The following is a 72,089-nucleotide window of genomic DNA, read 5'->3' as shown; positions in this document are numbered from 1 at the left end:
ACACACCAAAAGTGGATCATTATTTGTGGTTTCTGAAATGTGGACCACCTTGAAGCAAAATACTTAACATTTAATTAGAACACTTGAATGCTACAAGAACAAGCAGAAAAGTAATCTGAGGTATTTCTTGACTTTTACCGATAATGATTTCTTTTTCCCCAAACAACAGTATTCCATACACTTTTGTAAGCTGCATTCTGTCAAATTTCATGTGACCTAATTTGTACTAATGACCAAATATGGGCTCACATTAGCAGCGATAGAGAGGATACAGAAAGTTCCTATCTGATATAAAACCTGTTATTTCCTTCACAGTGAAAGTTAGCTGATAGAATATTGTTTTATCTTGGGCGCACATGGCACTTCCTTTCATTTATAAAATGTCAACGGTGTTTCATTCACTTTATTTTGACTGGAGTTTTTCTTAATCATTCATGGGATATGGGTAAAGCCTGCATTTATTCCCATTCACAAAAGGCCTTAAGAAGGAGGTGGTGAATGATCTTTTAGAACTCCTGCACTTCAAGTGGTGTGGATGCACTCACGGTGTTATTCGGTAGGGAGTTCCAGAATTTTGACCGAGGAACGATTTTAGTCAAGATACTATGTGACTTGGAGGTGGTGGTGTTCCCATGCATCTGCTGCCCATTTCTTTCTCGGTAGAGATTGCGGGCGGGATTCTACGTCGGCTGATGCCAGAATCGTGAAAGGTGGTTGGGCGAAGAATCGGTCGTGAAGCCAAAATCGCGGTGGGCGCCAAGCGCACCGGAATGCCATGCTCTGGTGTCTCGACAGCGGCGTCAATGCTTTCTACTCCGACCATAGAGTAAACGCATTTGCATATCATTAGTGGGCCTGACCTTGCATTCTCCAGGGCCTTGGCGATGCTTCGCCTCTGCCGTGGTTCACTTGTGGTTTTCAAAATCTGGAAATATGTGCCTGTCCAGTGAGGGAAAGAGAGGAGGTAGGACATGGAAAGGCGTGACTGTGGGCTGCCAGTCCTGCCGCTGGCAGGGCTGGCTGAGCGGGGGTGAGGGGGGGGGGCTTCACCAGGCTTGGAGGGGCAGTGGGGAGTTGACCAGAGGAGGGGCTGTGGATCATGGTTAGCCCCCCATGGGACCAGGGTGTCTAGGTACGGAACGTTATTGCCGTGGGCTGCAAGGCAGCCATCTTGCTGCGCACCCCAATGACCACCCATCGTGGCCCCGTGTTCATGCAGAGTGACACAGGCCGTATGGGTGCCCTCTCCGGCCCACCATACACCAGCCATCTCCCCCCTCGCCCCCTACTGCCCGAAGCCTGCCGCCACCCACCGGTGGGGCAGCACATGGCCCACCTAAGGGCAGTGGCTACTGTAGCCCCTGCAAGTGGGCCCCGGACTGGGGCTGCAGAGCATATCGCTGGCATGGGTAGTGCCAGCCACTGGTACACCTGGCAGCAGGGATGGGCACCAGGGCCTGAGGCCCACACAATGCAGGCACCGACAGGGACAAGGGTGCGGTGGGCAGGATGCCAGTGGGTACAGCCGGGGGTGGATGTGGGGACAGGGAAAAGGGGGAGAAGGTAGACATGCGGGAGCTGTGTAGACATGTAGCCCGGTGGACCTGGTCAGTCACGAGGGTATGTAGTATGCTAACATGCCTGATTTTCACACCCTGCAGACAATGGAATTCAGACTTCAACCAGGAATGGAGGCCTTTATTCTAGTCTCTGCAGCTTTGGGGATGCACTGAGGCTGTACGAGCATGAGGGGGACCCTTCAGCAGCGGAGCCTGCCCCAGAGGATCAGGAGGGAGCTGGCGAGGTTGGAGAACCGGCTGCCCAAAAGGCCAAGGAGGAGGAGCAAGGGAGGCGCTGCATGAGGCCTCACGAGTACGGGCAGCGCCTGTCATTCAAAGACCCGTCTGAGCATGGGGACATATCTGCCAGGGTATGGTGTACCTGGAACCGCGGTGGAATAGTGGAGGATACCTGCTCCCGGTGGCCATCAAGGTGATGGTCACCCTGAACTTTTATGCCATGGGGTCCTTCCATGCACTGAGAGAGGACCTGTCATGAATCTCATAGACCTCAGTATACAGGTGCATCCGCACTGTCATGGAGGCCCTATATGCCCGGCGGCACAATAGATCAAATTCAATGTGGATCGAGGCCACCAGGATGCCTGGGCAGCAGGGTTCGCCGTCATTGCCAGGTCCAAAGGGTGATCGATGTCAAGCTTGTTTACTGTTGTTGGAGAAACATTGTAGAGGCCAGTGAACAGCATTCCTGACTTGTACATTGAGGGCAGTGGAAAGGATTTGGGGAGTCAAGAAGTGAGTCACTCACAACTAACCAGCTTCTGACTTGCTCATGGTCATAGTCTTTATGTGGCTGGTCCAGTTAAGTTTCTGATCAACGGTGACCCCAGAACATTGATGGCGCGAACGATGAAGATGACAATACAACTGAATGTCAAAGAGAGCGGTTAGACATGTTATTGTTGGAGGTGGTTGTTGGCTGGCACTTGCATTGTCTGCAATTCTGGAATCCATATTATTGGAGGCATGTGCTAGTACTGGAACGGGTGCAGAGGAGATTTACCAGGATGTTGCCTGGGTTGGAGAGTTTTAGTTATGAAGAGAGATTGGATAGACCTGAGTTGGATTCCTTGGAGCAGAGGCGACTGCGGGGGTGGGGGGGGGGCATAGATTTAAAGTAAAGGGCAGAAGGTTTCGCAGGAATATGAGGAAAATCTTTTTCACCCAGATGGTGGGAGTCTTGGGAGCCTGAAAGGGTGGTGGAGGCAGAGACCCTCATAATGTTTAAGAGGTATTTAGATGTGCATTTGCGACGCCAAGGCATGCAAGGCTATGGGCCAAATGCTGGAAAATGGGATTAGAATACTTTGGTGTTGTTGGGCCTTTTCTGTGATGTAAACCTTTATGCCTTTAATTATAGTGCAAATGATTTTTCCTTCCTACCACTCAGTAATTTCTTCTTTTTTAAAAAATATATTTATTCAAATTTTTCAACAAATTTTCAACAAAACCCCCCCCCAACAAGAAGAAAGAAACAAGAACAGAACAATCAGAAATTATACATTGGATTTCCCCCATATACAATAGCCCCCCCATATAACATTTAAAAACACAAATAGGGGGGAAAAAACCACCTTCACCCAAACGCCACCCCAATAGAACCCCCCCCCCCCCCCGCCTCCGCCCTTGGGCCGCTGCTGCTGACCTCCTCCTAACGCTCCACGAGATAATCTAGGAACGGTTGCCACCGCCTGAGGAACCCTTGCACAGACCCTCACAAGGCAAACTTTATCCTCTCCAGCTTGATGAACCCTGCCATGTCATTGATCCAAGCTTCCACACTAGGGGGCTTCGCATCTTTCCATAGTAGCAAAATCCTCCGCCGGGCTACCAGGACACAAAGGCCAGAATACCGGCCTCTTTCGTCTCCTGCACTCCCGGCTTGTCCGATACCCCCAAATAATGCTAATCCCCAGTTCGGCTTGACCCAGGCTTTCACCATCTTGGACATAGCCCTCGCAAAACCCCTCCAAAACCCATCCAGCGCCGGGCACGGCCAGAACATATGGACGTGGTTTGCCGGGCTACCCGAGCACCTCGCACATCTGTCCTCCACCCCAAAGAACCTACTCAACTCGCCCCTGTCATATGCGCTCTGTGAGTAACTTTGAACTGTATTAGGCTGAGCCTGGCGCAAGAGGAGGATCAGCCCACAGACCCTCATCTATCTCCTCCCCAAGCTCTTCCTCCCACTTGCCCTTTACCTCCTCCACCGAGGCCTCCCCCTCTTGCTTCAGCTCCTGGTAAATCGCCGAAACCTTGCCTTCTCCAACCCATACACCCGAAATCACCCTGTCCTGAATCCCATGTGCCGGAAGAAGCGGGAATTCCCTCACCTGCCACCTCACAAATGCCCTCACTTGCATGTACCTGAAAGTGTTTCCCGAGGGTAGCCCAAACTTCTCCTCGCAAACGTCTCATCGATGAACAGGTCCCCCATTCTTCTAATCCCTGCCCGATGCCAGCTCCGAAACCCCCCATCCATCCTTCCTGGGACGAACCGATGATTCTCCCGAATCGGGGACCAAACCGAGGCTCCCACCTCGCCCCTGCGTCGCCTCCACTGCCCCCAGATCTTCAGCATCGCCGCCACCACCGGACTCGTGGTGTACCTTGTCAGCGAGAGCGGCAGCGGTGCCGTCACCAGCGCCCTCAGGCTCGTGCCCACACAGGATGCCATCTCTAGCCTCTTCCACGCCGCCACCTCTCCCTCAGTCACCCACATACGGATCATCGCCACATTGGCTGCCCAATAATAGCCACACAAATTCGGCAGCGCCAGCTCCCCCCTGTCCATGCTACGCTCCAGAAACACTCTCTTCACCCTCGGGGTCTTATTCGCCCACACAAATCCCATGATGCTCCTGCTTATCTGTTTGAAAAAGGTTTTGGGGGTCAAAATGGGAAGGCACTGGAACACAAAGAGAAATCTCGGGAGGACCGTCATTTTGACCGACTGCACCCTACCCCTAGCGAGAGTGGCAGCATATTACATCTTTTAAAATCCTCCTCCATCTGCTCCACCAACCGTGTCAAATTGAGCTTGTGCAGGGCCCTCCAACTCCTAGCAACTTGGATCCCTAGGTACCGAAAGCTCCTTTCCACCCTCTTCAGCGGTAGCTCGTCTATCCCCCTTCCCTGGTCCCCTGAATGCACCACAAAGAGCTCACTCTTCCCTACGTTGAGTTTATACCCCGAAAAGTCCCCAAACTCCCTAAGGATCCGCATGACCTCCGCCATCCCCTCCACTGGATCCGCAACATACAACAACAGGTTATCGGCATACAATGACACCCGGTGTTCCTCTCCCCTCCGGACCAATCCCCTCCATTTCCTGGACTCCCTCAGTGCCATGGCCAGCGGCTCAAATGCCAGTGCAAACAACAAGGGGGATAAGGGGCACCCCTGCCTCGTCCCCCGGTACAGCCGAATGTACTCCGACCTCCGCCGGTTCGTAGCCACACTCGCCACCGGGGTTCTATATAGCAGCCTGACCCAACTGATGAACCCCTCCCCGAACCCAAACCTCCGCAACACTTCCCAAAGATACTCCCACTCCACCGGATCAAAGGCCTTCTCCGCTTCCATGGCTGCCACTACCTCCGCTTCCCCCTCCACCGAGGGCATCATAATCACATTGAGGAGCCTCCGCACATTTGTATTTAGCTGCCTTCCTTTCACAAATCCTGTCTGGTCCTCATGAATCACCCCCGGGACACAGTCCTCAATTCTCGTAGCCAGCACCTTCGCCAGCAACTTAGCGTCAACATTGAGGAGCGAGATCGGTCTATACGACCCACATTGCAATGGATCCTTGTCCCGCTTCAAGTATCAAAGAAATCAGTGCCCTGGACATTGTCGGGGGCAAGGTCCCCCCTCCCTCGCCTTATTAAAAGTCCTCACTAACAACGGGCCCAGCAGGTCCACATATTTCCTGTAAAATTCAACCAGGAACCCACCCGGGGCCTTCCCCGCCTGCATGCTCCCCAAACCTTAACCAGCTCCTCCAGCCCAATCGGCGCCCCCAAACCAGCCACCTCCTCCTCCTCCACCCTCGGGAACCTCAGCTGATCTAGGAATCGTCGCATCCCCTCCTCCCCCACTGGGGGCTCAGACTTGTACAGATCCCCATAGAAGTCCCTAAATACCTTGTTTATTCTCACTGCACTCCGCACCGTATTCCCCCCTCTATCCCTAACTCCACCAATCTCCCTCGCTGCCTCCCTCTTACGAAGCTGATGTGCCAGCATCCGACTCGTCTTCTCCCCATACTCATACGGCGCCACCTGCGCTTTCCTCCACTGTGCCTCTGCTTTCCCCATGGTCAACAGGTCGAATTCCATTTGGAGGTTCCCTCGCTCCCTAAGTAGCCCCTCCTCGGGGGCCTCTGCATACCTCCTGTCCACCCTTAAAATCTCCCGCACCAACCTCTCCCTCTCCCGCCCTCTCTCTTCTCCCTGTGGGCCCTCATGGAGATTAGCTCTCCCCTGACCACCGCCTCCAATGCCTCCCAGACTACCCCCACCTGCACCTCCCTGTTGTCGTTTGCCTCCAAGTATCTTTCAATGCACCCCCGCACCCGCCCACACACCCCCTCATCCGCCAACCATCCCACATCGATACTCCACAACAGGTGCTGGTCCCTCTCCTCCCCCAACTCCAGCTCCACCCAATGCGGGGCGTGGTCCGAGATGGCTATGGCCGAATATTCCGTTCCCTCCACTTTCGGGATTAGCGCCCTACTCAAAATGAAAAAATCTATCCGGGAGTAGGCTCTATGGACGTGGGAAAAGAAGGAAAATTCCCTGGCCAGCGGCCTGGCAAACCTCCATGGATCCACTTCCCCCATCTGGTCCATAAACCCCCTAAGCACCTTGGCCGCAGCTGGCCTCTTACCCGTCCTGGACCTAGAACGGTCCAGTGCTGGGTCCAGCACCGTGTTGAAGTCCCCCCCCCCCACCCCCCCATTATCAAGCTTCCTACCTCCAGAGCCGGAATCCGACCCAGCATGCGTTTCATAAATCCGGCATCATCCCAATTCGGGGCATATACGTTCACCAGTACCACCCGCACCCCCTGCAACCTACCACTCACCATCACATATCAACCTCCATTATTCACTACAATATTCAGCGCCTCGAACGACACCCGCTTCCCCACCAGTATTGCAACCCCTCTGTTCTTCGCATCCAGCCCTGAATGAAAGACCTGCCCTACCCATCCCTTTCTCAGCCTAACCTGATCTGCGACCTTCAGATGTGTCTCCTGGAGCATAACCACGTCTGCCTTCAGTCCTTTTAAGTGCGTGAACACCCGGGCCTTCTTGACCGGCCTGTTCAAGCCCTTCACATTCCAAGTTATCAGCCGGATTGGGGGGCTACTCGCCCCCCCTCCCCCCCCCCCCCCAACCCCCTGACAACTAGCCATCTCCTTTTCTTGGCCAGCCACGTGCCCGTGCCTCCCGCACCCTCCAGTTCCCCAGGTGGCGGACTCCCACCCCGACTACCTCTCCTACTTCCAGCTCCCCTTTGGCTAATGCTGCAGCAACCCAGTTCCCCCCCTCCCCCCCCCTCGATCCTCATCTATCCATTTTGCTCCCCCATGACACTCCCGTAAGTCAGCTGACTCCTGCTGACCCCAGCCTCTCCCGCCATTCCATCGACCCCCCCAGTGTGAGAATCCCCCCCACCCCTTGGCAGCCAGTGTGCGCTCCTCTCCAGCACCGCCCTTCCCCCCCATGGCCCTGCCCCCATCCTTCCCTAATGCGGGAAAAAGCCCACGCTTTCCTGAGCCGGCCCCGCCCCCTCTGGTGCAGCTCCTTTTTGCGGCCTTATCCCAACTCCCCATCCCAGGTCCTCCACCCCCCCTCTTCCTTCGCAGGGCCCTGCCCCTCCAACACTGACGCCCACACTCTCCCACAGCCCGCACATCAAATCCATTCACCCATCCCCACCCAGCACCAAAACAAAAAGAACATTCCCCAAACGCAGTAAACATCCCCCCATGACAAACCCTCAGTTTGAGTCCAACTTTTCAGTCTGTATAAAGTTCCATGCCTCATTAGGCGTTTCAAAATAGTGGTGCCGATCTTGGAACATGATCCACAATCGCGCTGGCTGCAGCATCCCGAACTTCGCCCCCTTCTGAATGGAGCACCGCCTTAGCCCAGTTAAAACCAGCCCTCTTCTTAGCCACCTCCGCACTCCAGTCCTGGTAAATTCGGATCTCCGTGTTCTCCCACCTGCTGCTCCGCTCTTTTTTGGCCCATCTCAGGACACACTCTCTGTCCATAAAGCGGTGGAACCTCACCACTACAGCCCTTGGCGGTTCGTTGGCTTTGGGTCTCCTTGCCAGGACCCGATGAGCCCCATCCAGCTCCAGGGGCCTCGGGAAAGCTTCCCCGCCCATCAGCGAATTGAGCATCGTGCTCATATATGCCCCGGCATCGGGCCCCTCCACTCCTTCAGGGAGGCCCAGAATTCGAAGATTCCTCCTCGACCTATTCTCCAGGTCCTCAAATTTTTCTGCCCACCTCGTGTGCCTCCACCTTCACCGCCAGGCCCAAGATCTCGTCCTCGTTCTCCGAGGCTTTTTGCCGCACCTCCCGGATCGTCGCCCCTTGGGCCTTCTGGGTCTCCACAAGCTTCTCAATCGCCGTCTTCATTGGCGCCAGCATTTCTGTCCTCAGCTCCTCAAAGCAGCGTTTAAGAACCTCCTGCTGCTCCTGCGACCACTGCGCCCACACTGCTTGGTCTCCACCCGCCGCCATCTTGCTTTTCCTCCCTCGCACTTTCCGCTGCACCAGGATCACTTTTTTAACCGCTCCACTCCTGGTCCAATCCATATAATGTCAGAGGGACCTTGCTGTCACCTTCCCACACTGGAAGCCATCGAACAATTGCTGTTGGGGTCCCTCTGAAGAGCCCAAAAGTCCGTTCCCGGCGGGAGCTGCCGAACGTGCGACCTACCTAGGCATAGCCGCAACCGGAAGTCCACTCAATAATTTCAAGACAGCTCCATGCTCATCCTTGTCTTCCCCCAGTGATATCCCTCAACACAATTATTATCCAGAATTTGTCCTTGTTACTTGCTCCCGGAGTTTAAAACCTCAACATCTCTCCCATTTCTCCGTAAGCAAAATATTTCCTGAACAAATAAAACCCAAACCCTCAATCAGTTTATTTGTAGTCTGACAGAATTTACCCTTCAGAGTTCCCCTTGTGTTTTTTTTTTAAGTTTCAGTTGATATTTTAGTTACCAGTGTCATTCTTAAAGGCCCTGAGAACAAACTTTTAATATCTTTCATGTTACTTAAGATCATTGCATGAATTTTCACCAGCCGCTCCCCATTCACTTCTGCCAACAATCCTTGTGCGAATTCAATCATTACACTTTCACTCTGGCCAAGGGTCTGAGGCTGCCTGGCCAAAGTGGTTAACAATATCATATGTGGCTGCACAGTACTCCATCCTATATTCAACATCTCTGCTACACTTGATATGATTGATAATTTCAACTTCTTCTGATGCTCTCTTTGGCAAACCTCTCACTGGATCAATTACTAACCTGTGCTTATTTCTTTTTCATGTTCGGTTTTTATGGGATGTGAGCTTCACTGGCCATGTCAGCATTTATTTCCCACTCTAATTACCCTTGAGAAGGTGGTGATGAGTTGCCTTCTTGAATCTCTGCAGTCCATGTGGTGTAGGCAGCACGGTGGCACAGTGGTTAGCATTGCTGCCTCACGGTGCCGAGGTTCCAGGTTCGATCCCGGCTCTGGATCACTGTCTGTGTAGAGTTTGCACATTCTCCCCATGTTTGCGTGGGTTTTAACCCCACAACCTAAAGATGTGCAGGGTAGATGGGTTGGTCACTTAATTCGAAAAACAAAATGAATTGGGTACTCTAAATTTATAAAAAAGAAAATAAGATGGTACTTGGAATGATAGGTTCTGCGTGGACGCTGTTGTTTCATAGAATCATAGAATTTACAGTGCAGAAGGAGGCCATTCAGCCCATCGAGTCTGCACCGGCTCTTTTTTGGGGGGAAAGAGCACCCTACCCAAGCCCATACCTCCACCCTATCCCCATAACCCAATAACCCCACCCAACACTAAGGGCAATTTTGGACACTAAGGACAATTTAGCATGGCCAATCCACCTAAGCTGCACATCTTTGGACTGTGGGAGGAAACCAGAGCACCCGGAGGAAACCCACGCACACACGGGGAGAACGTGCAGACTCCACACAAACAGTGACCCAAGCCGGGAATCGAACCTGGGACACTGGAGCTGTGAAGCAATTGTGCTAACCACCATGCTACCGTGCTGCCAGTCCCTGCCATTTCCTCATTCTGCTTGTCCTTTAGCTCCGAATACATAAAATTACATAGACTACACAGCAGAAAACAGGATATTTGCGACAACTACTCTGAGCTGGTATTTATGCTCCACACAAATCTCCTCCCATTCCATCTACATCATCTCAGCCTTTGAGAAAATTTTTATTCACTTTTCTCTCATGTACTCATCTAGTTTCTTTATCAAAGCATCCAAGCTATTTGGCTCAATTACTTTCTGTGGTATTAAGATCCACGTTCTTTACAGTGCCTGAGTAAAGAAATTCTCCTGATTAACCTGTTGGACATATTTGCAGGAGGCAGTGTGCCATTTGCTGGTGACGGGATTCTCTCTTCCTACCGCTTGCAATGGGATTTCCCATTGAAGCCAACCCACACCACCAGGAAACCTATGGGTGGGTTGTTGCTGCCAGAGGGACCTGAGAATCCTGCTACCAGCAAATGGCCAGGGAATTCTGGCCCTTATATTCATGGCCCTAACTTTGGATTCTCCTTCAAGTAGAAACATTCTCTCCAAATCTAACCTGTCCAATGCATTCGGGTTTTTAAAGATCTCCATCATATTATCTCTACAGCTTTTCTTTTCTAAAGAAGGCCCAGCCTGTTCAATTTCTCTGAATCACTCTCAGTTCTTGCACAGGCCCAGTAAATATTTTTTGCACCTTCTCCAATGCTCTGATGTTCTTTTTATAGTATGGAGACCAGAAATGCGCACAGTATTATAACTGGCCTGACTATAATTATATTCAATTTTAACACAGCTTCATTATTTGTGAATTCTGTGCCTCTAAAAATAACTTCCAGGGCTTTATTAGCAATACTTTCATTGCTGAGCTGAATATTTTTATTCATTTATTAAAATTAAATTCTCTTCTATTACCTCTTTTATATTGGTTTTCAGTATCTTTCTTACCACTGACATTACGCTGGTTGGTCTAAAGTTCCCAGGATTTTCTCTATCAATCTTTTTGTATATAGAAACATTGGTTGTTCATCAGTCCATCTCATTCTTTTGTACCTAAACCAGTGCCTCTTCTATCTCCTGTCTAGTGCCCTTCAGTATATCTGGGAGCATAAAGTTTGGACTTGGGGTTTTACCCTCTTTTACTTTTGTTAGTTAGGGAATTATATTCTCCCATTCTATCCCAATTTCGCCGATTGTCTTTGTAAGGCTCACCCTCCAGTGGTGTCAACTTTATAATAATTGTCTTTAGTAAAAGTTGAGGTGAAGTAATTCGTCAATACTTCTGCCATTTCTTTCACTACCTGTGAGATTAAATGTTGTGCCCTTGAGTCATCCTATCCCTTTTATTTCTTATTTCTCTTTTGTTATTTGTTTAACAAGAGATCATTTCATAATTTGTTATTGTATTCCTTCGTAATTTGTTTCAGAATTTTGTATCACACATTTTGAAATTCCATGGAATCCATACAGTGCAGAAGGAGGTCATTCGGCCCCTCGAGTATGCATTGACCCTCTGAAAGAGCACTCTGCGCAGGCCCACACCCCATCCTACCCTGTAACCTCACCTAACCTTTTGGACACTATGGGTCGAATTCACCTAATTTGCCTATCTTTGGACTGTGGGAGGAATCAGGAGGACCCGGAAAAACCCAGGCAGACATGGGGAAAACACACAAACTCCACACTGTCACCCAAGGCCGGAATCGAACTCGGGTCCCTGGCGCTGAGAGGCAGCAGTGCTAACCACTGTGCCATTTAATGAGTTTATTTTTATTTCCCTACTAATTTCTTTATATTCCCTTTTGTTCTTGCATGTTTTGTTTAGATTCGATTTTCCCTTTAGCTTGGAGTGTCCTTTTGAAGATTCCCCGCTTGTCCTATCACTTTCATCTTTCTGCCATTAACCTTCTTTAGTTCGGCCCTCGATTCCGCAGAATTTACTCTTTTTTAATCCATTAATTGAATCTTTGTCCTTATGATTCTAATCATAAGCCTCACTATGTTGTGATCGCTGCTACTAAGATGCTCGCTTAGCCTCACTTCTGTTTCATTATCTGCTAGCAAGATCCAGCAGTGATTCCTTTCCCCATGAACTTCAGACCAAGAGAATTAGAAAGAGCTGCACCCACTGTAAAAACTCAATTGCCTTTTCTCCCTCCGTGACTTTATCCTGTCAGTTTATGCGTGGGTGTTTGGGGGGGGGGGCAGTTGTATATCTCTCAATTATTATTCTGCATCTTTGGGCAGCATGGTGGCGCAGTGGGTTAGTCCTGCTGCCTCATGGCGCCGAAGTCCCAGGTTCGATTCCGGCTCTGGGTCACTGTCTGTATGGAGTTTGCACATTCTCCCATGTTTGTGTGGGTTTCATCCCCACAACCCAAAGATGGGCTGGGCAGGTGGATTGGTAATGCTAAATTGCCCTTAGTTGGAAAAAATGATTTGGGTACTCGAAATTATTTTTGAAAAAATTATTCTACAACTTCCACTTATCTGCTAGATTTGCCGACAGATTTCTTCCTCCGTTATCCCCATTAGTTGATGATTTACGAGATGGAATATGCCTACAAGAGGGATCACATATTTTAACTCAATCCATATGGCTCCTGTATCTATTTGTTGCTAATTACATCCTCTTTTTGTTCTGCCGCTATATCATCTTCAATTAGTACATGCAATCTCCCTCCCTTCCTCCCCGTCCTTCCTAAATGTCTTTTCACCGGCAATATTTCGTTGATTGGAGAGTTTTTTCGGGTGAGGAAAGCACCACCACCCCGCCCCCCCCCCCCCCTCCCCAAACTTTGGATTCTCGGAATTACTCATGTATTAATCACCCTCCCACGGATTTTCACAAGAACAGCCAGAACATGAGATGTTCTTTTTTGTCGATCCGCCTGCGCAAAAGATTTTAGAGGAGGGAAGAGAAAAAAAAACCCAAGTGGGTTTAAAGTGAGTGAAACTATCCGGCCCAACTACAAACCTGTCAATGGTGCACATTCTTTCAGAAAGTTCAGCAGGGCACGGTGCTGCAAGGATTGTCTTAAGATAGCTTGGTCGCTGTGTTTGTGTGTGTGACGGGGGGGGGGGGGGGGTGTTACAGCACTGAAGGGTGACAGATAATAAGGAAGGGGGGGGGGGGGTGTCTACTGGGAGCAATCACCAGATTTTTTAAAAAATCCATTCTTAAAGTTATAACCCAATGCGCAGAGTGGACGGGGCAAGCCCTTAATCCATCTCATTCCTTGCTCCCAACGACAAAATCAAATTCAAATTGAATCCAATGGTCCCCACAAGAGAGACAGACAAGATCCAAGCTGACAAAAGGACAGGAGGACATCTCATCTTGGGCTTCTCTGACACTTGAGACGGTGCCCATTACATGAGCAAAGTGGCTCACACCCAGTTTGAGAGAGCTCCACGACTAGACTGCTCTGAGGTAAGTGCTGTCGGAGGTTGTCCACCAAAGATGCACATTATTTATTTTTATTTGCAACTCGCTCTGGTTCAAGTCCGTTTGCTTGTTTATGTTTCTCTTTGCAGCACTCCCTTTTCTCCCCTTTTTAGTCTCGAGTTAAGGAAATCCGGTTTATTGTGTTATATTTACGATGGAGCTGGTACCTTTGGTCCATATTGGAGTTGAGGGTGTGCGTGTGTGGGGGGTGGGGGGAGAGAGGTGCGCAGAGATGAGCTCGCTGACAGCCAGAATGCTCCTGTTAAACCGTGCACTGTGTAAAAACACACACACACACCCTCAACACATTTCAACAAAACTGTGTCGAAACTGCCAGCTCCCGGCTCTGGAGGAAGGTAATGAACCCCCCACCGCCGCTGCCACTTCTAAGCTTCATTTACATGAAACCGCCGCGCGTAGAAGCCGAGCGGAAAAACAAAAGAGGAAATGTGAAATTGCTACAACTTGACTCGGCTTCGCTCCAGACAGAACCACAAAGCCCCCGTTATTGGCCCGGCTTCATTCCACAGCAGTTGCGATCGGATCTGGCGCCCTGGTCATTGTTTCAGAGGAGAGGGGGGAGAGTGAGCATCGGTAAGTGTGTGTGTTTTTCACTCTGTGTAAACAGCGGGAAAGGAGGCGCTGAAACCAAAATTTGTGACCTCTGGGTTTCCAGCTTCTGGAAGAATCTTAATCCTCCACCCCCACCCACTCCCCCCTTTAAAATATGTGGACGCCAGGAGAGGCATTGTAAGCACGCCTCACATTGGTGGCTCCTTTTCCAACCCATTTTTTAAATAAAATAGCAATATTTCTTCAACTTTACACAAGACTTTGTGCAACTGTGCGCAAGTAGTTAGTTGTCAGTGTGGAACGCCAGCTCCAGGTTTTGCAGTGAAGTTGGTCAAATCCACCCTCCGGAATAGCCTCTCCCCCCCCCCCCCCGCCCCTCCTCACATACTTTAACAAGTGGACCCTCGGCAGTGGGCAAGTTCCTGAATAGAACAGCCCCAGGCACATCAGGTGGGGACGAGCCACTGTCCATTGTTTCATTGTCCAATCGCAGACCGGAATGAATCTAAAGTCTTATGTAATATTCAGGTTTATCCCATCAAATTGATGCATCTTGATGTTACCCCCACCCCCAAGGTTAACAAGATTGAGCTGCATGTGATGCTAGGGAGCATTGGGCTATCCCTCAGAACTCGCCTCGAAATTCAGAATGCCACCAGGTTTGCTCCAACCCGTGTTCACCTCAATCTTTTGCTAGTGTGTGTGGCATCTCGGCCTTTTGGCTAAGATCAAAAGTCAGATCAAAGTCCAAGATCAGGTGCAATGCCTGTTATTGGGCAGCTTGGATTCAGTATGTCGCTCTTGTGGGGACCGTGACTTGGATTCAATTTGAATTTATATTGTTTTTTTGCAGCAAGCAAGGAGATGGATTCAGGTCCATTGCCCTGTCCGCTCTACGCATTGACTTTGTGACTTTAAGAAAGGAATAATATTTTGAAATATCTTGTGGCTGTGTGGCATATTGGGTTGGGGGGGGGGGGGGGGTAGAGGGGGTGGACATATGTCTTCAAACCAGGGTCCATTAAACTTAAGAACGTCATGCAGTGAATTAAGAAGTGCACAAAATCATGTTTCTGTGTTGGATTTCTGTGTGTTATCCAGCTAGCTTCTTCAGTCGCTTCCTGAGTGTTCCCAGAACACCTTTTCTCAGTGATAGTCCAAGGTTCCTTTGGTTGGACGATATTGCCTTTTTGAAGTGAAGAGGGCGGATGGTCCCTGAACCCTTTTCAACCCCTCTACCCCCACTTACAAAATAACGAAAATCTGGAAACACTGTTGTATAGATCCCTGATCAGGATTCACCTGGAATACTGCATTCAGGTTTGAAGGGCATATTGGCCTTAGAGAGTGCAGTGCAGCATTCCAGAATTACACCAGGGTTTCAAGGGTTAAATTGTGAGGGCAGGCGGGTTAGTCTAGTCAAATATCCCTTTCAAGGTTCTGTAGAAAACTGACGGCTGAACCAATCCAGGTGCCCAAAGTGTTAAAAATAATTCAGCAATTGAGTTCAGACCAGGGAAGACTCATTTTTAAACAATAGCTGGCTTTTAGGAGTGAAATCAGGAAGCATTTTTCCCACACAGGGGTAGTAGAAATCAGAACTTCTCTCTTCCACGAAGCTCCGTGTGCTGGGCCATTTGCTGCTTTTAAGTTCGGAGATTGATAGATTTGTGTCGGGCAGGGCAGCAAGGAACATGGAGCAATGATGATTAAATAGAGATCACAGATACTTGATCAGTCATAATCTTATTGAGCGTTGGAGGATGCTCACTGGGCTGAATGACATATTCCTGTTCCTAATGTTATAGGGAGAAAATAAATCCACATCAAATCTACAACTGTGGCCAGGTGGAGGATTCAGGCAGACATAGTGGAAAAAATACAGAAATCTTTGGCAAGCCAAAACCTTCTCACCTTTTCTAAGTTAAGCAGCAAGAAGCAGACGGGTTTGGTTGAACATTCGCTCTCACTAGGCAACAGTCCATCATTTTTTAAATGCATCACAATCATATTTGTTTTTTTCTGTCTGGATAAACTTCGCCATGTGAAAGGAAAAACGTGCCCTTCAGATAAACCTGATATATACAGCTCACTTAGGTGGAGTCGGTGTCAAAGCAGCACTCAGAGTTACTGTTTCAAATCGATTAAAAATCATACGACACAAGAAAGAGACTGATTATTGTTGAAAAGAGGGACATGTTGCTTAAGGTCTGGTAACATGTCCGTTGTTTCAGCAAGATTCAACCTTTGTATTACCAAGTGACTGATTGTATTCCTAAGAAAGAGGTGTCTGTCTAAGAAAGCGATTCTTGTTAGATTTGATCCAACCTTTCCAATTCCTATTTAGATGTATGTGTAATTATGTCAAATTAAGATCGGCAGTGATAAACCATATTAAGAATTGAGACGTTAAATTTAAAAAGGTTGGACGCTGCAGTGTTAAAACTTCAGTGAGTCTGTGTCAGAAAAATCTTCAGTTCCTTGAAGGTGAATCGTTTCACAGTACATTGAAGATCAAGAGCAGAATGATTATTTTCTCTTCATTTCATTTCCCCTTGCTGAATTCTGTTTATTTTTGCATTCTGCCCTTCGAGCCCCTTTCTGTTGTGAGTACTCTGAGCTCTCTACTGACAGTCTCCCAGTGCTCAGATGTGTTCACTCACTGCAGTCCATGTTATTAGCACAGCATTGGATTCATTTTGTCAGATTTAGCATAAATTTGAGAAAACAAAATCAAGCTAGCTTGGAAGAGAAGGATCCATATAAATATAATTAGCAGGAGACAGCATATCTGTTACAAACATCAACCCAAATAAAGATTATGGATAAAGGATTACTGGCGCAGATAACTAATATTCCTTTGAATGCATCTGGTTCATTACTGCTGCTTTAATAAAATAACTTTTGGAATAACATTGACAAATTTAATAAAATAAGATACTAGTATTAAGCTCAGATGAGCACAGAGTGCATTAAGTTTGAGTTGAGTAGAACAATCCTGATAACAGTAGGGAGAACAGGGTGGTCATCAACACTAATAAATTCTCACAAAGTATTTGGCACCGTAAAGCGATTTTCGAGCTAAGTTAAAGCAGATTCCAACATTTGGCAGGCGGGAGACATGCTTGCTTATTGCTAAGGAATGATTGCAAACACAAACATACACTCTGGAGTTTGACCAATGAGGATAATGGGACAAGACAATCAGTTACAATAAGGGTTGGTTGGAAGTTTAGATAGAGCCTCAATAAAGTTCCAAAGCTTTGACAGCTTAAGGTCCAGAATGAGAAGGAATGGTTAAAATGGGCTGGAGGTTAGCAATGTTGCTTCACAGCGCCAGCGTCCCAGGCTCGATTCCCGGCTTGGGTCACTGTTTGTGTGGAGTCTGCACGTTCTCCCTGTTTCTGCATGGGTTTCCTCCGGGAGCTCCAGTTTCCTCCCACAAGTCGCGAAAGACGTGCTGTCACATGAATTCAACATTCTGAATTCTCCCTCTGTGTACCCGAACAGGTGCCAGAATGTGGCAACTAGTGGCTTTTCATAGTAACTTTATTGCAGTGTTAATGTAAGCCTACTTGTGACAATAAAGATTATTATATTATTAAGAAGCAGATCACAGTCCAGGTTGATCTTTCATTGAGTTTCTGATCACAGGAATGCAGTCAAAGAAAGGAAAAGGGTGAAACATCAGCAATTACATTACTGGAACCGAGAGAATTGGCAGATGGGCCATTGAGATGCTCTTCTGCAAATTTTATCAAGTACTAGCCAGTGACAGAATGATATTAGCCAAGGGATTAATGCAGATCTTTGGCTCATTTTCCACATGTAAGATTAATGTTGGAGAGATAAAGAGGGAGGTAAGAAAATAAGATAGAAAACTAAAGCAGGGGGAGTTCCAACCCGTGAATCAAATTTGAAAACATGTAAACAAAAATCAAAGCTTTAAAGTGTCAGTTTTGTTCTAGCCCTCACTCCATAGCCTACCTACATCTTAGATGAGCTTAAACTTAGCAGTAACTGAGCACCACCTCTATTTCACGTGTTGTAGAATATGCTGCTGGTGAGTAGCCAGTAGGACAAAATTAGCACCAACAATTAAACATGATTTGTCAAATGATCTTAACTTTGTAATCACAGCTTGGAAGAAATAGTTCAGGAAACACATGAGACAACTTTTGGCTATGGGCAGTATAATATTATTCAGCTCTTCATTTTATAATTAAGGGTGAGTTCACATACTGTCTTCAGGATCTCCAGAATGATCCTTCTGTGTCAGAGCAATGCTAATCCCTAGGTGAGGAGGATGTGAAAAATTGAAAGTTGGGTCCACCCAGGGAGGGACAGATGTGGCGGTCTGGTGGGTGCATGAAATTAGAACTGTTGGATTTCCACTTCATCATGAATCCCAGAAGTGGATGAGCCTCCCAGTCGTCCATCCTGGATGTCTGCCTGGGACATCCCAGCCTATCAAAGAATTCCACCCAGGAGAAACCTGGTTTGCTTAAGGGCATGTCACAGCTTGCAATGCGAGCCTGCTAAAGGTCTTAACAGGGCAAAAATGAAGCCAAGTTTTGGCTGGATTCACTGCCTTTGGGCTGCAACCCTGCTCCTCCCTAAAGGAGAGAAAATGTTAGGATTTGAGCTTTCTCCCGCAGAGCGGCGGGACACTTGCTCGGATTTCCAGCCTAACAACAGGCTGGGTGTTTGTGATGCATTTCTGTAGGTGTATGGCACCCACCTTAGAGATTAAAATGACCCCATCCCCAGGATTTCTAATGGGGGTTTATAATAATAATTATCTTTATTGTCACAAGTAGGCTTTCATTAACACTGCAATGAAGTTACTGTGGAAAGCCCCTAGTCGTCACATTCCGGCACCTGTTCGGGTACACAGAGGGAGAATTCAGAATGTCCAAATGACCTAACAGCACGTCTTTCGGAACTTGTAGGAGGAAAGCGGAGCACCCGGAGGAAACCCACGCAGGTACGGGGAGAACGTGCAGACTCCCGCACAGACAGTGACCAAGCCGGGAATCGAACCTGGGACCCTGGCGCTGTGAAGCAACAGTGCTAACCACTGTGCTATTGTGCCACCCGCATAAGGCTGAGGCAGTTGGGGAACAAAGATCTTACCACTGTTTAGAGGTCTGAGCAGATGGCTACAAACCTGGAACCTGATCTGGTCAACGGGGCTGACCACTGTTCCATGACATCTCCAGCCCCTGGGTGGTGTCAGACCCAAACCATAGTTTTACAACAGTGCTGATGCCAATGGGCCAAGCTAAGCAGTTCAGTTCCATTGGAGAATTATTTTAAATGCCTCAATTAATTCCCCAAGTAGTTGATTCTCCTGCCAATAATGTTGACAACCTGGTAATGGTGCCAAAGTTGACTAGACTATGTGTGTCATCACGTTATGTTGTTTCCATTGCATGCACACTCTGCTCTGTTTTTGAAAGTTCCAATTTTTGGGCCAGACCTTCCAAACTGAAAGTGACCTTGTGTCAGGATTCAGTTTCAATTCGGTAGATTGTGTGAATTCATTGAAACTGACTATCGTCATGTCACTTGGGTTTGGCAAAGTTAAGAATCAAAACTAGCTCAGGTTCCACCTTGATTCAAGCCCAGGGCAGATATTAGGCTTGTTAATAAAATTAAAGGCCATGGGATAAAAGAGACATTGTCAGCTTGGATACAAAACTCATTACAGGATAGAAACAGGGAGTGAATGTCTGTTTTCAAACTGGAGGGCAGTAGGTGTTCCCCAAGGTTCAGTTAAAGGACCATTTCTATTTGTGGTATGGGCGAATGACTTACACTGAGGAGCACATGGCATAATGTAAAAATTTGCAAAGGACACAAAACTTGCAAGTACAGTAAGCAGAAAGGAAGATAGTGATAGACTTCAAGAGGACATACATAATCAGATAGAATGCACAGATATGTGGCAGATGAAATTCAATGCAGAGTAAAGTGAGAAAATATATCTTGATAGGAAGAGTGAGGACAGACAACACAGGCTAAAATGTTACAATTTTAAATGAGGTACAAGAAAGAGACATGAGAGTATTTGTGTACATAGAACATAGAAAATACAGCACAGAACAGGCCCTTCGGCCCACGATGTTGTGCCGAACCTTTGTCCTTGATTAATCATAGATTATCATTGAATTTACAGTGCAGAAGGAGGCCATTCGGCCCCTTGAGTCTGCACCAGCTCTTGGAAAGAGCACCCTACCCAAACTCAACACCTCCACCCACCACCAAGGGCAATTTGGACATTAAGGGCAATTTATCATTGGCCAATTCACCTAACCCGCACATCTTTGGACTGTGGGAGGAAACCGGAGCACCCGGAGGAAACCCACGCAGACACGGGGAGGACGTGCAGACTCCGCACAGACAATGACCCAAGCTGGAATCGAACCTGGGACCATGGATCTGTGAAGCAATTGTGCTATCCACAATGCTACCGTGCTGCCCTTAAGAACAAATAAATCTACACTATATCATTTTCCCGTAATCCATGTACCTATCCAACAGCTGCTTGAAGGTCCCTAATGTTTCCGACTCAACTACTTCCACAGGCAGTGCATTCCATGCCCCCACTACTCTCTGGGTAAAGAACCTACCTCTGATATCCCTCCTATATCTTCCACCTTTCACCTTAAATTTATGTCCCCTTGTAATGGTGTGTTCCACCTGGGGAAAAAGTCTCTGACTGTCTACTCTATCTATTCCCCTGATCATCTTATAAACCTCTATCAAGTCGCCCCTCATCCTTCTCCGCTCTAATGAGAAAAGGCCTAGCACCCTCAACCTTTCCTCGTAAGACCTACTCTCCATTCCAGGCAACATCCTGGTAAATCTTCTTTGCACCTTTTCCAGAGCTTCCACATCCTTCCTAAAATGAGGCGACCAGAACTGTACACAGTACTCCAAATGTGGCCTTACCAAGGTTTTGTACAGCTGCATCATTACCTCATGGCTCTTAAATTCAATCCCTCTGTTAATGAACGCGAGCACACCATAGGCCTTCTTCACAGCTCTATCCACTTGAGTGGCAACTTTCAAAGATGTATGAACATAGACCCCAAGGTCTCTCTGCTCCTCCACAATGCCAAGAACTCTACCGTTAACCCTGTATTCCGCATTCATATTTGTCCTTCCAAAATGGACAACCTCACACTTTTCAGGGTTAAACTCCATCTGCCACTTCTCAGCCCAGCTCTGCATCCTATCTATGTCTCTTTGCAGCCGACAACAGCCCTCCTTACTATCCACAACTCCACCAATCTTCGTATCGTCTGCAAATTTACTGACCCACCCTTCAACTCCCTCATCCAAGTCATTAATGAAAATCACAAACAGCAGAGGACCCAGAACTGATCCCTGCGGTACACCACTGGTAACTGGGATCCAGGCTGAATATTTGCCATCCACCACCACTCTCTGACTTCTATCGGTTAGCCAGTTCGTTATCCAACTGGCCAAATTTCCCACTATCCCATGCCTCCTTACTTTGTGCAGAAGCCTACCATGGGGAACTTTATCAAATGCCTTACTAAAATCCATGTACACTACATCCACTGCTTTACCTTCATCCACATGCTTGGTCACCTCCTCAAAGAATTCAATAAGATTTGTAAGGCAAGACCTACCCCTCACAAATCCGTGCTGACTATCCCTAATCAAGCAGTGTCTTTCCAGATGCTCAGAAATCCTATCCTTCAGTACCCTTTCCATTACTTTGCCTACCACCGAAGTAAGACTAACTGGCCTGTAATTCCCAGGGTTATCCCTAGTTCCTTTTTTGAACAGGGGCACGACATTCGCCACTCTCCAATCCCCTGGTACCACCCCTGTTGACAGTGAGGACGAAAAGATAATTGCCAACGGCTCTGCAATTTCATCTCTTGCTTCCCATAGAATCCTTGGATATATCCCTTCAGGCCCGGGGGACTTGTCTATCCTCAAGTTTTTCAAAATGCCCAACACATCTTCCTTCCTAACAAGTATTTCCTCGAGCTTACCAATCTGTTTCACACTGTCCTCTCCAACAATATCGCCCCTCTCATTTGTAAATTCAGAAGAAAAGTACTCATTCAAGACCTCTCTTATCTCTTCAGACTCAATACACAATCTCCCGCTACCGTCCTTGATCGGACCTACCCTCGCTCTAGTCATTCTCATATTTCTCACATATGTGTAAAAGGCCTTGGGGTTTTCCTTGATCCTACCCGCCAAAGATTGTTCATGCCCTCTCTTAGCTCTCCTAATCCCTTTCTTCAGTTCCCTCCTGGCTATCTTGTATCCCTCCAATGCCCTGTCTGAACCTTGTTTCCTCAGCCTTACATAAGTCACCTTTTTCCTCTTAACAAGACATTCAACCTCTCTTGTCAACCATGGTTCCCTCACTCGACCATCTCTTCCCTGCCTGACAGGGACATACATATCAAGGACACGTAGCATCTGTTCCTTGAACAAGTTCCACATTTCACTTGTGTCCTTCCCTGCCAGCCTATGTTCCCAACTTATGCACTTCAATTCTTGTCTGACAACATCGTATTTACCCTTCCCCCAATTGTAAACCTTGCCCTGTTGCACGTACCTATCCCTCTCCATTACTAAAGTGAAAGTCACAGAATTGTAGTCACTATCTCCAAAATGCTCCCCCACTAACAAATCTATCACTTGCCCTGGTTCATTACCCAGTACTAAATCCAATATTGCCCCTCCTCTGGTTGGACAATCTACATACTGTGTTAGAAAAGCTTCCTGGACACACTGCACAAACACCACCCCATCCAAACTATTTGATCTAAAGAGTTTCCACTCAATATTTGGGAAGTTAAAGTCGCCCATGACTACTACCCTATGACTTCTGCACCTTTCCAAAATCTGTTTCCCAATCTGTTCCTCCACATCTCTGCTACTATTGGGGGGCCTATAGAAAACTCCTAACAAGGTGACTGCTCCTTTCCTATTTCTGACTTCAACCCATACTACCTCAATAGGGTGATACTCCTCAAACTGCCTTTCTGCAGCTGTTATACTATCTCTAATTAATAATGCCACCCCCCCACCTCTTTTACCACCCTCCCTAATCTTATTGAAACATCTATAACCAGGGACCTCCAACAACCATTTCTGCCCCTCTTCTATCCAAGTTTCCGTGATGGCCACCACATCGTAGTCCCAAGTACCGATCCATGCCTTAAGTTCACCCACCTTATTCCTGATGCTTCTTGCGTTGAAGTATACACACTTCAACCCATCTCCGTGCCTGCAAATACTCTCCTTTGTCAGTGTTCCCTTCCCCACTGCCTCATTACAAGCTTTGGCGTCCTGAATATCGGCTACCTTAGTTGCTGGACTACAAATCCGGTTCCCATTCCCCTGCCAAATTAGTTTAAACCCTCCCGAAGAGTACTAGCAAACCTCCCTCCCAGGATATTGGTGCCCCTCTGGTTCAGGTGCAACCCGTCCTGCTTGTACAGGTCCCACCTTCCCCAGAATGCGCTCCAATTATCCAAATACCTGAAGCCCTCCCTCCTACACCATTCCTGCAGCCACGTGTACAAATCCTTGAAGGTGATAGGACAGGTTTCAAATATGTACTCTTTCATGGAATGTGGGCATCATTGGCAAGACCAGAATTTGCTGCCCATCTACAATTGCCCTTGAATTGAGTGACTTTCTAGGTCATTCCAGAGAGGGAACTTAAGAGCCAATTATATTGCTGTCGGACAACAGTCACATGTAGGCCAGACCGGCAGAGTTCCTTCCCTAAAGGACATTAGTGAACTAGCTGAGTTTTTATAACAATCGACAATATTACTGAAACGAGCTTTAAATTCCATGGGTGGATTCTCCATTTGAGGTATTTTTGTGTTGACGCCGGGAGTGAACCTGTGGACTTCCACGTCAACGGAATTGGTGCCGGTCCCGGAGCAATTCATGATCTGCTAATGGGCTGGCACCGGCGCCACGTGGAACTCAAGTGATTCCAATGAAAGTCGGTGTCCAACTTTCCAGGGCCGGGGTTGACACTTGGGAGGCTGACAATCTGCAGCCGCACATTCGCACTCCACTCCCAACACACACTCATTCCAGCCAAGAAGGTGGCAGCACGGAGAGCGGCACCCCGGTTTGCGGAGGCAGAGCTGTTGACCTTGCTGGACGCCATGGAGGAGAGATGGGCCATCCTGTTTCCCAGGGTGGAAAGGAGGCTGCAACCTGCCACCGCACACCAGGCCTGGGTGCAGGTGGCAGAGGCCGTGAGTGCCGTGGGCCCCACCTCCAGGGCAAAGCAGCATGACCTCCTCAGGGTGGTCAGGGTGAGTAGACAGCAGCATGCCCCTGGCACCAATCCCCGTCCCGTAACCCCAAACCTGGAGGACGACCGAACTCCACCCACCAGCAGTGTGCACGCTCCCTACCCTGCACCACAGGCCAGCACACATACTGGACACCATGGCCACGAAGGCCATAAGACCATAAGACATAGGAGGAAAATTAGGCCACTCGGCCCATCGAGTCTGCTCCGCCATTCAATCATGGCTGATATTTTCTCATCCCTATTCTCCTGCCTTCTACCATAACCCCCGATCCCCTTATTAATCAAGCTGGCCACCCTCTGTGCTCCCCGTATCCACTGTCTAACAGTGTGCGCCTTCCACAACCGCCCCCAGGGGACAGTGGTGCATAACCACAGCGAATCGACTTCAGGAAAGGGCAGTCCCATCGTTAATAGAGATGCAGACACAGAGCCGGTTGTCAGCAACCATCCAGCGCCTGCAGGTGCAGTTGGAGAAGTCCAAACGCCTGCAGGGGCAGGAGGCGGTGCCAACCATATATGCCACTCAGGCCAATACCGCATGAATGGCGCCTGTGGTGGAGGCCTTGGGGTCGAAGGTATCGGCCATGGGTCAAAAGGTCGAAGGCCTGGAGCACTCTGTGTGGGCTGTGGCCAAAGCACTGGACAGGGCTGCCCTGTCACAGGTAGCTATGCACCAGGGCCTACTGGAGATTGCAGCAGTGCTCCAAAGCTTGGCCCAGTCACAACGGTTTATGGGTGAGGGCTTTGTCTGCATTGCCCAGTCACTGGCTGAACTGAGCCAGTCCCAGAGGAAGATGGCACAGTCACTGAGTGATGTGTCACAGTTCCAGAGGGAGGTGGCCCAGTCCCTGTGACCATAGAGACCCTGGTTGAGATGAGAGCGGACCTCAAGGACTGGCGGTGCCAGGCGGTGGGAGAGCCCCCGTAGTTCGCTCCCATCCCATGGTGTAGCCCAGGGGCCCATCGAGCACTCCGAGGGAGGAGGTGCTGGGGACCGTTCCCACGACTCTCGCAGGAGAGATGCTGGAACACCACGGTGCCTCGGACTCCCTCCCTCCTCTCCCTGGTGCATCTGATGGGCAGAACAGGGTGGCAGCACGTCACCTGGGACACCCGAGCAACAGCCGGGCCCATCCAGGCCCGCACCAGAGGACAGCCGCCAAATGGGACCTAGGTCATAGGGCGGAATTCGCAGCAGGCCGCCTGCACTCCTGATGAATCTCCTGGGATCCACCTAGATGTAGCATTAGGGCCCGTAAGGTTAGAAAGGTAGACACCAGTTAAGATGGTGCACCACTTAGGACAGCATTAGAGGCTAGGGCACCTCTTTATATTGATGTTCACTTGTACTTTGTTAAATAAACACTGTGCACAAAAGTTCCAGCCTGCCTCGGTACTCATTCAGAAGGGTGTGAGGGATGGGCTGAGTTGGGCCTGGCTGGCTGCAGCTGGGAGTTGGGGTGGGGGAGGTGAGCGGATGGTGAAGGTGGCTCCAGAGGGGGCACTTGGGGAGGGGGTGGGGGAGATGGTCGGAAAGTGGAGGTGGTTGTGGGCCCTCAGGTTGCACACCGCACATCGCCCGAGTACTCCACCCCTCCTTCAATGGGAGGGGGAGGGATGTCCGTGTCGTCGGCCATATCCCCTAGCCGGTGAACCTGGAAGCGATAAGAGCGTCTGTGCGTGCCGGCCCAAACACACACACACACTGTGCGGCCTCCTGTGCTTGCTTGGGCCCCAGGCCCTGCCCATTCAGCAGGTGGTGGCCTGCTGCGTGATGTTGTGGAGGATACAGCAGGCCACCACGATGTGGGAGACTATCCTAGCACTAGACTGGAGGGCCACGACAGAGCAATTCAAGCACCTGATCCACATCGTCAGGACTGAAGCACCACTCGATCCTGCCCCTTGTCGCTGCATGAGCGTTGTTGTAGTGGGTCTCTGCTTTGGTCCCTGGCCTCCGAATAGGAGTCATCAGCCATGGCCGCATCAAATAACCCCTGTTGCCCAGGAGCCAACTCTTCTCCCGGGGTTATGCCTTAAAGGTGTCAGGAACCGTCAAGTTTGCTAGGTTGAAGGCATCGTGCACACTGCCGAGGTATCGGGCGCAGACGTCACACACCAGCTGCATGTTCATCGAATGCAACCCCTTTTGGTTTGTGTAGAGCGGCCTGTTATCTGCAGGTGGTCCAAGGGCGACATGCATCCTGTCGATCACCCCCTGGACTTGGGGCACCTTGGATATGGCAAGCATCCTGGTGGCCTCGGCCCACATTGAACTTTGTATATTGTGCCGACTGATCATATAGTGCCTCCGTGATGGCGCGGATGCACCTGTACACCAAGGTTTGTGAGGTTCCAGACAGGTCCCCATTTGGCACCTGGAAGGACCCCCGTGGTGGAAGTTCAGGACAACCGTCATGTTGATGGTACCAGGAGTGGCTGTCCTCCCCATACCTCTGCAGTTCCAGGTGCACCATGATCCTGCAGATATGCCGTAAGGTCCCCCTGCTCAGCCGGAGTCTTCAACAACATGCCTGGTCCAGCTGGCGCTGCAAGTATATACAGGGCCTCATGCAGTGCCTCTTTCCCACCTCCTCCTCGGGCTGCTGGGCGGCCGGCTCTCCATCCTCACCAGCTGGTTCCTGTTCCTCTGGGACAGGCTCAGCGGCTGTCGTGTCTTCCTCGAGCAGCTCCAGCTTGTACAGCCTCAGTGCATCCCCCAGGGCTGGCTCGGCCAGGAGGAACGCCACCATTCCTGGTTGAATTCCAAAGTCCATTTCTGTAGGGGGTGGAAGGCAGACATGTTAGTATGGTGCGTACCCCTATGCCCAACCATGTCCACCGGCTACACGGTGGCCCTGGCCGATACTGCAGCCCTGCCCCTGCGTAAGAACGTACTAACACCGCTGTTGGGGCATTGCAGCATGGAATTCTGTCACCGCCTGCCCCCGGTCATGATTTTCGCCTCACGCATGATTCTCCGCCAATCTCGTTTCGCGATTCCAGCATCGCTAGATGGAAAATCCTGCCCCATATCGTTAGCATTTGAATTCAGATTCTGCAAGCTGCTATGGTGGGATTTGAACCCATGTCTCCACAACATTGGCCTGGGCCTCTGGATTACTATTCCAGTCAGATTTGACCTGAGCTGTAGTGGCGTTTGGCATTTTCCAATCCCTGTGAGCATGGAAGGGGAGGCAGAATATTATGACAGAAGACGCTGGACTGGAAGACCAATCTTTTTATGTCAGATTCAGATTTTCTATGGGTCAGAGGGCATGATGGGAGGATAATGCATCTTGATGCTTCAAACAACAAACTGATTTGTCAGTTGAAGGTGATTTTACGTTTTGCCAAAAGTGCACAGTGCCCACTGTCAGAGTCCTAGCAGGAATAGGAAGTCAGCAAGTAAGGTATTGTTAGCCTCACTGGCTATAAAGTTATCCAGCTTGCCTTGGAAGGAATGGCAGGGCAATGCGGGCTTTGGATATTGCTGGCAGGAGTGAGGAGAACGTGCCAACAGAGCATGATTGAGAGGAACTTGCATTTGTGTGCGTCAAATGGTGAGGAAGAGGGGGTGGTTTGTGACGGATGGTGGAGGCACCTGGCTATTGGGTCTTGTCAACTGAGCATTTGTGAAATCAACCTCTGGTGAGAAGGAGCAGGAGAGAAAGAAAGCTGCAGCTACGGGCAATGGGATAGCAACAACCTCAGGGGCAACTGGAGTGCGGAGGAAGGAGAAAGGTGCCGAGAGCACCAGGAGTAGCCTCCTGCATATTGACGATGGTACGGTGCAGTGGGGGGGGTCTACTGTCAGAGCAGAAGTTCTTCAAATGTCCGAGCAGCAGTCACTAAACACAGTCTCTCTCCAGGGAGGCTGTGTGCCATGATGATAGATTAGCTGAACTCCAATGGTGATGATCGACACCCAATGACAGTGAAGCTGAAGGTTACCATGACGCTAAACGTCTATACCTTTGGATCATTCCAGGGACTTGGTGGAGACATATGGGGTCTCCCAGAGTGCACACAATGTGTGTGGCACACCATCAAAATGCTGACCGATGCCCTCTTTGATGGCGCATGCCATTTATCATTGTCACAAAATCCATTATCACACCGATTTGCACATCAAGCAGAGAGATCCATTGGGCTCTGGGCCGCTGCTGGACTCCCTCTAGCTTCATAGAATCATAGAATCATAGAAGTTTACAGCATGGGAACAGGCCCTTCGTCCCAACCAGTCCATGCCGCCCAGTTTTTACCATTAAGCTAGTCCCAGCTGCCCGCACTTGGCCCATAACCCTCAATACCCATCTTACCCATGTAACTATCTAAATGCTTTTTAAAAGACACAATTGTACCCGCCTCTACTACTACCTCTGGCAGCACATTCCAGACACTCACTACCCTCTGAGTGAAGAAATTGCCCCTCTGGGCCCTTCTGAATCTCTCCCCTCTCACCTTAAACCTATGCTCTCTAGTTTTAGACTCCCCTACCTTTGGGAAAAGATGTTGACTATCTACCTTATCTATGCCCCTCATTATTTTATAGACCTCTATAAGATCACCCCTAAGCCTCCTAAGCTCCAGGGAAAAAAGTCCCAGTCTATCCAGCCTCTCCTTATAACTCGAACCATCAAGTCCCGGTAACATCCTAGTAAATCTTTTCTGCACTCTTTCTAGTTTAATAATATCCTTTCTATAATAGGGTGACCAGAACTGCACACAGTATTCCAAGTGTGGCCGTACCAATGTCTTGTACAACTTCAACAAGACGTCCCAACTCCTGTATTCAATGTTCTGACCAATGAAACCAAGCATGCCGAATGCCTTCTTCACCACCCTGTCCACCTGCGACTCAAGGTGTGAATAACTGCATGTGGGCATAAAAGTCCCCACAGACCTGCCCGCAGCCTTCATTAACAGGAAGGGCTTCCACTCGCTCAATGTGTAACTGCCTGTGACCACTGCAAATGGATCTGGCAGCTATGTATGTGAATACTGAGAAGTAACCACAATGTCTTCATATTAAAGCAATCCGGGGTGCCACTGCCCTGAACACTTTCAAAGACGTATTCTGGGAGCAAGGGCTACCGACTCACTCCTGTGAGAATCCCACACACAGATGTAGAGAAGTACAGCACCTGCCATGGGGCAACCTGAGTGACTATCGAGCAAACCATTAATTGCTTGAGGATGCAATTCATGTGCTTGGATCGACCATGTGGAGCCCTTCAGAATGCCCCAGCAAGAGCCTTGCATATTGTGATCGTCTACTGTTCTCCACAGAGGGGTGAGAAGTGGTGTGCAATGCCTACTCAAAGACTACTGCAAATGTGCAATGACATAGACAGAATCGAGGCTTACAAAAACAGGAATGTATCAAAAGAGTCTTGCTACTGATCTACCCATTCTGCTGCACTATTGCCATCTCCTTCAGAAAACATCCATCACCCTGCACACAGTAACAACCCAAACTCCAGCATGGGGAAATCAAAGTGCAAGGACGGATGTCCCATCCCAACCAACCCTTGGGGTGCTCCAGGGTAGCCCTGCAGTCGAGCAGGCTACAGTAATGGAAAGAGGATTTTGGAAAAGCACAGAACTCTGGGGAAGAGGACCTTATGCCTTCCCTGAGCAGCCTGAAGGAGAGTCATCAGGATCCTTCCCTCAGCCATGCCTTCAGTCATCTTGCTTCCTCTGGCCTTCAGTGAAGGGAACAGGGCCATACAGCTTAGTTTGAAGACAGCAGGCTTACTCCACTTCACGCCAGTGACTTTGAAGGCAGCAGTGTGGCATTAAAATAATTCAGGCACCCTTTAAGTATGGCGGCAGCCCCTCTGGCGGCATTTCCTGATGCTGAATCCGATGCCTCACGCCGTCTTCCATCCCCTGCTGGTCTTGTAGTTAATTAACCAGCTGGCTCATCATAGTTTCCTCCTGGTCTCTGACCGTGCCAATGAGAGTGGCACCCACCTCCAGGGTCAGAACTTCAGGCCTACCTGGAAAATCAGGGCCATTTTGGCCAGTTCTGGATGCCACACTTCAGGAATGACATGAAGGCTTTGGCGAGGGTATTGACAAGATTTACTAGAATAGTTCAGGGTTGAGGGAAGACAGCTACTTGGAAAAATGGGAGAAATTCAACTTGTTCAGGTTAGAGAAGACTAAGAGGAGACTTAATAAAAGGTCTTTAAAATTATGAAAGATCCATAGAATCCCGACAGTGCAGAAGGAGACCATTCAGCCCATCGACTCTGCACCGACCATCCAAAAGAGCACTTTATCTAGGCCCACTCCCCCGCCCTATCCCTGTAATCCTGTAACTCCATCCAACCTGCACACCCTTGGACACTAAGAGGCAATTTTGCATGGCCAATCCATCTAACCTGCGCATCTTTGGGCTGTGGGAGGAAACCGGAGCACCAGGAGGGAGTTTAGATAGATTAAATATAGCAAAACTGTTTCCAACGGCTGAAGAGCCAGAGGGCCCCAATTTAAGATGCTTGGAAAAAGAAACAGAGGTGACGTGAGGAAAAAAATAATTTTATGCATTGCGTAAGTAGGATTTGGAATGCATTGCCTGATAGTGATGGATACAGATTCAAAGACCAATCAAGAGTTAATTACTTAAGCTTTAAGCAGAACAAATTACGGAGATATGAAGAAAAGGTCATTAGGGAGTGGAATAAAATATTATTCTTCAAAAGAGCCAGCATAGAGCCGACAACCCGAATGGCTTCCTTCTATGTGTTTCTATTCAGTAATTTTATGGCAGTTCAGTTGCCTGACTGTTTACAGTCAAGGAGTTAAATTTTCGCCATGCCTTTAAAATACGAGTGGGACCCCTCCGCACCCACCCCCTTTCAGTCCTGGTCACAAAATAAGACATGCATGTCAATTAAACCTAGAGAAAACATTTCTTATCCCTTCCAAAACACAATAATACAAACAGGAAACTAAAGTTGCAGCCAACTCTTTACAACCATTAAAAAAAAATCAGAATGAGAGAAGTCTCAGCAGTGCAGCACAATCTTAAATAAGAGACAGATGAAATTAGGCAGATGTTACAAGTCTGGAGATGAAGGGCAGAGCCCGCAGGGTACAGAGTAACACAGACAACATTAGTTATTCTGTAGATGTAAAAATCCAATGCTTAATGTGTGAAGGAGACTATAGGCAAGAGGTAAATGAAAGATGACAGACTTTTTTATAACAGAGTGATGGAACCTTCTGGAAGCGAGGGAGAATAATAGAGTAAATATCACGTGACTCACACTAAACCCATTCTGGGAACAACACAGGGTGTTGGTCTATTCGAATATGTGAAAGTTACCCTTTTCTTTGCAAATATTCTAACTCGTCTGCATGACGCTGGGACCCTGATGTTGCCTTTGAGTAGAGGGGAGGTGAGGAGATTTCTGTTTATGCTGTGAACTGGGGCAAAATTCTCCGATATCGGCGCGATGTCCGCCGACCGGCGCCAAAAACGGCGCAAATCAGTCCGGCATCGCGCCACCCCAAAGGTGCGGAGTCCTCCGCATCTGGGGGGGCCGAGCCCTTACCTTGAGGGGCTAGGGCCGAGCCGGACTGATTTCCGCCCCGCCAGCTGGCGGAAAAGACCTTTGGTGCCCTGCCAGCTGGCGCAGAAATGACATTGCAGGGCGGCGCATGCGCGGGAGTGTTAGCGGCCGCTCACGGCATCCCCGCGCATGCGCTGTGGAGGGAGTCTCTTCCGCCTCCGCCATGGTGGAGACCGTGGCGAAGGCGGAAGAAAAAGAGTGCCCCCACGGCACAGGCCCGCCCGCAGATCGGTGGGTCCCAATCGCGGGCCAGGCCACCGTGGGGGCACACCCGGGGGCTAGATCGCCCCGCGCCCCCCCCAGGACGCCGGAGCCCGCCCGCGCCGCCTTGTCCTGCCGGTAAGAGAGGTGGTTTAATCCACGCCGGCGGGACAGGCATTCTAGCAGCGGGACTTCGGCCCATCCAGGCCGGAGAATTGTGGGGGGGCCCGCCAACCGGCGCGGCGCGATTTCCGCCCCCGCCGAATCTCCAGTGCCGGAGAATTCGGCAACAGGCGGGGGCGGGATTCACGCCAGCCCCCGGCGGTTCTCCGGCCCGGCGGGGGGTCGGAGAATCTCGCCCATGCACTGCCCAAAACGATGGTGGGGGTATATTCAAACAAAGGGAAATTGGATCAATACTTGACAAAGGACTAATTGCAGTATTATGGGGAAGGAGTGGGACTAATTGGATCACACTTTCCAAAATCTAGCACAAGTTTCTTCTGCGCTGTAATATCCAATGGGCGGGATGTACCTGCCGTGTATTTTTCGGTGGGGGAGGTAGCCCGCTAACGGGATCTACCGGTCCCGCCATTGTCAATGGGATTTCCGATCGGCAGCAACCCTTGTCGCCGGGAAACCCGTGTGCCGGTAAATCCCGCCCAACTTCTCATGTTATTTACAATAGTGTATTCAATTTTTAAAATAGCAATCTTGTATTCTTCACTAGTCCAATTTGAATAGGTTTTCATTTTTTAAAAACGAACCACATTACATAGGAATTGTTACTTGCAAATAAAAATTTTAACTAAGAATGTAGGCAGCCAGCAAGACTATTTTTAAAAATGTTGATGGAAGAGTCTGTTTCCCCAAACATTCCAGCAGCTGGAGGGTATTAATGAAAGTGAGATGTTTTATGGTGTGATAAATGGTGGCTCGGCATGGTGGCACAGTGGTTAGCACTGCTGCCTCACAGAGCCAGGGACCTGGGTTCAATTCTGGCCTTGTGTCACTGTCTGTGTGGAGTTTGCACTTTCTCCCTGTGTCTGCGTGGATTTCCTCCGGGTGCTCTGGTTTCCTCCCACAGTCCAAAGATATGCAGGTTAGATGGATTGGCCATGATAAGGTTGCCCCTCAGTGTCTAGAGATGTGCAGATAAGTTGGGTTTACAGGGATGGAATGTGCCAAGGCGGGGTGCTCTTTCAGATGGTCGGTGCAGATCCAATGGGCCGAATGGTCTCTGCTGCACAGTAAGGATTCTATGATTCAAAGCATGGAGCTATTAATTGTTTAGATATAAAGCACAATTTTGGCTTGTTGTTGAAGATTTTTATTCAAGAGTAATGTGAACAAATCTTGTCACGTTCTGAAAGATCTCTTTTATGAAGGGTAAAATATAAGATATGAACATCCTGTCTTTGCAAAACACAGAAGGCCAGAGTTCTGCTTTGTGCAAGAGTGTTTTATGTGAACTGCAGTACATGTATGTTCGGTGAACGGCAAGCTGTATTGTGACATTCTTGTGGGTGCAATTCATGTGCAGAGCCATTTAGAGTGTGGGCCTCATCACTTTTTAGCTCGTGAAGTGAGGCGTGCAGTTTTATGTACGCGATGGTGCAAACTGACTTCAATTCAAGTCACATGGCAATGGATCTACAACAGTTGCCGCTAAAAGACTACATAGAACATAGAACATTACAGCGCAGTACAGGCCCTTCGGCCCTCGATGTTGCGCCGACCTGTGAAACTACTCTAAAGCCCATCTGCACTATTCCCTTATCGTCCATATGTCTATCCAATGACCATTTGAATGCCCTTAGTGTTGGCGAGTCCACTACTGTTGCAGGCAGGGCATTCCACGCCCTTACTACTCTCTGAGTAAAGAACCTACCGCTGACATCTATCTCCCCTCAGTTTAAAGCTATGTCCCCTCATGCGAGACATCACCATCCGAGGAAGAAGGCTCTCACTGTCCACCCTATCCAATCCTCTGGTCATCTTGTATGCCTTAATTAAGTCACCTCTTAACCTTCTCTCTAACGAAAACAGCCTCAAGTCCCTCAGCCTTTCCTCATAAGATCTTCCCTCCATACCAGGCATCATTCTGGTAAATCTCCTCTGCACCTTTTCCAATGCTTCCACATCCTTCCTATAATGCCAGAATTGCATGCAATACTCCAGATTTTTATGTGAATGGATTTAGTTCCATGAAGGGCGATGATCCTCCAAATTGGGCTTCCACTGTACCAATACTGTACATAAGCAAAATAAAATAAGTTTGCTTTGACGAAAATCGCAAATTGTTGGGGCATAGCATTGTGACATTAATATAAAATCTATTCCTCTTCCAGTGTGGAGGAGGCACACAGCAGAGCTATAAATTCTTCAACATAAATCTGCTCTTACAATTTCCATCCCTACTAATCTCCTTTGTCACTGGCATATTTCCATAGGATGTGTGTGGATTGGTTAAAGCAATAAACACTTAATTTTCACTTGTGCGTTACAGTTTGCTTTCTTGGTACCTGCATTGATTTCCTGTTGAATAAATTGTAACTAATTTATAGATGCAGCTCCTGTTCATTGACGTAAAATCATACGACTATTTTTAACAGCTGAATTTGTCATAGTGACAGACAAGGGGAAGGGAAAGAGAGCTTTATGAGAGAAGGTTGAGATTATAATTTTTATTATTATGCTGTTGTCTATTAAATATATCTGCTTTTGATATATATTATGCAGCAAAATTGAGAAAGCCAGAGCTCTCGTCTCTGAAAACGATTCAGAAGAGTCCTTTCAAACTATGGATGGGGTGGGTTTAGCACAGTGGGCTAAACAGCTGGCTTGTAAAGCAGAACAAGGCCAGCAGCAGGGGTTCAATTCCCGTGCCAGTCTCCCCGAACAGGCGGTGGAATGTGGCGACTAGGGGCTTTTCACAGTAACTTCATTGAAGCCTACTTGTAACAATAAGTGATTTTCATTTCATTTCATTTTCATTTTTCATGGAAGAGTTTGACAGGATGGGTTTGGAGAAACCATCTTCACTTGTGGGTCGGTTCTGGACCAGTAGGTAAAATGGAAGATAATGACTAATGGATTAAATAAAGAATTTAGAAGGAATTTCTTTACACAGAGAGCAAAGAAAGTGTGGAACTTCCTGCCAGATGATATGATTGAAATGTAGAGTTATTTAGGGAATAGAAGAAGGCCATTCATTCAATTGAGTCTATGCCAGTTCTCCCTGGAGCAATTCAGTCAGTCCCATTCCCTCATTTTATCCAGATGGCGTTGTAAGTTTATTTCCTTCAAGTGTCCATCCAATTTCTTGAAATTGTTGTTTGCCTCTGATTCCACCTCATGGGCAGCAAGTTGCAGGGCATTACCACTGGCTGCGTAAACACCTCTCCCTCACATTCCCCCACCATCTCTTGCACAAAACCTAAATCTGTGACTCCCCTAGTCCTTGTCCCTTCAGTACATGGGAACAGTTTTTCCTCTATGTTCTTCACTTTATCCAAACTTGTCAGAATCTTGCACACCTCTATCAAATCTCTTCCGAAGAGAACCACTGAAGAAGCAATGAATTATTTAAGGGGAGGCCTGATGCACAAAGTGTGCAACGGGGTAAGAGGGAGACAGGGCAAGGTGGGAAGAGTAGGAAGAGTCTCATTTGAATGTAAACATGAGCATAGGTGAGCCAAATGACCTATTTAAGTACTGCATAAATATAAATACTGTGGCTACAAGAGCAGGTCAGAGGCTAGGAATTCTGCAGCGAGTTACTCACTTTCTGGCTCCCCAAAGACTGTCCACCATCTAGGCACAAGTCAGGAGTGTAATGAAATACTCTCCACTTGGCTGGTTGAGTGCAACTCCAACAACGCTGAAGAAGCTCAACACCATCCAGGACACAGCAGCCCACTTGATTGGCATCACATCCACAAACATTCATTCCCGCCTTCACTGACTCAGAATGGTAACAGTGAGTAGGATCTGCAAGATGCACTGCAGGAGCTCGCCAAGGCTCCCTAGACAGCACCGAACAAACCGCCGACGGCTACCATCTAGAAGGACAAGGGAAGAAGACACATGGGAACACCACCACCTGGAAATTCCCCGCCAAGTCACTTGGGAATATATCACCATTCCTTCACTGTCACTGAGTTAAAATCCTGGAACGCCCTGCCTAATAGCACAGTGGTTGTGCCTGTACCACAAGGACTGCATTGGTTCAAGAAGGTAGCACACCACCATCTCAAGGGAAATCAGATACAATCAAACAGTGACTGCAATGATAAGCAACTGATAAAATAATAGCCAAACAATGCAGTATTGTTTACCTGATAATGTTAAGTATATATTTTTAAAGAGGAAATTATTATTTTTTTCTGACATTGCCTCATAGACAACCAGGGGCAAGCCTCCCGGAACAGCATTGTAAAATCAAGACTGCACTCCGAATAAGTAAGAGTTAAAATGAGCCAACAGTGCACATCAGGGCCATCAAAATCAAATCGATACTAAGTAAGTTTCGCTGCTAGAATTTCACGTAACTTTAGAAGCACTGGTGAATCACAGTCACACCACAGTTATAAATTTGGATCAGGATCTTCCTAGTTTGTTTTTAAGCACATGGGTAATAATTTCCATGACAGTTTTAAGTTCAAAGTAGAATTATTGGTGAAGTTCCAAAATTAGTTGCCTGCAAGTTAACCCTTTCACATGCCAATGAAGGTTGAACCTTAATCACCCATTATAGTAGATGGGACTTTCCCCAATCCTCCCCACCCGATAATGGAAAGTGAAAATAATCGAGGAAGTCTAATTTTTGAAGCTACATGTTAAGTATTGCGATAATCCAAGAATCAAGTAAAAACTAGTGTAACCGTGGCCTTCCATCTTATCTGCTCTTTATTCTTTCCTTCCCCCCACCCCTAATCTATTTCCCTTTCCCTGCCAGCTATAGTGTAGATGGGCTTTAGAGTGGTTTCACAGGTCGGCGCACCATCGAGGGCCGAAGGGCCTGTACTGCGCTACCATGTTCTATGTTCTAGTATACATTGGTATGTTGGTAACTGGTACATCTATAATCTTTTCCTTCCAGGTATCTGAATTCATTCACAGGCCTAAAATGTTCATTTTGCTCCCTCTCCACAGATGCTTTCTGGTACTTTCGCATTTTACTTCAAAGGTACTTCATTGGGTGTAAATTGGGATGGCGTACTGTGGTGAAAGGCATTATCAAAACATTTGTCCTATTGAATATAATTTAAATTTAATTTTAATGTGATATTTGTTCACATTTACTTGAAGTGAATGTGTGGAATTGTTTACCACAGAGGACTGCAGAGGCTGGGTCACTATGTATATTTGAGGCTGAGATAGACAGATTTTTAATCAGTAAGGGAATCAAGCGGATAAGGAGAGAAGGTGGAGTTGAGTATTACCATATCAGATCAGTCATGATCTCATTAAATGGCGGAGCTGGTTCGATGGGCCGAATGGCCTATTTCTGCTCCTACATCCTCTAAATACTGGACAACACAGAGAATGGGAGATTCACTGTGAATCTCAAAGGTGGACAACATTCATTATGTAGTCATACAAGTAATTCATCGCGAAACATAAAGGACATGAATCTCAAGCCTTTCCTGCTGTCACAGTAAGCTGCGTATACATGTGCGCCAAATAACAAGTTTTGAAATAATTTCTGTTCAGGAAAGCAATGATCACTTGAGGTAAATCTCTATTTTCTGTCTGTTTTTTCCAGAAAGCTAGCTTCAGCGAGACCTTTGGCGGAAGAGCAGAGCCGAGACTGGAACGTGTGAAAGAAGTCTCTTATCTAAACCATCAGATAACTGCACATGTGAGTGGGTCGGAGGAAATGCTTATCGATGTCGCCCCACGAGCACAGCACCGGCTACATAAAGCAGAAGTGAGCTTCACCAGCCAGTGAGAACATTAGGAGGGAGAAAACTCAGAGCGATCACCTGAAATGTCACAAAGAGGTTACCAAGGAGAAAAATGGGAAGGAGAAAAACATCATTGAGCGACACTGGGGGCACATTGAAAAGTATTCTTAGATACCCACACCAAGTCAATAGCAAGGACTTATTAAACTTTGCATGATTGTTTTAGCTCTGGGTTTCCAGCCGTTGCCGATAAATCATGTCTACAAGCTGAAGTTAGCACTGGATCAACGTTTAATCTGAAAATCAAGTTTGATGGTTAAGAAAGACCAAGCAAATTGAAGATTGACACTGCTGTACTCAAAACCTGTGAAATAACTTTCTCTTAAGAATTTCTTTCATTGATTTATTTTTCTTTCGATCCCTGGAAACATTTTTCCAAATTGTATTCTCCAGCTCTTCCAGATTCAACCAGATTTATTCTTGACTTAAAAGGTAATATGAAAATGTCAAACGATTCATCTAGCTGCAGTGATGATCGGAATGCTACTAATTTCCTGTATGCTGTCATGTATGCCATCATATTTGTGCCAGGCTTAATCGCCAATGTTCTGGCTCTCTGGGTGTTCCATGCTTATGTCAGGGAGACAAAGAGGGCAGTCATATTCATGATTAACTTGGCTATTGCTGACTTGGCACAGGTTTTGTCTTTGCCGCTTCGGATTTTCTACTACCTGCACCACGCCTGGCCTTTTGGCAGCTTTTTGTGCATGTTCTGCTTCTACCTTAAGTATGTGAACATGTACGCAAGTATCTTCTTCCTGGTCTGCATCAGTGTGCGGCGGTGCCTGTTTCTGATCCAGCCTTTCAAGTATAATGACTGTAAACGCAGGTACGACGTCTATGTGAGTATCGTGGGGTGGCTCCTGGTGGGCGCCGCTTGCCTACCCTTCCCACTCATGCGGCTCGATACCAAAAGCAATTCCAGCCACTTCAACAGCTGCTTTGCGGATCTCCCCATCATCGAAATTGGTATCCCTACCTCTGCTATCATGGTAACTCTGGCCGAACTGACAGGGTTTGTGCTACCTCTCGTCATCACCCTGATCTGCTCTTGGAAAACCATCATGTCCCTGCGAGAGAAGAACCCAGTCATGCAAGACAGTGGGGAAAAGAAGAAAGCCTTAAAGATGGTGCTGACCTGCAGCATGGTCTTCCTGGTTTGCTTTGCGCCGTATCATATTACCTTCCCCTTGCATTTTCTGGCTCTAGCAGGCCGCATTGAAGATTGCTCCACCAAGAAGATCATACTGACCTTCCACCCAGTGGCTCTGTGCCTGGCCAGCCTGAACTGCTGCCTGGACCCAGTCATATACTACTTCACCACTGATGAATTTAGGAGAAGACTGTCACGGCAAGAAATCAGTGAAAATGGTATTCAGCTCAACTCTAAAGAATATGGCTGAAGGGTTTTTTTTGTGGCAATTTTGAACGTTTAGCTTCTTTGCAAAATTGAAAATAAGCGACATGGGAGGGACATCAAGTGATAACCTGTGTCTGCCTGTGTGGCCATGGTGTAAATTTTAATTTTTTCCACTGTTATTTAGCATATTTATATAAAGTACTTGTATATGTTGTATTTTTGCTACAGAAATGTGAATCTTTACAATGGTAAAGAGTTTAAAAAAGGCTTGTCTCGAGTGTTCTATTTTTGAGAATTTTTGCAGAGCAAAGCCGAACGGGTTCAAAAAGTGGGCAGGTCACATGCAGCGATTCCTTTGTTGCCCAGCGATGAGCCTGAAATAGATTTGCAGATATGACATTTGGGTTCTGTACTGACATTTCCACTTCCTATTTCAGTAATGGTGGCCTCTGAGTGATCCATTAGTGTCAACCTCTCGGGGAAACACGTGTTGCCTGGAGATCCCAGATTACTCAAATAAAATCACATTGTTCTTTATTTTAAAAATCTGCCGTTGCCTTTGTGCATCTCAAACTATCTCTTTTCCGTTAAGATGCAGTGCATTCTGTCACAAAACGATGGTTATGCATTGAAAGCCATAAATTGCATGCACAAATTTAAACACTCTGCACCGAAGCAAATGTGCAAGTACTTAAACCCGAACAACTACTGCTTACAATAGCCGACATGTGGTTGAGAATTAAAAGCAGGGATCCTTAAATGGGGATGACTCTGGTCTCGGGAAGAGATTCGCGTCTTCCCTGTTCAGTTTTACCCAGCTATGGTATTCAGTATTTCTTACTGAGTCACCATGACCGTAAGTCGAATCCAGCTGAGGTTGCTTTGAAAAGGCAGAGTGGAAAATTAGCATATTGTTCATTGTTTTGTTAGATACGTTATGAATAGTGTAATAGCTCAAAAGATTGATCATTTACATCACAACCTAATGTCCAGGCATAGTCTATGCCCAAGCAAAGCGTTGTGCAAATAACTGTAATGAAAGTAACACCACTGCTGACTCGGTAGTACGACAGTTGCCTCACACAATCCATTTTGCCATGTTATTCACTATTCCCTAATCCTCCCTCATGACTCTAAATATTTTTATTTCCAAAGTACAATATCTATGGGCTGAATCAAAGAACCAAAATATGTAAGAGCAGAAGTAGGTCATTCGGCCCATTGAGCCTGCTCTGCCATTCAATGAGGTCATGACTAATCTGATGTGTTCCTCTACTCTATTTTCCTGCCTTACCCCCACGACCGTTGACTCTCTTACTGATTAAAAATCAGTCCATTAGTTGAGGAGTTGTGGGTCCTGACCCTGCTAAAAGGTCAGAGGGCAGTCTGCCCAAGGGACAAACGGCTACCCTGCTGGTAATAGGCTGGAGGCAGGATTTACACCCTTCAGGACCAGCGTGCGGGATTTCCTGACCCCCCCATCCCAACGGCATGTTTTGCGGCAGTAATGGGAGCCCACCATTGGCCTGCAGCAGGATCTTCCAGTCCACTGCTGTCAACGATTTCCCATTGTTTGCCCCCCCTGTTGCCGGGAAACTAGGGGCAGGGGAGTCACCATTGGCCTGACTGGAAGATCCCATTGGCCAGAAGGGCTGAAAGATTTCAGCTAGTCAGTCGCATCTTAGAGAGCTTCCGGTCAATCCGAAACAGGCAGCTCTACAGTCCTGCCTGCACAGCAGGAGTGTTTGTCACTGTTGGTTTTGCACCTGGGGTTCAAGGAGGCACTCGGTGTTGGATTGGAACTTCATACTTGGGGGTTGGTGAGGGGGTTGGGTAGAGGAGCTGGAGTTTGAGAGGCCAAGAGAGGAAGGGAACCTGTATGATGTTGGGGGAGGTTGGGTTGGTTACACCTGGGAGGTTGTGCATTCTGATAGACCCAGGATGCTAGTTAATGAGCGATGCCTCTGCCTACCTCTGGAGGGCTGTGACCAGTGGTGTTCCACAGGGATCAGTGCTGGGACCTTTGCTCTTTGTAGTATATATAAATGATTTGGAGGAAAATGTAACTGGTCTGATTAGTAAGTTTGCAGACGACACAAAGGTTGGTGGAATTGCGGATAGCGATGAGGACTGTCTGAGGATACAGCAGGATTTAGATTGTCTGGAGACTTGGGCGGAGAGATGGCAGATGGAGTTTAACCTGGACAAATGTGAGGTAATGCATTTTGGAAGGGCTAATGCAGGTAGGGAATATACAGTGAATGGTAGAACCCTCAAGAGTATTGAAAGTCAAAGAGATCTAGGAGTACAGGTCCACAGATCACTGAAAGGGGCTACACAGGTGGAGAAGGTAGTCAAGAAGGCATACGGCATGCTTGCCTTCATTGGCCGGGGCATTGAGTATAAGAATTGGCAAGTCATGTTGCAGCTGTATAGAACCTTAGTTAGGCCACACTTGGAGTATAGTGTTCAATTCTGGTCGCCACACTACCAGAAGGATGTGGAGGCTTTAGAGAGGGTGCAGAAGAGATTTACCAGAATGTTGCCTGGTATGGAGGGCATAAGCTATGAGGAGCGATTGAATAAACTCGGTTTGTTCTCACTGGAAAGAAGGAGGTTGAGGGGCGACCTGATAGAGGTATACAAAATTATGAGGGGCATAGACAGAGTGGATAGTCAGAGGCTTTTCCCCAGGGTAGAGGGGTCAATTACTAGGGGGCATAGGTTTAAGGTGAGAGGGGCAAAGTTTAGAGTAGATGTACGAGGCAAGTTTTTTACGCAGAGGGTAGTGGGTGCCTGGAACTCACTACCGGAGGAGGTAGTGGAGGCAGGGACGATAGGGACATTTAAGGGGCATCTTGACAAATATATGAATAGGATGGGAATAGAAGGATACGGACCCAGGAAGTGTAGAAGATTGTAGTTTAGTCGGGCAGTATGGTCGGCACGGGCTTGGAGGGCCGAAGGGCCTGTTCCTGTGCTGTACATTTCTTTGTTCTTTGTTCTTTGTACCACAGCCTGCCCAGGGAACCCTGCAACTGGAAGCTTGGTGTGGGCCTCTCGTCCCATCACATTGTTGCCCATTTAAAGTCCTCGATTGGCCCACTTGCCGCCAGGCTGCCACTGGTAAAATTACGGTGGTGGAATGAGCAGAGAGTAGGCAGCTCTCTGGATTTAACATGCTTCCTGCCTTTTACCCCACTGGCAAGGGATTGTTAAAATCCAGCCCTATGCTTCTTCTAACTTGTTCTACATTAATATCCTTCCTCCCACAACTTTCGGAGCAAAATACCTTCTGGAAACAAATTTAACTAAAGCAGTTCAAGTGATAAAGTTATGATTCCACCTCTCAACCAGGACGAAGATAAATTTGGGTCACAGATTATATCCACCAGTACAGATTTCCTTTGGTTCTGTAGCTAATTCTTTCATCTCCAGTACAAGAGGTTGTGGGTCCAAACCTCACGCCAGAATTTAATCATATAATCGGTGACATTTAAGTGCGGTCATTGCATTAGTGGAGGTGCTATCTTGCTTATGAGACAATAAATTGAGCATCTGTCTGTTCAGGTGGGTGTAAAAGGTCAGTGTCCCCGTTTGAAAAGGGGAAGGGGTTTCTCCCCTATGTCCTTCCCACAGACCACCCCGCCTTACTCAACACAACCAAAATGCAGATCAACTGTTCATTCATCTCAGTTGCTGTCTGATGGAACCTTCCTAAACACTCTACTACATTTGCTCACGTTGATTGTGAGCCCCTTTGAGACATGTTCAGGCCGCGTTCAGACATTACATTGAAGCCTTTGCTTACGTCCGTCTTTGGTGAAATGAAAGGTTAAAAACTGGATTAAGGGTGTTCGTCTTGATACAGCACAAGCGCAGTGTCGATAAAATAGAGAGTCTGTCAAAGCACCCGGTAAGAGTGGCCTCCATTGTTGATGTTACATTTAAAACTGAAATTGGTGATTATATTACATCGGATACAATCCATCATTTTCTACCTGAACCAACAAACAATTTGTCCCCATTTCCTGTAACATTGTGAAGGATGAATCCAGGATATTTTCCTTCTCGATGACAAAGCTTCACTTTGGGCATCACCTTCACCTCCTAATGACCACATCACCATCCCAGACTTCACTCTTTTGGCTTTTGCTTCATGCTTTAAATGTTGGATTCAGGATAAGTGATTTATATTTGGATCTAAATTTTCAAATGTCAAAATTGTCAGAAACCGGGAGCACGGTGGCGCAGTGGGTTAGCACTGCTGCCTCACGGCGCCGAGGTCCCAGGTTCGATCCCGGCTCTGGGTCACTGGCCGCGTGGAGTTTGCACATTCTCCCCGTGTTTGCGTGGGTTTCGCCCCCACAACCCAAAAGTTGTGCAGGCTAGGTGAATTGGCCACGCTAAATTGCCCCTTAATTGGAAAAAATGTATTGGGCACTCTAAATTTATAAAAGAAAAAATTGTCAGAAACCGTCAGCAGGTGAGGTAGCTTCGGAATCCTCCCAGGGATTATATTCTGGGGTTGGATTAATTTGCCTGTATTCCGGTGGGTATTTTGGATTGAGGGTGATCTGATCTACATGCTTAAGCATTCAATTGTCTAGATAGAGGAAAAGAAACTTCCCACTAATAGGAGGGAAATCGAGAACAAGGGGACATAATGTTAAAGCTAGGCAGCACGATGGCGCAGTGGTTAGCACTGCAGTCTCACGGTGCCGAGGTCCCAGGTTCGATCTCGGCTCTGGGTCACTGTCCGTGTGGAGTTTGCACATTCTCCCCATGTTTGCGTCGGTTTCGTTCCCACAACCCAAAAGATGTGCAGGGTAGGTGGATTGAACATGCTAAATTGCCCCTTAATTGGAAAAAATGAATTGGGTACTCTAAATTAAATTTTTAAAAAAAAATAATGTTACAGCTGGAGCTGGGCTATTAATAAATGAAATCGGGAAGTACCTTTTCACTCAATGAAATTGTGAAAATTTAATACTCTCTCCCATAAATCTTGTGGCTGTTGTAATATTTGGAGTTTTTGGGACTGAAATCAATAGATTTAGGGGTAAGGATATGTTATAACCCGCACGGGTCTTATGGGGTAGGCATGATTCACTGCCCTGGGGATCTTGCAGAACATGAGCTCCCCCGATAAGGGGCAGGGACCCTTAACAAATGTTTGCTTTGCATAAATAGAGTCGGCCAGTAAGGTACCGACTAGAGAAGACCCAGTAGTGAACTACTGGAGCTGTGTATAATAGTTAATTGTAAAATAAAGTAAGTTATGTTTCTCGACTAACTTGGTGAGGTCCCTTCGTTGCCCTGACTACATTTTATCAAGGGATATGGAGATAAAGTGGAGTTGAGATACAACTCAGCCAGGATCCAATCGAATGGTGACATGTAGATTGGATGGCTTGTTCTCACCTTTGCTAAGTGGAAAGAGAAATGTAGAGGTAAAGTTTCAGGGCGTTGACCTGTCATTCTAACAAACCAGTCATTAACCACAAACGTTGGGCATAAATGAATCTATCAAAGTGTGGTTTGGTGGGTGGGAGGAGGGAGGGGTGGTTTGAGAGGGGGGCGGGGGGCGGCTGGTGTTAAATTCCTGAGAACTGTCAGATTTAGAAAGCCAACATTATCCCGACCACTTCTGGTTTTCATGGGGGGCATTTGGAGGTGAGTGGGACCACCGCCCCCCCCCCTGCCGTGGAACAGTTGCTTCATTCAGTTAAATATTTAGATATTGGAGAAAACTCCAAACAATTCAGTCCTTAACCGTAAATTCTGGTTGTAGCACAGGAATGTCCCGAGCTGGAATCACCTGGATGGCCTGCCAATGGGAAATGTTTGTGTTCATAGTAACAGCTTTGTCAGGGTGATTTGGAAGCCCTTTTGGACTATGCTGATCTTGACCTGTGCTCCCCTGCTGTCGACCTTCACTGCAGTGTGAGAATAATTTATCTAGCTCCACCATGGACCTCTGATGAAGAACAAAAGCAGCAGCTACAACCACGCAGTAGAAGCGACACGAGCAGCGGAACCAGCTGCCTTCTCTGCAGGCACATACCCCTCCACAGGGCAGAGTGGATGGGTACAGGGATCCAAACATGCAATTCCCCCAATGCAGTCTATAGGCAGGAGGCCCCACTGCCTCCTGATGCTTAGGCTTTTGTGGCAGGTTGTTCCTGGCATATGCAGCCTTCTGGAAGAAGGAGGGCATGTATTGCCCGTGACCTCCAAAATGACTCTTAACTGGAAGCCCTCCCTAACCTCCCCCCACTCCCTACAACTCCCCCTCCCCCCAGGTTCTTTGCCACTTCCTGGAGTTATGTACTTTCTACTGCAATATGTCAAAGTTATGAATATGAGAAATGGATTGTGTGGAATAGATAGAATGCTAACATTTTCAGAGGGTCAGTGTGAAGGACGTGAGAGATGGCAATGAGATGAGGGTGAGCATCAGTGTTGGCTGTTCAAATGGGGTTGTGAGGAAATGCCTGCCTGGAGAGAGAGGAATGAGTGGAGCTTCAAGATGTGATAGATACATAGATAGAACATACAGTGCAGAAGGAGGCCATTCGGCCCATCGTGTCTGCACTGACCCACATTAAGCCCTCACTTCCACCCTATCCCCGTAACCCAATAACCCCTCCTAACCTTTTTGGACACTACGGGCAATTTAGCATGGCCAATCCACCTAACCTGCACGTCTTTGGACTGTGGGAGGAAACCGGAGCACCCGGAGGAAACCCACGCACACACGGGGAGGATGTGCAGACTCCGCACAGACAGTGACCCAGCCGTGAATCGAACCTGGGACCCTGGCGCTGTGAAGCCACAGTGCTATCCACTTGTGCTACCGTGCTGCCCTGTTCCGAAGGGTGTTGTGCAGGAAAATGCTAAGGATGTCAGAATGTGGGGGTTGGCATCCAAGAGCAGGATTCCACTCGCCTTTCTACCTTATCAGCTCACTGAACCTCCTGGGGAACTGAATCCAGATTCGAAGGTACCACACTCCTGCCATTCATTCCCTCAGTCCCTTCCATTCACATGCATTCAGTTTGAGAGGCTGACCTCATCCAACCATGGGAAAGCATATTTCGTTGCAGTTCTTCACAGCCTGCAGCAGGCTCTCAAAGGAAGAGTCAGAGACCCATGGGGCTTGGTCTGGGGTGCGGGGCTGGGAATCCTTCCCACATACTCTTTCCATTTCAGTGGTTTTTGAAATTGCAGGAAAAATGTAGAATACAGCCTCGATGGCCTTTACAAAGCTCCCTTTAACTGGAACTCCTTCACAGAAATAGTTGTGCCTAACCAATCATGGAATGGTGGCACAGTGGTTTGCATTGCTGCCTAACAGCTCTACGAATCTGGGTACATAAACCGCTTTTCATAGAATTAATAATGCAGAAGGAGGGGGCAGCACAGTGGCATAGTGGGTTTGCCCTGCAGCCTCACGGCGCCGAGGCCCCAGGTTCGATCCCAGCTCTGGGACACTGTCCGTGTGGAGTTTGCACATTTCTCCCCGTGTTTGCGTGGGTTTCGCCCCCACAACCCAAAGATGTGCTGGTTAGGTAGATTGGCCATGCTAAATTGCACCTTAATTGGAAAAAATGAATTGGGTACACTAAATTTAAAAAGAAATAATGCAGAAGGAGGCCATTCGGCCCTTAGGAAAAACACCCTATCCAAGCCCATGCCCTCACCCTATCCCTATCACCCAGTAACCACACCTAATCATTTTTGGACTCTAAGGGCAATTTAGCATGCCCAATTCACCTAACATGCACATCTTTGGACTGTGGGAGGAAACTGGAGCAACCGGGGGAAACCCATGCTGAGACGGGGAGAAAGTGCAAACTCCGCACAGACAGTCACCCAAGGCCGGAACTGAACCCGGGACTCTGGAACAGTGAGGCAGCAGTGCTAACTCTGTGCCACCGTGCCACCCATTCAATTCCGGCTTTGGGTGGCTGTGTGGACTTTGCGCGTCCTCCTGTGTTTGCGTGGGTTTCCTCCGGGTGCTCTGGTTTCTTCTCACAGCCCAAAGATGCACAGGTTAGGTGGATTAGCAATCAATTGGCCCTTAGCGTCCAACGATTAGGTCGGTTCATGGGTTTGCGAAGGAGTGCACTTAGGTCAGGTGCTCTTTCAGTGCCGACTCGATGGGCCAAAGGGCCTCTTTCTGCACTGTAGGGATTCTACGCCATATAATGCCTGCACTCTGATCAGGAAACACAAAGTGGGATGCCAATGTCTTGCCTCTGTTAAAGAACCATGTTGAAGCCTGCATTTGGAGCCACTGACCCCGCTACTCACCCACCACCCACCCTTACCCATCGCTAAAGTGTGTGTCTTTTCAATAACCTTCTGCCCATTAACTCGGGTTCTCTCTCCGCGAATTATACCTGAACCGTTGAGCATTTCTGGCATTTTCTGTTTTATTTTAGATTTTCCAACATTTGCAATATTTTGCTTTGTATCTTATTGTCAAATTGTGTTTGTTTTAGATGAAGCCCTGTTGAAATGTCGGACATTCTACATCTTGAAAAGATTACACCAAAGCAAACATCTTTGGTATGTTAGAGAAACCATCCAACTTCAAATAAATTAGCAACAAAAACCATCTCACAGGCTGAAAGGTGGAAAGGTGTAGCAACACTGTCAGAGCCAGCTGGAGTATGTGTGCTAGTATTTTGTGCAACACAGAGAATGTGGTTTCTAAGAAGAACATGTTCAGAAGCCTGTTTAACTTGGGTTTTGTTTTTCAGAACCATAAGGTTTTTGCAGCTTTGCAGTTTCCTTTCCAAATGTATTATGCTTTTCAAACAATGAATGAGAGGAACTGGCAGGGAGTGATTGAGCTGAATGGTTTGTTTCTGTATTGTACAGTGTATATAACTCTATGACAAAATCTTCTGAACTTCACTGTACCACTCCAGCAGTTAAAACAGAAATAGCTGTGCCTAATCAATCATCACTGATGATTTCCCAATATACAGTATCATTCGTGACTCCTCAGTCCTTGTCTATATGCAGCAAGGCTTTGACAATATTCAGACTTGGGCTGATAATTGGCAAATAACATTCATACCACACAATGGCCAGGCAATGATCATCTCCAACAAGAGAGAATCTGATCATTTTCCTTTGACATTAACATCACTGAATCCTCAGTAACAACGTGACAAGACATTACCATTGACCAGAAACTGAACTGGACCAGCTATATAAATACTGTGGCTAAAAGAGCAGGTCAGACACTAGGAATCCTGCGGTGAGTAACTCACCTCCCCAAAGACAGTTTCCAATATACAAGGCACAAGTCAGGACTGTGATGGAATACACTCCCCTTGCCTGGATGAGTGTAACTCCAACAACATTCACAAAACTCAACACCATCCAGGACAAACAAGCCCACATGATCGGTATTCCATCCATAACCTTCAACATTCACACCCTCCCAAACCGGCTGAGGTCGGGGTACTTCGAGCTTCACCGGGGAACGAGGCAGGGGTGTCCCCTCTCCCCGTTACTATTTGCCCTAGCTATAGAACTGCTAGCTATGGCGCTGAGAGCCTCGAGGAACTGGCGGGGACTGGTTCGGGGGGGGGGGGGGGGGGTGGAACATCAGGTCTCGCTATGCGTGGATGATTTGCTCCTGTACATTTCAAACCCTGTTGGGGGGGATGGGGGAGGTTCTGGGATCCTGAGGGATTTTGGTAGTTTTTCAGGGTACAAACTGAACTTCGGAAAGAGCGAGTTCTTTGTGATCCAGGCCAAGGGGCAGGAGGAGAGACTGAAAGCTGCCGCTCAGAATAGTAGAGAAAAGTTTTTGTTACCTGGGTATACAGGTGGCCAGGAAATGGGATGCCCTGCACTGGCTCAACCTGACCCGGTTGGTGGAGCAAATGGAAGGGGACTTTAAAGGTGGGACATGCTCCCGCTGTCACTGGCAGGGAGGGTGCAGATCATGAAAATGACTGTCCTCTCCAGATTTTTGTTTGTCTTTCAGTGTCTCCCCATCTTCATCCCTAAGGCCTTTTTTAAGCAGGTGAGTAGGATCATTTTGGGCTTTGTGTGGGCGAATAAGACCCCGCGAGTAAGGGGATCGCTGTTGGAGCGCAGTCGGGGGGGGGGGGGGGGGGCGGGGGGGGGGGGGGGGGTTGGCGCTGCCAACTTTCGCAACTACTACTGGGCGGCTAATATAGTTATGATTAGGAAGTGGGCGATTGGGGGAGGGGGGCGCCGTGGGAGCAGCTGGAGGCGGCGTTATGTAAAGGTACTCGTCTGGAAGCTTTGATAACGGCTCCTTTGCCGTTCTTACCGACCCGCTACGCCACAAGTCCGGTGGTGGTGGCGACACTGCGGATCTGGGGACAGTGGAGGAGATACAAGAAGGTGGACCCAGATAAGTAACAACCGCAGGTTTGTCCCAGGTTGGATGGAAGATGGGTTCCAGAGCTGGCAGAGGGCAGGCATCAGAAAGATGGGGGATCTGTTCATAGACGGAAGCTTTCCCAGTTTGAAGGCGCTAGAGGAGAAATTTAATCTGCCGCCAGGAAACGCTTTTAAATATCTGCAAGTACGAGCCTTCCTGAAGAAACAGGTAGTGGTCTTTCCGACGCTGCCACCACTGAGGATACAGGACAGGGTGGTCTCCAGCACCTGGGTGAGGGAGGGGAAGGTGTCGGATATCTACTAGGAACTACAGGAGGCGGAGGAAACCCCAGTGGAGGAGCTCAAGGGCAAGTGGGAGGAGGAGCTAGGTGAGGAGTTGGAAACGGGTCTGTGGGCAGAGGTCTTGGGCAGGGTTAATTCCTCCTCATCATGTGCCAGGCTCAGTCTAATTCAATTTAAGGTGGTCCACCGGGCACACATGACGGCAGCGAGACTGAGCAAGTTTTTTTGGGTAGAAGACAAGTGTACGAGGTGCAAGGGCAGCCCAGCAAACCATGTCCACATGTTTTGGGCAGGCCCGGAGCTTAGAGAGTTCTGGCAAGGGTTCACGAGGGCAATGTCCAAGATGCTTAACACACGGGTGTTGCCGAGTCCAGAGCTAGCCATCTTTGGAGTGTCAGAAGACCCGGGAGTTCAGGGGGCGAAAGAGGCCGAAGTCTTGGCCTTTGCCTCCCTAGTAGCCCGGAGACTGATTTTATTAATGTGGAGGGTTAACGACATGGCTGGGTTTCTCAGCCTCGAGAAAATAAAGTTTGCCTTAAAAGGGTCTACTCTGGGGTTCTCTCGGGGATGGCAGCCGTTCGTCGACTTTCTCAGGGAAAATTTAAATGTCAGCAGCAGCAGCAATCCGTGGGGGTGGGGTGGGGTGAGTGCTTCATTGGGATGGTGTGGGAAGACTGAGTCGCGTGGGGTAATGTCTATTTAATTGTTATTGTATATTCTCTTTTTGCACTATGTTAATGTTCACTCTAGTTTGTTTTGTTATTATTGTTATTACTGTTTTATTCTGAAAAATTCTGCAAAACCTTAATAAAAATACTTTTCTTAAAAAAAACATTCACTCCCTCCACCACTGATGCACAGTGATCACAGTGTGTACCATCTACAAGATGCACAGCAGGAGCCCAACAAGGCTCCTTTGACGGCTCCTTCCAAACTCATGCCCTCTAACCCCTAGAAGGACATGGGCAGCAAATTCATGGGAATACATCACCTTCAAGTTCCCCTCTGAGCCGCATGCCATCCTGAATTGGAACTACGTCACTATTCCTTACCTGTCACGGGGTCAAAATCCAGGAACCTCTTCCTTAACATCAATGTGGGTGTATCTAGAATGCATGTATTGCAGTGGTTCAATGAGGCAACTCGCCACCACCTTCTGATAGGCAATTCAAGATGGGTGGTAAATGCAGGTCTGGCCAGCGATGCCCATACTGTGTGAACATATTTTTAAAAACTTTACCCTTACCACTAATCTGTTGTCACAATGTGCACAAAATAAGGAATTGGGCTATTTTCAGAGCTTAACATACGGTTGCTTGGTCCCGAGGAAATGAAAATGAATCCAGGACTCTGTGATTTAGCCAGTTTTTAAAAATTGAACCAAAAAAAGTGATGTTGTAAGTCATATGACCGCAGGGTTTTGTTCTGGGGACTACCATCAGGAGTTACAAGAACAAAATAACACTTCTCTCAGCCTGTGGAATCTTATGCCATGTTGTAATCCTAAAAACCAGAAGATAAGCACATCGGATCTCATTATGCCTACAGAGCTGCTGATAGACTCATCTCACTGGAGGAGATGGACTGTCCAGGTTCATTTCAAAAGAAGACCAAAGGACATCATTTACATTTGATAAATTCACCCTTCTAGCAGAGTCAGAAGGTCTGCCTGGACAATTGCTTCCCGACACTAGATCATTATTATGGATGGTAACTCTTTCAGCAGCTAATGACTGGGCTATTTACAATCCATTTCTATCAAATGTCAGCTCCAGACATTTGATAAACATCCCTTTTCGAGTTATTGTGGAGAAGGAAGGTCACATGACTCGAATGGCCATTTTGCAATCTCTGCATGCCTTTAAGAACTGAGAAACCCTCAAACTGGTGCTTTAAGAACTCCAACCCCATGGTTGGGGAATCAGCTTGTTACCATATTTCAGCTCCTCAAAGCCTAATTCTGCTGGAAGATTTGCCACCATCGTCTGCACAGCCGACTAGTCTCTATTATCTACTTAGTTAATCTGCAGTATCCGCACCAACTGTGAAATGAGCCCTACAAGGCGAACACCTATGTAATAGAATTCCCCATTGGACTCTGAATTTGGACTCTGGGAATCCCATGAACTAATATTCATTTTGGGGTTCTTGTACTGTGAGACTCCTTTTTCTGTCCCCCTTTGTGTGTGGATCTGTCTATATGTTTGTGTGCATGTGTGTGTGGGGGGGTTACACGTAGGTCTGTGTGTGTATGTGTACGTGTGTGTGTGTGCACGTACATGCGTGTGTGCATGTGTGCAATTGTGTGTCTGCACACATGTGTGGTGGAGTGGGAAATTGTGAATACTCCCCTCCTGGGTTTTTGAATGTGAAATAAACTAACGTTCTGAGTAACTCATTCTGTGGCCTTGTCGCAGATTTTTGCTAAATTGGTTCATACAAAATCCAAGGGACTCGAAAACCATAGCATTGCATACTTTAAAATCTCTTTTGCTTACAGAGAGGTGATGAGAGGGAGGAATCAGTGCAGTTTGCCTGTCTCTTCCCTGTCCAGCACATATTATAACTTAATTGTCATGACAACACTGAGCTAAGTTCATCAAACAATATTTGCTCTTGCTCCCTGCTGCCTGCAGACAGGAATTCCTTCACTGTACAACAATGATGAACTTCTTTAAACCATAAACTTGTTAAATGCAATGAGAAGCTGAAACAAATCCTTCCTGAGTCTATCTTTTTCTCACCTTGCAGTTGAGGATTGCTGGGATGGGAGATATGGGGCCTGATCCAATAGCCATGTTGCGCCAGAAAAGCAGCTTGCCACAGTGCAGCATGGCCGTTAAAAGCCGGGAGACCCTGCTCCCAGGATCTACCCGGCTCGCAACGCCTCTCAAGAACCATCGCGACCTCGTGAGATTTTGCAATGTAAATCCCACCCATTGTGGGCGGGATCATCTTTTGGTAAATTTGCACATTAGAGCGCGACAGCTAGCCTCACTCTAATGTGCAGATTCCTGAGGTACCTGAGGCTTTGGGATTCATTCCCTTTGCCTCAGAGACTTTGGGTGAGTGCTGTTCAGCACTGGTTCCAACAAATGGGGACCAGGTGGAGTGGCACTTGGGGGTGCTGTCCCATGGGATTAAAGGCCCCCAGCCATATGTCCTTTAGACAGGTTGGTGCCCTGGCACTGCTAGTGCTACCTGGACACCCTGTCAATGTGAGCTTGGCTGTGCCACCTGGTATCCAGCCTGGCACTGCCCAGGTGGTGCTGGCATAGGCACAGTAAGAGTGCCAGGTTGGCATTTTCTGTGTGTGTGATCGGGGCTGGTGGGTTCTGGGGACCCTCACATACTGCGTATGGGCTGGGGGGGAGGTAGGGGATAGTGGCTGGGGCCTTGGAGATCGGGATGCCAATTAAAAATGGAGCCCTGATCTGGCGTTACACTGGGGAGTTCCGGCGAGCGGAGTTCCGCACTGTACAAAACGGAGCTATGTGTGGCCATGCGTTCCCCGGTCATGCCCCTTACACAACGCGAGTGGCGTTGAATAGCCATGTGTTTCTTGTCACTACCAGTGCCAGAAAACACGCAGCTAAATGCACTCGCAATGGGACTTTGTTATCTTTTGGAAAAATCACACCCATGGTATTGATAAGTGAGTGACTGGCAGTCAGATAATACATACTGCTATTATTATTAATAGGCCTACCATCAAAGGAGTGGATAGATGGCAAAAGGAACAGGGTGGGTGGAGGTGACGGTCAGGGGTGGTGGAATGGGTAATGGGGAGTACCTGCCTGATAGCTCGACACAGCCTATGTGCTTTTTTTCGCAAGCTTTGATTCATTGCTGAATCATCCCGCTCTGGAACAGGTCAACTTCTCGATTGACACAAACTGAGTGACTCATAAGCAACTGAAACATCTGCAACATAAAAGAAGCAAGAAAGACCGTGGACTGGATTTTAGACTGGAGTCGAGTCCTATTCCGGTTGACAGACGGGTGGGGAGGGGGATGTGGTGAAGTGGGTTGTCGTGTCAGATCAGGAAACCTGCAAATATAAAAGGGTTTCCTAAACATTATGCAGAATTAGCAGTTGAGCTGCTTTCAATTTACTTCTGGGAGGTTCCCACCCACAGGCTGCCTGAATGACAGGCCAGAGGCCTTTTAGGCAAAATGCTTATTTCACAAAACCAAAGCTTATGAGTGCAGGTGTTTAGGGACGTTACAGAGGCCATGGGGGAAGGTGGGGGTGGGAAATGCGGGAGTGGATGTTGATATTCGGTGGAGGGAGGGGGCAATTCCAAAACACAGGGAGATTCCGATTGTGGGTATAGTCGGGTAGTCATGGGAGCAAATCTCTAATGGTGGTCGGAAGGGATGGGGGAGGTGGGGGATGTCCGTTGGTGATCATGAGATTCCGATGGTGGTTCTGGGGTGGTACAATGGTAGGAGGTGATGCAGATGGACAGCATGATGCTGTTGACTGGGTAGGTTGTTGGGCGCTCCACCACCACCTGATGGGCAAACAGTGCTGTGCATTCCCCTCAGAGATTCAGCCCCTCACGTCTCCTCTCAGCTGCCAAGTTCCTCATGGCCAGGGAAACCGACTGCCTGGCTTTAATTACAGAATGGCTGTTAAAATAAAGAGTCACGGTTTCATTATAATATTAAATAATCAATCTGCTACCTGTGAGTGGGTTGTTCAGTCGCCTCTTGTCCAGCTTCTGTTAAAATCAGAAGTAGGCAGGTTCAGGTTGGGCCGAGTTCCGTCTCCAGATTGTTTGAATTTTAACTTCCGGCATGGCCGCAAAGCCCCTTCCCCTCTTCCTCCTGCCCCTCTTCCCACTAATCCAGATTCAGCAAAATATTGCCAGACTGTTCATATAGGAACTTCCACAATCTCAGTATGTCCGAAAGCATGTTAAAGACCAGGCACTGTCAAACCCGCGGGTGGGTCGTGGGCGGGTGTCAGGAGGGTCGCGGAGCCATCCGTCGCTGTGCTCCCGATCGTGCAAATCTGCGCACAACATGAAGTTGTTAATAACGCCGGCTGCAAGCGGCCTTCAAAATGGCCGCGAACATGTAAAAAAAATGCAGCCGCACTGCGCACGCATGTGCAGTGCAGCCGCTTTTTTTTTAAACGGTCGCAGCTTTTTGTTTTACAAGTTTGGGGGGGTTTTATTCATTTATTTTATTCATTTAATTTTTTTTATTTTTTATTCAGTTTACTCATTTTATTTATTATTTTGTTTTATAAGTTCGGTGGGGGGTTTATTTGATAAACTGGGGGGGCAGGAGGGGGGTTGGGGTGGTAGTGGGTATTGCATGATCGGGAAGGCAATGGGAGGACAAGCAGGGGTGGCGAGCACTGTGGGTGGAAGAGTGCACAGCGTGCCCAAACAGGAGGGAACCCTCCCCGGGCTGCTGTCAGACTGCCAGCTGGGATGCACCTGAATTACCAACCTTAACCCTCACCCTAATGTAGCCCAAGGGAGTAGCACAAGACTGGACTGCCTGATGCCTCCCCCACTGCTGGGAACATTCAAGCAAATACTGGTTCCTCCTCCACCATGCCACCCAACGTTATGCCCCCCACCATCTGCCAGCCCACTTCTGGGTAAGCAGCCGTGGGGAATATTGGGTCGAATTCCAGCCATTGTATTTCAGTGATTCTGGTGGTGGGATAAATATTGACCAGGACATCGGGGACAAAATCCCTTCTCCCACCTGAGAGACATTTTTAACGTCTAATCAGTAAGCTGGCATGTCTGACAATGCAGTGCTCCATAAGTACTAGGCCGGAATATCAGTCGAGGTATTATGCTCAAATATTTGGTGTGGGTTTTGAACTGTGGATGTTCTGACCCAGGCAAGAGGACGCCCAGTGAGACACCTTTATCCCATCTGCACTTTCTTACAGAATGCTATGATGGGATAAAAGGATGGAATCCCCTGTTGAATGGTTTTCACCCCCTTTCTCCATCAGTTGACCATGCAGATGGAGGAGGTTCCTGCTTGAAATGGCAGAAACTTCACGATATTAGTGGGTGACACAAAAGCATCAGGCTGGCCCTGCCTCTGCTTGCTTGCATCCGGTGTTTTGGATTTTACGATACTTCAACAGAAATTCCATACGAGTGAGCATCCCGGATTGCTGAAGAATTCCCAGAAGATAAGTCTAAAGAGCCATAAATAATAATCGAGTAGTTTGGAAACCAGTTCGAGCCCATTTTCCGAACTCCTGAAACTTAAATTCTTGGGTGCCTTTGCACCTAACGTTTTAAATTTTGTTATCTCAGTACCAAGACTGGCATTGATGGGTTTCCCATTTAAATATCCTGAGATCCTGAAAAGAAACGTTGGCTATCTGGAAGGATGCAGGGAGGACACCTACATGAGGGGTCCTCTGTGCCTGTCAGCCGGCGGCAAGGTAGCACAGTGGTTAATCCCAGGTTCGATTCCCGGCTTGGATCACTGTCTGTGCGGAGTCTGCACGTTCTCCTCGTGTCTGAGTGGGTTTCCTCCGGGTTCTCCAGTCCCGAAAGACGTGCTTGTTAGGTGAATTTGACATTCTGAATTCTCCCTCAATGTACCCGGCGACTCGGGGATTTTCACAGTAACTTCATTGCAGTGTTGATGTAAGCCTACTTGTGACAATATTAAAGATTATTATTATCCACATCTGCACAGAGAAGTCTACTTAACCTTTGCAGATGATTAGCGCATGACGAGGTTTCAACTTACGTGCCTAATAGCACAGATATACATGAAGGACTAACTGTCACAATGGATTGTTCTTCGGGTGTACCCCGATCGCAGCTTAGCACTCATGTTCTTTTTTTCATTGTACTGCATGGCGGGGTGATTATTGTCCAGAGAAGAATCATCCATTTCCAACGTGATGACAATAGCAACATGTTTAAGGATTGTTGCACCTCCCTGGCAATGTCTATGGGGAAATATCTGTTCAGAGACAGGGGAGGCAGAGGCTCAGTTGCACCGTCCACAACAAGAACATCCTGCTAACATAGAGCTGACCTAATTGGGGAGCTGCAGCTTCAAGCCTACATGTGAGGTTCTTTTTCCCTTCATTCTTTAAATCAGCCAATTCTTACTCTCCAGACCCTTCGGCCGAAGGCCTTCCTGATTACTTCAGATGCTTTATGTTTAGGCTTTCGGAACTTTTATGCCCACCTTGTGACACTTCCTGTTATTGTAATTGTTCCAACCCTTCTAAATGTTATTTATATTCATTATTCTCTCAACAATAGTTTGCTAACTGAAACCAAATTTGTGAATAATTAATGCAAGTGAGATGGCCCAGATGACCTGGTGCCTCTTCGTACGTATATATCGAGGTAGGTTTAGCACTGTTTTTTAAACAATTTATGCCAGCAGTTGTAAATCAATCCCCTGAGTTCAATAACTCACACAGTGTGGGGTGGTTAAGAAATACCTGTCCCGCCGGCGTAGATTAAACCACCTACCTTACCGGCGGGACAAGGCGGCGCGGGCGGGGTCCTGGGGGGGCGCGGGGCATTCTGGGGGGTGCCCCCACGGTGGCCTGGCCCGCGATCGCGGCCCACCGATCCGCGGGCGGGCCTGTGCCATGGGGGCACTCTTTTCCTTCCGCCTTCGCCACGGTCTCCACCATGGCGGAGGCGGAAGAGACTCCCTCCACTGCGCATGCGCGGGAATGCCGTCAGCGGCCGCTGACGCTCCCGCGCATGCGCCGCCCGGAGATGTCATTTTCGCGCCAGCTGGCGGGACACCAAAGGCCTTTTCCGCCAGCTGGTGGGGTGGAAATTTGTCTGGCGTGGGCCTAGCCCCTCAAGGTTGGGGCTCGGCCCCCAAAGATGCGGAGCATTCCGCACCTTTGGGGCGGCGCGATGCCCGACTGATTTGCGCCGTTTCCGGAGAATTTCGTCCCTGATTAATTTTGCATATGCTCATTTAAGATGTCTTTATAATACAACACTTATTTTAAATCATCTTCACCCATTCTAAGAAATCTTATTAGTGACACGTCTGATTGAGTTATTAGAGTCTACCTGCTGTGAGTTTTAACACCTTAATCGTATTCTGTGGGCGGCACGGTAGCACAGTGGTTAGCACTGTTTCTTCACAGCAGCAGGGTCCCAGGTTCGATTCCCGCTTGGGTCATTGTCTGTCCGGAGTCTGCATGTTCTCACCGTGTCTGCGTGGGTTTCCTCCGTGTGCTCCGGTTTCCTCCCACAAGTCCCAAAAGACGTGCTTGTTAGGTGAATTGGAAATTGCGAATTCTCCCTCTGTGTACTTGAACAGGTGCCAGAATGTGGCGACTAGGGGATTTTCACAGTAACTTCATTGCAGTGTTAATGTAAGCCTACTTGTGACAATAATAAAAGATTATTAGATTATATATAAACTGGATATTTGCTATGTTAAAGACTATTGCATTTTACACGCAAAGGAGATGAGTTAACTGATGCCCTTTGGTGAGACAGAGAAAAACACTGCTGTTCTGTAAAGTGCTCCATGCAGCTGAGAGTTGGGAAGAATCAGAAATCTTGTTTAGAGCTGGTAGGAGACTAGAGTATCCAGATCTTCAGAAGTCAAATCCAGGGCACACTGAAAAGACTTGGGGGGTGATCTTCCCAAAAGGGAAAAAAGTACCCGAGCGAGTGTGTTTAGCCGAGTGGTTTCTGGCATTTAATATGGCCATTTAACGCGATGCATGTTGAATAAGGGGCCTGAACGGGAAACACGCGGCTGAGGTCGCACATGTGGGAGCTCCGCTCGTCAAAACTGCCCGTTGTAATGCGAGATCGGCACGCCATTTTTAAATGGTGTCCCGATCTTTGAGGCCCCCAAAAGACTCCCCGACCTCCCCCCAGCCCGAACGCAGTTTGGCAGAATTCAGTAGAAGGCGAATTCTTCCAAATTTCCCCACTCAAGAATTTAAATGATCTGGATCGTAATCAGGAAAAAAATGACTGCTGTTTCAGAGAGACTTCTGAATGCCTCAATGTGCCTGGTAGTTTTAAAGATATCGGACAAATTTCCGCACATTGGCTATTGTGTTCATCTCTGCCAATATTGAATTTGAGCCATAACAAGCCAATCCTCCAATCAAAATGGATCTTACATGGTTCCAAACAAAGGGAGTCAGCCTCTCAGCATCTATCCTGCCAACGCTATATTAATTTTATATGTTTCAATGAGATCACCTCCCATTCATCTGAACCCAAAAGAAATTATATATATATAGTAGTAGGGAATTTGCAAGGGTCCATTATCAAGGATTTCATAGCACAGCATTTGGAAAGCAGCGTGTAATCAGACAAAGTCAGCATGTATCTGCAAAAGGGAAATCATGTTTGACAAATCTACTAGAATATTTTGAAGATGTAACTCGTAGAGTTGCCCAAGGACAACGGGTGGATGTGGTTTATTTAGACTTTAAAAAGGCTTCCGACAAGGTCTCACATAGCAGATTTCTAAGTACAGTTAAAAAGCATGGGATTGCGGGTAGTGTCTTGAGATTGATAGAAATCTGGTTAGCAGACAGGAAGCAAAAGATATTTTTCTGATTGGCAGGCCGTGACTAGTGGGGTATTGCAGGGATCTGTGCTAGGACCCCAACTGTGAGTAGGGTGCTCTTTGTAAGAGCGGGTGCAGACTCGATGGGCCGAATGGCCTCCTTCTGCACTGTAAATTCTATAAACTGTTAACCTATTATTTTTATATGTTAATGATTTGGGCAAGAGAACCAAATGCATTATCTCCAAATTTGCAGATGATACAAAGTTGGGTAGGAGGGTGAACTGTGAGGTGGATGCAGAGAAGCTTCAGCGGGATTTAGACAGGCTGAGTGAGTGGGCATATGCATGGCAGATGTACAATGTGGATAAATTTGAGGTTATCCGCTTCAGTGGCATAAATAGGAAGGCAGATTATTATTTGAATGGGTGAAAATTGAGAGAGGTGAATACTCAGTGAGACCTTGGTGTCCTCATGCATCAGTCACTGAAAATAAGCGTGCAGGTACAGCAGGCAGTAAAGAAGGCAAATGGTATGTTGGCCTTCATAGCAAGAGGATTTGAGTATAGGAATAGGGATGTTTTACTGCATTGTACAGGGCATTGATGAGGCCACACCTGGTGTATTGTGTGCAGTTTTGGTCTCCTTATCTGAGGAAGGATGTTCTTGCTGTGGAGGAAGCGCAGTGAAGGTTTACCAGGCTGATATCTGGGGTGGCGGGATTGTCGTATGAGGAGAGACTAAGTCGGTTAGGATTCTATTCTTTGGAGTTTAGAAGAGTTAGAGGGGATCTCGTAGAAACTTATAAAATTCTAACAGGATTAAACAGGGTAGATTCAGAAAGAATGGTCCCGATGGTTGGGGAGCCCAGAACTTGGGGTCATGGTTTGCGGATAAGGGGTAAAGCTTTTAGGACTGAAGTGGAACGAAATGTCTTCACCCAGAGGGTGGTGAATCTGTGGAATTCTCTACTCTCCCACAGAAGGTATTCAAGGCCAAAAGTAGTGCGCCGCGGATAGAAGCCGGGACACGCCACTCCTGAGATCTGCCCATCTCGCAATGCCTTGTGAGATCTAACACCCGTTGTGGGCGGGATCACCTTTTGGCAAACCTGCATATTAAAGCAAGACAGTGCGTCTCATTCTAATATTCAGTTTCCCGAGGCACCGGAGGCGTTGGGATCTAGCCTTTGCCTCGGAGACCTTGGGCATGCATCATTCAATACTGGTCTCCACAAACAGGGCCAGACGGAGAAGTTCTCATGGGAATAACTTGGCACTGCTGATGTCACCTAGGTACTCTGGCACTGCCATCCTGGCATCCTGGAAGTGCCAGCTTGGCACCTGGGTGCCAGCCTGGCATTGGCAAGATGCCCAGATGGCACTACAAGCTGGCAGGAGCACTGCCAGGGTGCCAGATTGGCACTGCCAAGGTGCTAATCAGGCATTTTTTGTGCGGTGGCAATCGGGGCGTCATGCCCTACGTGGGTGGTAGGAAGGGTGCAGGGGGGGCATTGGGGGGGGGGGCGCCATGGGTTATGTCAGAGGCTCCATTTTAAAATTGCATCCCGATCGTTCGCTATACTGAGGAGTTCCAGCGAGTGGAGCTCCTCGTGGCAGAAAACTGGGCTATGTGTGGTCTCGGCCGCGCGTTCTCCATTGAGGTTCTCTGTCTAACATGAGTGACGTTTGAAAGCATTGTATCGCTCGGTATTGAGAATGCCGGGAGACAGGCAGCTAAACGCACTCATTTTGGGACTTTGGACCCATTTAGTTAAATTGCGCTATAGGTATAGCTCTTGGGGCTAAAGGAATCAAGGGATATGGGGGGAAAGGATGGATCAGGGTATTGAACTCAACACTCAGCCATAATCATAATGAATGGGGGAGCAGTCTTGAAGTGCCAAATGGCCGCCTCCTGATTTTATTTTCCAAGTGTGTATATATATTTATATATATATTTTATGGTTCATTCATGGGATGTGGGCTTCACTGGCTAGGCCAGCATTTATGTCCATCCCTAATTGTCCTTGAGAAGATGGTGGTGAGGTTCTCCTTGAACTGTTGCAGTCCATCTGGGGTAGGTAAGCTCATGGTGCTGTTGGGTGGGGTGCTCCAGGATTTTGACCTAGTGATGGTGAAGAAACGGTGATATATTCCAAGTCTCAATGGTGAGTGGCTTCGATGGGAACTTTGAGGTGGTGTTGCGCCCATGTGTGTGCTGCCCTTGTCCTTGTAGACAATAGTTGGTTTGGAAGATGCTACCTAAGGATCCTTGGTGAGTTGCTGCTGTGGATCCTGTAGATGGTACACACTGCTGCTACTGTGTGTCAGTGGTGGTGGGAGTTAATATTTGTGGATGGCGTGGCAAATTATACCCAATCTCTCCTCACTGGACACCTCTCTCACCCCCGGTAACAATCTAGTGAACGTTCGTAGTGAATTGAATGTCAAATTATTTTTAGTAAGTAAAATAAAGAAAGGGAAAGAGAGGTCGAATTAAGAGAGAAATAAAAGAGACAGAGTGAAATTAAAAAATGATTATGTATTTTTTTAGATCTTCAAAAGTAAAGCTGAAATGCCAGCATAATTCCCTTGTTTTGCATTATCGGACACTTCATGTTTCCCTCCTTATCAGTGAGAACATTTCAAATTCTTTCATGGGAGGTGGTTATCTCTGGCATGGGCAGTATTTAAGTGTCCATCCCTAATTGCCCCTGAGAAGGTCATGGTGAGCCATCTTCTTGAACTGCTGCAATCTGCGTGGTGTAAATACATCAACAGTTGTAAAAAGGAGGTGATGCACGATCAATGACCACTAAAGCGAGGTTGTAGTCCAACTGAAGGCTTTAATAAGCTAGATGTTTCCCCCAGCAGCTCAGGTACAGACTGAAGGCTGCTGGGGCGGCATAGGTTCTTATACCCCACCTAGCAGGGCGGAGCTATCATACATTCTCATACATACATTATCGTAGAATTATCATAGAATTTACAGTGCAGAAGGAGGCCATTTGGCCCATCGAGTCTGCACCGGCTCTTGAAAAGAGCACCCTACCCAAGGGCAACACCTGCACCTTATCCCCATAACCCAGTAACCCCACCCAACACTAAGGGCAATTTTGGACGCTAAGGGCAATTTATCATGGCCAATCCACCTAACCTGCACATCTTTGGACTGTGGGAGGAAACCGGAGCACCCGGAGGAAACTCACGCACACACGGGGAGGATGTGCAGACTCCGCACAGACAGTGACCCAAGCCGGGAATCGAACCTGGGACCCTGGAGCTGTGAAGCAATTGTGCTATCCACAATGCTACCGTGCTGCCCTGTGATAGAAAGCATACAGTTTCCACCAATGGTGCTTTAGCCTATCAGGTACTGTAATACCTATAATACCACATTCACCCCTTGTTAAAAAGAGTCCGGCGGGGGTGGTGGCCTGAAACCACAAAACATGGCAACATGGTATAATTAGTTATGGAGGTACCGCAATACCTCCGTACAGTGTTTAGTAACTATTTACAATTCTGATAGCTATGTACATTTGATGGTTTAGATTTACAGTTTACAATTAAAATGAAGCAATCAGTCGATCGGTGGCCCTGGTCGTCCTCTGTGATCGTCGGAGCTTCGGTGGTGACTCCAGTGGAGGCTCGGGCGTCTGTGACTCCCGGGAGCATGTCTTCGATCTCCATGGCAGCTTCGGCACCCCCAGACGGCGCTGGTGGGGAAAACGGTTGACCTGGGAAGGGAGCGCCTGGGGGGGGGTGACGTCGGTGGGTGGGGGGGCCTAGACGGAGCCAGCGGAAGGACTGAACCTCCTGTAAGGTGCTGCAGTGGAGGGGAGGGTGGGACTGGTGGCTGGGATGTGCGTGGGGTTCCGGCAGGCACCAGGTCCCGTAGGGAGACCGTATCTTGTCGGCTGTCGGGGTACGCCACGTAGGTGTACTGGGGGTTAGCATGGAGCAGATGGACCCTCTTGACCAACGGGTCCGACTTGTATGCCCGCAAGTGTTTTCGGAGCAGGATGGGTCAGCCAGGTTGGGAGCGAGGTCCCAGAGGAGGACTTCCTGGGGAAGACCAGGAGACGTTCGTGAGGTGTCTGATTGGTGGTCGTACAAAGCAGTGACCGGATGGAGTGGGGGCATCCGGGAGGACTTCGTGCCAGCGGGAGATTGGGAGATTCTTGGACTGTAGGGCCAGTAGGATGGTCTTCCAGACCGCTCCGTTCTCCCTCTCTACCTGTCCGTTACCCCGGGGGTTGTAACTGGTCGTCCTGCTCGAGGCGATGCCCTTGCTGAGCAGGAATTGACGCAGTTCGTCGCTCATAAAGGAAGACCCCCTATCACTGTGTATGTATGCGGGGAACCCGCACAGTGCAAAGATGCTATGGAGGGCCTTAATGAAGGTGGTTGCGGTCATGTCGGGGCAGGGGATGGCGAATGGGAACCGGGAGTACTCGTCAATCACGTTCAGGAAGTACGTGTTGCGGTCGGTGGAGGTGAGGGGGCCTTTGAAGTCCATGCTGAGGCGTTCAAAGGGACGGGAAGCCTTTATCAGGTGCCGTAATACCTATAATACAACAACCTCACTTTAGTGGTCATTGATCGTGCATCAATTTAATAAGCTAAATGTTTCCCCCAGCAGCTCAGGTACAGAATGAAGGCTGCTGGGGCGGCACGGGTTCTTATACCCCGGCTAGCAGGGCGGAGCTATCATACATTCTAACCAATAGAAAGCATACAGTTTTCACCAATGGTGCTTTAGCCTATCAGGTACCGTAATGCCTATAATACCACAGGAGGTAGTTCCAAATGTTGGCCCAGGAACAATGAAGGAACAGTGATATATTTCGACATGAGGTTGGGGGTGTCATGATATTCAGGTAAACATCATGGTACAAACATACATACGTACTGATGGACAGATCAACGGACCAATAAACACACACATAACACCACAGCCAATCACAGGCAAGAGCATACACAGTACAAAACAGGGAACACGACACTTCCCGGGCATTCCAGCAGGAGACAGCTCAGGGCACAGAGCTCACAGCAAGCCACTCAGACATCCACCATGTGCTGAGTGCCACTCCAAGATAGTATTAGGAATAGGTCCACAGATTCTAGGGTTATGATCGAACCTCAGTAACCAGTTTACCATTGTAAATAAATGTTAGTAACAAAACTGAGTTGTACCATTCGCAACCGTGTTGGTTCGTCTGTGTAGCAGAGTACCCAACACATCAGGGGGTGCCTTAGGTGGAAATGTGAAAGTGGTGGTCTGCCCATGTACCCCCTTGTCCTTCATGGCTCTGGTTGCAGGTTTGGAATGTGCCTTCAAAGGAACCTTTGGGAGTTGCTGCAGTGCATCTTGTAGATGGTACATTCTGCAGCCATTGGTGGAGGGAGTGAATTTCACACCACCCAGTGGCTTTAACAGTCAAGTGGATGGGTTTGAGCGCCTTGAACAGAGCTATACTTATCCAGGTAAGTGGAGAGTATGCCACCACACTCCTGACTTGTGCCTTATAGATGATGGGCAATGTTTTAGGAGTCAAGAAGTGAGTTACTTGCAGTAACATTTTCAGCATCTGATCTGTTCTTATAGTCATAGAGTTATAGAGGTTTACAGCATGAAATCAGGCTTTTCAGCCCACCTTGTCCATGCCAGCCAGTTTTTACCACTAAGCTAGTCCCAATTGTCCGCATTTGGCCCATGACTCCCTATCCCCAGCTTTCCCATATAACTGTCTAAATGTTTTTTTTAAAGACAGAATTGTACCCGCCTCTACCACTGCCTCTGGCAGCTCGTTCCAGACACTCACCACCCTCTGTGTGAACAAATTGCCCCTCTAGACACTTTTGTATCTCTCCCCTCTCACCTTAAACCTATACCCTCTAGTTTTAGACTCCCCTGCCTTTGGGAAAAGGTGTTGACTGTCTACCTCATCTATGCCCCTCATTATTTGATAGACCTCTATAAGATCACCCCTAAGCCTCCTGCGCTCCAGGAAAAAAAGTCCCATTCTATTTAGCTTCTCCTTATAACTCAAACCATCAAGTCACGGTAGAATCCTAATGAATCTTTTCTGTACTCTTTCTAGTTTAATAATATCCTTTCGACAATAGTCTAGCAACAATATTTATATAGCTGTTCCAGTCGAGTTTCTGGTCAATGGTAACTCCAAGATGTATATGATGGGGAATTCCGTGATGGTAATGCCTATCAATGTCACCAGGAGGCGGATACATACACTCTTGTTGGAGAGGATCATTGCTTGTCACTTGTTACTTGCCACTTGTTGGACCAAGCCTCAATGTTGTCCAGGTTTTGCTGCACGCTGGGTCAGACTGCTTCATTATGTGGAAGATGCAAAATGAAAGGTAGGGTGCGATTTAGTGGCCTCGCTGTTCCTGGCTTGGTGTTGGGCAGAGGCCGTTGAATCTCACAAGAGGCCTCTCACGAGATTTGCAACGCTCAAAATGACACGTGAGATTTTGTTAAACCTTGCGAGATATCGCAATCTGGGTCTCACCCTCACAGGGCATGATCCAGATCTGCATACATAAATAAGCCATTTCTTTTCCATTGAATTGCACCTGTAATCATTCATGAACATCTGCACTTTTGACCTTATGATGAAGGGAAGGTCATTGATTAACCTTTGCGGAGTTCAAAACTTAACTTATTAACCGTCCTGTAGGAAATGTTTTAATGGTTTCTGCTGTGATATTCCCTTACAATCAGGAATTAATACGATAATAGTACAAATGAGGGACAAATATCTTCATATCCCTTTGTTATTAGGTCGCCAGTGATCAGAATATTTCAAGTTTTCCCAATTCAAATCTTCATTAAAACTATATTTCACCTTTGCATCAAGGTTTTGCATTTTTAGATTCCAATGTCTCTACTTATGAGTAGAAATATCACTGGGAATTCAAATTACATGACGACTCCCAATTGATAATGAAGCGTGTGACTCTGTCCTTTTAGTCATGTGCAATTAACAACATGTTCTAGATGAACAGATTGCCAGCGGTCAAGGAGACGGGACAGAGAGTGAGAACAATTATTGCATTTGGCTTGCTAACTTGTGTTATTTGTTGTTAAGGACCGATTGGGATTTTGTTTATTTCTCACTTATGCACAAATAATTGCATAGACACAACATTAGCGAGGTTCAATTGCTAAGCTCGGGGGTTGCTTCCAGTGAATCAACTGGTCCAAACTGAAATCTCGGAATCTGGTGAGCTGCCTCATAAGGGGCTCACGAAGCTCAATAGTAATATTGCAGATAGGCCTCGCACCCATTTCCAAACAAACCTTCAGCTTCTGACTATTCTGTGCCTGAAAATGAGTGAAACAATATTTTAGCCCCTCAGCTGCAAAATACAGAAATATCTAATCATCTAGTCCAAATCTTGTTCATCTTTGGGTTATACAATCACTATCTTCCTAGACCAATGGCTCCTATAACTAAGAAACTTGGAGCAAATGAGGGAGTGATGGATTCCACGAAGCCCGAGGATCCAAATTTATAGCAGGGTTACATTCAAATTCAGTGATGTATGCAGCAATACCTCCCAACTCCCCATATCAATTTAAAAAGAGACGGAAAGTAACTAGGAATATGTTCAATTTAAAAACACAGTCAACAGGATGTGTAATACTTAAAAAAACATTTAATATAATGGTGGTTAATAAAACTCTGACACTTGTGGTGCAGCATCTATAACTCAGGTTTTAATAGTCTGTGAAATTCACCACACTCCATCAATTCTTTGTCAGAAATAGCACGATCTTTTCCGTTATTGATGGTCAAAATGCCCTAATCACTGTTTAACACATTTAATGTACTTGATCTGTACCCAGTTGAATGTAAGTTTTGTGTTCCCTTATTTTATTTTCTACAAGAAGCACATGCTGTGGTTTTCCTGTCTGGTTATTCTTTTCTGTGAATATACATTTCTTGGATCCTCAATTACAATTGAATTTAGGTAACGTCTATGGATAGACTTCCTCACCAATGCTTTCTAGGCAGCAAATTCTGAATGCCCAATCCTAATCATTAGAGTGCAAGTCCCTCTGCATCAGCAAATAATACAATTGTCGGAGGTATTCAGGAGGTAGTGGGTTCAAGCCTAACTGTAGACCAGAATGCATAATCAAAGGAAAGCAAAGGAACATGGGTAGTGGCAGTAGGTCATCCAGATACTCCACCCCGTTCCACCATTCAATAAGACCAGGGCTATAACCCACATCCATTTATCCTCCTCACCTCTAGGTCATTTAATACCACTGGTTGACAACGATCTGTCGTTCTCAGATTTAAAATTATTAATTGAATTAGCTTCTGATTTTTTACGAGAGGGAGAGAGTTCCACTTTCTGCAATCCTTTGCATGAAAAAGTGCTGCCTAGCTTCTATCCTGATTGATTTTAAGCTAATGGCCCTTCATCTATGACTCCTCCCCCAGTAAGAAGAAAATCTCTTGCCTACCGTATTAATCAATTGCTTTCCAAATCCTAAAAACCTCAATCAAATCACCCCCTTCAGCTTACTATGCCCGGAATTCTCCGGCCGTTGTGATTCTCTGTTTCCGCTGGCAGTGCACCTCCGCCTGCGGGTTTCCCAGCAGCGTGGGGCGGTTCCAATGGGAAAACCCATTGATTAAGCAGCAGGAAGAGATGGTCCCACCACCAGCAAACTACACGCCATTGAGAAATATGCACCTGGGGGACCGTAAATTCCCACCATATATTCCAGGGAATACAAGCCTTGCTTGCATAGTCTCACTTCATAATATAACCTTTGGAACCCTGGTAGCGTTCTGCTGAAGATGTGCTGCGCTCCTTCCAAATCAAAAGAAGTCTCCCTGATGCCCTGGCTACCATTCATGAATCAATTGACACCACCAAAATCTTGTTTGTGTAGCTTCTTTCTTGCTTGGGGATGTTGTTGTGAGAAGATTTGTGCATTTGCCCACCCTGTGGATGTGAAAGGCGCTACGTAAATGCACGCTCTCTTGTCTTGCTTTTCCTGCTGGTTAGCACTGGGTTTCGAACCATAAAAACCTGTCATTCAAATGGATCAGCCTACAACTGCAATCAGGAAGTAGATGCACATACTTTACAGTTGGGCCAATTAAATGCAGGTGCAACCAGCAACAAATGACCTCCCATCTGCCCAGCCAGCCATAAAGTTTTAGAATCCCCATGACGGTGTGGTAATTGAAAATAATTAAATCCACCCACTTACTTTTGTTACTGTGACAATATTGCTGGGTGATGATTGGACTCTGAGAATAATATGCGCGTAAGCCTATCGATACTTTGTTCAACTCAAAATAACTCAACTTGTTTAAAACATTAACCTGAAGTAATCTCCTTTCACGCTAGATGTTTAGTTAAGCCCAAATGTCAGTCTGATTATGGCCTTTTAATTAGTGAAGTGGTGTGAGATGGCTCAGGAGGGTAAAACACTGAAATAACCATCTGTCCCCAAATCCTTGCTGCCATTTCCCTTAAAGATCTGTGGGAAGTGTTACCTTGTGTTGCCCAACCTTGTGTTGCCCTATTATGTATTTTCTTTCATTCCCTTTTCTTCCCATGTACTTAATGATCTGTTGAGCTGCTCGCAGAAAAATACTTTTCACTGTACCTCAGTACACGTGACAATAAACAAATCCAATCCAATCCAATCCAAGTTTGGTCACAATACCCCTAGTTTTCTGTAATTGGCTCAGTTGCCAGTTGCTGAACATCTGCACATATTTATTGAAGAATGATTGTAAAACCCAAAATAATAAACCACTCATCATAAAAGCATATGGCTGGCAACCTTCCATTGTTTTGAAGTTAATACTGATGTACATGCTGTCTTCTATGTCTGATTATAATTTATCAGCAAAGAACACGTGGGGATATCAATCAGTGAATTGTGGCCTGTCAATAAAATGAAATATGTCAAATGGCATCAACTTTGTTCTCAAGAATTATTCTTCAACTTATTTCATAGGATTGAAGTTCCGACCTTGAAATGTCTAAGTAGATACATTGTTTCAACAGCTGCTTAATGCTTTGAGGAATGTAGTAAGATTCTTGGAGCTAGTAGACATATTTTATATGTGACTGTACAGATGGATTCTATAAACTTCAGACAAAGTTAGTTTGTCTGAAATGTTTTGTATTATAGGCCATTTAATCATCAACTGAACAACATTAAACAAATAAAGACTGAAAATACTGTAAAAACATAAGTACACTAAAATCATTATACACCCCTTCCAGCACTCTGGTGTTCCTCAGTGAACATTGTACATAATATAGGTAAACAAGTAGCCTTTATACTTGAATCAGGAAGTTTATAAAATGTAAGGGACAAATACATGATTTGGTCTAGCACAGTAAAATGGTAGCTATGTGGGAAAATCCAGATAAAGACGATTTGTGCCTTTAACTGACTTTAGTGAGACTTTACTGCTGAGAAACATTCCATCTGTTGCAGATGTTATGAATGTTTATAGATATATTATGGTAAGGGACTCAAATACATGATGAAGAGAGAATGTTTCTAGCACGGCGAAGGAGTGGATGTTGCCAATTGATTTTACGTCACTTCAACATTGATGTAACCATCTACAGGGGGAGAAGCTGATGTCACAAGAATATGTTGCCAGTCAGGAAGAGATTTTAATTGGTGAATTGTGACATAGGGCGCCATTCTCCTGAAAAATTCCCAAGTGTGGTCGCGAGCGGGAATTGCCATGAGCTTCCCGGCGCTTGGCCCAATGAAATCGGCAATGGAATTCAATGTCAATTGGCCCACTGAACGAGGCCTCTCAGGCTTCTCGCTGTAAATAATGTCTTGACAACTGATTCATCGGAACCACGCTCACCAGCCCCCCGCTAACAAGGTCGAGCAGCACTTAAACTGTACTTGCTCAGCCAACCCCAGCCAGCTCGCAACAATGGCGGTGAGGAGACCAGCACCAAGATTTGGGGACGCTGACATGGGGAGGCACCTAGACACAGTGGAGGCCAGGAGGGGTGTCCTGTCCCCCCGAGGATGAGCCACATGACAGCCAGTGCTGTTGGGGATGAGGTGGCGGCAGCTGTTAGTCCCAACATTCCGAACAAGAGGACTGGCCAGCTGTGCAGGAAGAAGGTCAATGACCTGCACCAGGCAGCACGAGTGAGTAGACACCAACCCCCTCCCAAGTAAGCATCTACCCCCAAGCTCTCCAAGTGACCCCCTGCCCTCCCTCCCCCTTCCCCCCAAAACCCGCCTTCACACGCATGTGGCTAATGATGCTCTCTCTGTGTCTCCTCATGAAAACCTCTCCCACGATCGTCAGGAGAGGGCCCAGGCTGGCGGAGGGGTGCCAGACATAAGAATTCTCAACTGCTTCGAGGAGCGAGCCCTGGAGGTGACTGGCAATGCCGAGGATGGGTCGGTCACCCATGTGGAGGATGGCAGAAGCCACAGAGGTGAGGGACCACCGGGCTCCACCCGGGTGACCTGTCAAACATGAGTAGCGATTGTCTTACTGACTGACCCATCCCTCCCACTGACCACAAGTCCATTCTCCCACAGGTCCAGCAGCCGACGGCGCCGGCCCATCCCGGGTTGTCCCCTCTCCTGACTCCGGGGAGAACACCTCAGAGGAGAGCTCTAAGGATGCCACCGTGATCGCGGCACAGCTCTCATCCTCACCCTCCACCAGCACAGATACACACACCTCAGTGGGAAATGTCAGTGGTCAGTCTTCTGGGGCACAATCTGGTGAGCCCCACACAGTCGCTGATGTACATCAGATGGAGGCAGGAACCCCCAGGTGAGACAGCAGTCTGTGGGCTGCTGGATCCCAGGACCCAGCTGGGTCCTAGCCTGATGCTGAGCCTCTGGAACAGGGTTACCCTGAGATGAAGCAGATGATAGGGAGCAGCTGGGAAGTTCCGAGGGAGATGTCAACACCACTCCAGCAGATCCATAGCCATTTGGAGAATGTTCCAGAGGCTACGGGCGCAGGAGATGCCGCCGGCAATGGGTGGCACCAAGGCCAACACTGCTAGGGGGGGCAACCGCAGTGGAGAGCCTGGTGCACAACGTCTGCACAATGAGTGAAGGTGTCCAAGGCATCAGGCAGTCGATGACTGCCGTGGCTGAGGGTCTCAGCAGAATGACCGCCTCGCTGGGGGATGTCACCCAGCATCAGGCCGACCTTGATGAGGTTCTGCGGGACATGTACCGCTCTCAGATGGGCGAGCCATGGCCGAAGCATTGCGGAACTTGTCCCAGCCGCAGGTGGGGATGGCTGAGGCGCTGCAGAGCATGGCTCGGTCACTGAGCAGCATCGCCGAGGGAGTCGACATGATGGTGCAGAACATGGAGAACCGCCAGCGCTGGCAGAGCCAGATGATGCAGGGGTAGCCAGGGCTCGAACCAGCTGCCCCTCTGTCCCAAGGTGAACACCAGGACCC

At 47.7% G+C, this 72,089-nt stretch overlaps 1 protein-coding gene across 3 annotated transcripts; it reads left to right on the top strand.

Moving 5' to 3' along the window:
• The first annotated feature begins 13,115 nt into the window (after window positions 1-13,115).
• On the top strand, window positions 13,116-39,910 carry LOC140420955 (probable G-protein coupled receptor 174). Of its 3 annotated transcripts, none has more exons than XM_072505149.1 (2): window positions 13,116-13,338; window positions 37,829-39,910. In XM_072505149.1, exon 2 carries the CDS (start codon window positions 38,468-38,470, stop codon window positions 39,431-39,433), a length of 966 nt encoding a protein of 321 aa, XP_072361250.1. In that variant the 5' UTR covers window positions 13,116-13,338; window positions 37,829-38,467; the 3' UTR covers window positions 39,434-39,910. The 3 variants fall into 3 exon arrangements, with proteins under 3 accessions (XP_072361250.1, XP_072361249.1, XP_072361251.1); XM_072505148.1 differs by lacking the exon at window positions 13,116-13,338 and adding an exon at window positions 13,617-13,947; XM_072505150.1 differs by lacking the exon at window positions 13,116-13,338 and adding an exon at window positions 36,503-36,582.
• Window positions 39,911-72,089: the final 32,179 nt, after the last annotated feature.

The sequence above is a fragment of the Scyliorhinus torazame genome, chromosome 5 (genome assembly GCF_047496885.1).
Source record: "Scyliorhinus torazame isolate Kashiwa2021f chromosome 5, sScyTor2.1, whole genome shotgun sequence".
Classification (NCBI taxonomy): domain Eukaryota; kingdom Metazoa; phylum Chordata; class Chondrichthyes; order Carcharhiniformes; family Scyliorhinidae; genus Scyliorhinus; species Scyliorhinus torazame.
Note: the sequence above shows the minus strand (reverse complement) of the source record. Positions and strands in the feature narration are given on the sequence as shown.

Coding starts and splice junctions, on each gene's coding strand:
- LOC140420955 (XM_072505149.1), top strand. CDS start 38,468: ATGAAAATGTCAAACGATTCATCTAGCTGCAGTGATGATCGGAATGCT.